The sequence below is a fragment of the Triticum urartu genome, chromosome 6A (genome assembly GCF_056163025.1).
Source record: "Triticum urartu cultivar PI428250 chromosome 6A, HENAU_Tu73, whole genome shotgun sequence".
Taxonomy (NCBI): domain Eukaryota; kingdom Viridiplantae; phylum Streptophyta; class Magnoliopsida; order Poales; family Poaceae; genus Triticum; species Triticum urartu.
The window spans coordinates 73,994,346-74,066,434 of record NC_141878.1 but is presented as its reverse complement, the minus strand read 5'-3'; positions in this window follow the sequence as shown (position 1 = coordinate 74,066,434).

Here is a 72,089-nt window from a genome sequence, read left to right as displayed (position 1 = left end):
TTATTTTATTTCCTTATATCATGATAAATGTTTATTATTCATGCTAGAATTGTATTATCCGGAAACATAGTACTTGTGTGAATACATAGACAAACCAAACGTCACTAGTATGCCTCTACTTGACTAGCTCATTAATCAAAGATGGTTATGTTTCCTAACCATAGACATGTGTTGTCATTTGATTAATGGGATCACATCATTAGGAGAATGATGTGATTGACATGACCCATTCCATTAGCTTAGCACCCGATCGTTTAGTATGTTGCTATTGCTTTCTTCATGACTTATACATGTTCCTATGACTATGAGATTATGCAACTCCCGTTTGCCGGAGGAACACTTTGTGTGCTACCAAACGTCAGAACGTAACTGGGTGATTATAAAGGAGCTCTACAGGTGTCTCCAAAGGTACATGTTGGGTTGGCGTATTTCGAGATTAGGATTTGTCACTCTGATTGTCGGAGAGGTATCTCTGGGCCCTCTTGGTAATGCACATCACATAAGCCTTGCAAGCATTACAACTAATGAGTTAGTTACAAAATGATGTATTACGGAACGATTAAAGAGACTTGCCGGTAACGAGATTGAACTAGGTATTGAGATACCGACGATCGAATCTCGGGCAAGTAACATACCGATGACAAAGGGAACAACGTATGTTGTTATGCGGTCTGACCGATAAAGATCTTCGTAGAATATGTGGGAACCAATATGAGCATCCAGGTTCCTCTATTGGTTATTGACCGGAGACGTGTCTCGGTCATGTCTACATTGTTCTCGAACCCGTAGGGTCCGCACGCTTAAGGTTTTGATGACAGTTATATTATGAGTTTATGCATTTTGATGTACCGAAGTTTGTTCGGGGTCCCGGATGTGATCATGGACATGACGAGGAGTCTCGAAATGGTCGAGACATAAAGATTGATATATTGGAAGCCTATATTTGGATATCGGAAGTGTTCCCGGTGAAATCGGGATTTTACCGGAGTACCGGGAGGTTACCGGATCCCCCCGGGAGGTATATGGGCCTTAGTGGGCTTTAGTGGAAGAGAGGAGAGGTGGCCAGGGCTGGGCCGCGCGCCCCTCCCACCCTCTAGTCCGGATAGGACAAGGAGAGGGGGGCGGCGCCCCCCCTTCCTTCTCTCTCTCCTCTTTCCCCCTTCCCGAATCCTATTCCAACTAGGAAAGGGGGGGAATCCTACTCCCGGTGGGAGTAGGACTACTCCTGGCGCGCCCTCCTCCTGGCCAGCCGCACCTCCCCCTTGTTCCTTTATATACGGAGGCAGGGGCACCCCTAGAGACAAGTTGATCCACATGATCATATTCTTAGCCGTGTGCGGTGCCCCCTTCCACCATAATCCCCGATAATATTGTAGCGGTGCTTAGGCGAAGCCCTGCGACGGTAGTACATCAAGATCGTCACCACGCCGTCGTGCTGGCGGAACTCTTCCCCGACACTTCGCTGGATCGGAATTCGGGGATCGTCATCGAGCTGAACGTGTGCTAGAACTCGGAGGTGTCGTAGTTTTGGTGCTTGATCGGCCGGGCCGTGAAGACGTACGACTACATCAACCGCGTTGTGCTAACGCTTCCGCTGTCGGTCTACAAGGGTACATAGATCACACTCTCCCCTCTCGTTGCTATGCATCACCATGATCTTGCGTGTGCATAGGAAATTTTTTCAAATTACTACGTTCCCCAACAGTGGCATCCGAGCCTAGGTTTTATGTGTTGATGTTATATGCACGAGTAGAACACAAGTGAGTTGTGGGCGATATAAGTCATACTTCTTACCAGCATGTCATACTTTGGTTCGGCGGTATTGTTGGACGAAGCGGCCCGGACCGACATTACGCGTACGCTTAGGCGAGACCGGTTCTCCCGACGTGCTTTGCACATAGGTGGCCTGCAGGTGACAGTTTCTCCAACTTTAGTTGAACCGAGTGTGGTTACGCCCGGTCCTTGCGAAGGTTAAAACAGCACCAACTTGACAAACTATCGTTGTGGTTTTGATGCGTAGGTAAGATTGATTCTTGCTTAAGCCCGTAGCAGCCACGTAAAACTTGCAACAACAAAGTAGAGGACGTCTAACTTGTTTTTGCAGGGCATGTTGTGATGTGATATGGTCAAGACATGATGCTAAATTTTATTGTATGAGATGATCATGTTTTGTAACCGAGTTATCGGCAACTGGCTGGAGCCATATGGTTGTCGCTTTATAGTATGCAATGCAATCGCGCTGTAATGCTTTACTTTATCACTAAGCGGTAGCGATAGTCGTGGAAGCATAAGATTGGCGAGACGACAATGATGCTACGATGGAGATCAATGTGTCACGCCGGTGACGATGGTGATCACGACGGTGCTTCGAAGATGGAGATCACAAGCACAAGATGATGATGGCCATATTATATCACTTATATTTGATTGCATGTGATGTTTATCTTTTATGCATCTTATCTTGCTTTGATTGACGGTAGCATTATAAGATGATCTCTCACTAATTATCAAGAAGTGTTCTCCCTGAGTATGCACCGTTGCGAAAGTTCTTCGTGCGGAGACACCACGTGATGATCGGGTGTGACAGGCTCTACGTTCAAATACAACGGGTGCAAAACAGTTGCACACGCGGAATACTCAGGTTATACTTGACGAGCCAAGCATATACAGATATGGCCTCGGAACACGGAGACCGAAAGGTCGAGCGTGAATCATATAGTAGATATGATCAACATAGTGATGTTCACCAATGAAACTACTCCATCTCACGTGATGATCGGACATGGTTTAGTTGATTTGGATCACGTAATCACTTAGAGGATTAGAGGGATGTCTATCTAAGTGGGAGTTCTTAAGTAATATGATTAATTGAACCTAAATTTATTATGAACTTAGTACCTGATAGTATCTTGCTTGTTTATGTTTGATTGTAGATAGATGGCCCGTGCTGTTGTTTCGTTGAATTTTAATGCGTTCCTTGAGAAAGCAAAGTTGAAAGATGATGGTAGCAATTACACGGACTGGGTCCGTAACTTGAGGATTATCCTCATTGCTGCACAGAAGAATTACGTCCTGGAAGCACCACTGGGTTCCAGGCCTGCTGTTGGAGCAACACCAGATGTTATGAACGTCTGGCAGAGCAAAGCTGATGACTACTCGATAGTTCAGTGTGCCATGCTTTACTGCTTAGAATCGGGACTTCAACGACGTTTTGAACGTCATGGAGCATATGAGATGTTCCCGGAGTTGAAGTTAATATTTCAAGCAAATGCCCGGATTGAGAGATATGAAGTCTCCAATAAGTTCTATAGCTGCAAGATGGAGGAGAACAGTTCTGTCAGTGAGCATATACTCAAAATGTCTGGGTATAATAATCACTTGATTCAATTGGGAGTTAATCTTCCAGATGATTGTGTCATTGACATAATTCTCCAATCACTACCACCAAGCTACAAGAGCTTCGTGATGAACTATAATATGCAAGGGATGAATAAGACTATTCCTGAGCTCTTCGCAATGCTGAAAGCTGCGGAGGTAGAAATCAAGAAGGAGCATCAAGTGTTGATGGTCAACAAGACCACTAGTTTCAAGAAAAAGGGCAAAGGGAAGAAGAAGGGAAACTTCAAAAAGAACAGCAAGCAAGTTGCTACTCAAGAGAAGAAACCCAAACCTGGACCTAAGCCTGAAACTGAGTGCTTCTACTGCAAGCAGACTGGTCACTGGAAGCGGAACTGCCCCAAGTATTTGGCGGATAAGAAGGATGGCAAGGTGAACAAAGTTATATGTGATATACATGTTATTGATGTGTACCTTATTAATGCTCGCAGTAGCACCTGGGTATTTGATACTGGTTCTGTTGCTAATATTTGCAACTCGAAACAGGGACTACGGATTAAGCAAAGATTGGCTAAGGACGAGGTGACGATGCGCGTGGGAAATGGTTCCAAAGTCGATGTGATCGCAGTCGGCACGCTACCTCTACATCTACCTTCGGGATTAGTATTAGACCTAAATAATTGTTATTTGGTGCCAGCGTTAAGCATGAACATTATATCTGGATCTTGTTTGATGCGAGGCAGTTATTCCTTTAAATCAGAGAATAATGGTTGTTCTATTTATATGAGTAATATATTTTATGGTCATGCACCCTTAAAGAGTGGTCTATTCTTATTAAATCTCGATAGTAGTGACACACATATTCATAGTGTTGAAGCCAAAAGATGCAGAGTTGATAATGATAGTGCAACTTATTTGTGGCACTTCCGTTTAGGTCATATCGGTATAAAGCACATGAAGAAACTCCATACTGATGGGCTTTTGGAACCACCTGATTATGAATCACTTGGTACTTGCGAACCGTGCCTTATGGGTAAGATGACAAAAACACCGTTCTCCCGTACTATGGAGAGAGCAACAGATTTATTGGAAATCATACATACAGATGTATGTGGTCCGATGAATATTGAAGCTCGTGGCGGATATCGTTATTTTCTCACCTTCACAGATGACTTAAGAAGATATGGGTATATCTACTTAATGAAACATAAGTCTGAAACATTTGAAAAGTTCAAAGAATTTCAGAGTGAAGTCGAAAATCATCGTAACAAGAAAATAAAATTCCTATGATCTGATCGTGGAGGAAGAATATTTGAGTTATGAGTTTGGTGTACATTTGAAACAATGTGGAATAGTTTCGCAACTCACACCACCCGGAACACCACAGCGTAATGGTGTGTCCGAACGTCGTAATCGTACTTTACTAGATATGGTGCGATCTATGATGTCTCTTACTAATTTACCGCTATCGTTTTGGGGATATGCTCTAGAGACGGCCGCATTCACATTAAATAGGGCACCATCAAAATCCGTTGAGACGACGCCTTATGAACTGTGGTTTGGCAAGAAACCAAAGTTGTCGTTTCTGAAAGTTTGGGGCTGCGATGCTTATGTGAAAAAGCTTCAACCTGATAAGCTCGAATCCAAATCAGAGAAATGTGTCTTCATAGGATATCCAAAGGAAACTATTGGATACACCTTCTATCACAGATCCGAAGGCAAGACTTTTGTTGCTAAATTTGGAAACTTTCTGGAGAAGGAGTTTCTCTCGAAAGAAGTGAGTGGGAGGAAAGTACAACTTGACGAGGTAACAGTACCTGCTCCCTTATTGGAAAGTAGTACATCACAGAAACCTGTTTCTGTGACACCTACACCAATTAGTGAGGAAGCTAATGATAATGATCATGAAACTTCAGAACAAGATACTACTGAACCTCGTAGATCAACCAGAGTAAGATCCGCGCCAGAGTGGTACGGTAATCCTGTTCTGGAAGTCATGCTACTAGATCATGATGAACCTACGAACTATGAAGAAGCGATGGTGAGCCCAGATTCCGCAAAATGGCTTGAAGCCATGAAATCTGAGATGGGATCCATGTATGAGAACAAAGTATGGACTTTGGTTGACTTGCCCAATGTTCGGCAAGCAATTGAGAATAAATGGATCTTCAAGAAGAAGACTGACGCTGACGGTAATGTTACTGTCTACAAAGCTCGACTTGTCGCAAAAGGTTTTCGGCAAGTTCAAGGGATTGACTACGATGAGACCTTCTCACCCGTAGCGATGCTTAAGTCTGTCCGAACCATGTTAGCAATTGCCGCATTTTATGATTATGAAATTTGGCAAATGGATGTCAAAACTGCATTCCTGAATGGATTTCTGCAAGAAGAGTTGTATATGATGCAGCCGGAAGGTTTTGTCAATCCAAAGGGAGCTAACAAAGTGTGCAAGCTCCAGCGATCCATTTATGGACTGGTGCAAGCCTCTCGGAGTTGGAATAAATGCTTTGATAGTGTGATCGAAGCATTTGGTTTTATGCAGACTTTTGGACAATCCTGTATTTACAAGAAAGTAAGTGGGAGCTCTGTAGCATTTCTGATATTATATGTAGATGACATATTGCTAATCGGAAATGATATAGAAATTCTGGATAGCATAAAAGGATACTTGAATAAGAGTTTTTCAATGAAAGACCTCGGTGAAGCTGCTTACATATTGGGCATTAAGATCTATAGAGATAGATCAAGACGCTTAATTGGACTTTCACAAAGCACTTACCTTGACAAAGTTTTGAAGAAGTTTAAAATGGATCAAGCAAAGAAAGGATTCTTGCCTGTGTTGCAAGGTGTGAAATTGAGTAAGACTCAATCCCTGACCAATGCAGAAGATAGAGAGAAAATGAAAGATGTTCCCTATGCTTCAGCCATAGGCTCTATCATGTATGCAATGCTGTGTACCAGACCTAATGTGTGTCTTGCTATAAGTCTAGCAGGGAGGTACCAAAGTAATCCAGGAGTGGATCACTGGACAGCGGTCAAGAACATCCTGAAATACCTGAAAAGGACTAAGGATATGTTTCTCATATATGGAGGTGACAAAGAGCTCATCGTAAATGGTTACATTGATGCAAGCTTTGACACTGATCCGGATGATTCTAAATCGCAAACCGGATACGTGTTTACATTAAACGTTGGAGCTGTCAGTTGGTGCAGTTCTAAACAAAGCGTTGTGGTGGGATCTACATGTGAAGCGGAGTACATAGCTGCTTCGGAAGCAGCAAACGAAGGAGTCTGGATGAAGGAGTTCATATCCGATCTAGGTGTCATACCTAGTGCATCGGGTCCAATGAAAATATTTTGTGACAATACTGGTGCAATTGCCTTGGCAAAGGAATCCAGATTTGATAAGAGAACCAAGCACATCAAGAGACGCTTCAATTCCATCCGGGATCAAGTCCAGGTGGGAGACATAGAGATTTGCAAGATACATACGGATCTGAATGTGGCAGACCCCTTGACTAAGCCTCTTCCACGAGCAAAACATGATCAGCACCAAAGCTCCATGGGTGTTAGAATCATTACTGTGTAATCTAGATTATTGACTCTAGTGCAAGTGGGAGACGGAAGGAAATATGCCCTAGAGGCAATAATAATGTTATTATTTTATTTCCTTATATCATGATAAATGTTTATTATTCATGCTAGAATTGTATTAACCGGAAACATAATACATGTGTGAATACATAGACAAACAGAGTGTCACTAGTATGCCTCTACTTGACTAGCTCGTTAATCAAAGATGGTTATGTTTCCTAGCCATGAACAAAGAGTTGTTATTTGATTAACGGGATCACATCATTAGGAGAATGATGTGATTGACATGACCCATTCCATTAGCTTAGCACCCGATCGTTTAGTATGTTGCTATTGCTTTCTTCATGACTTATACATGTTCCTATGACTATGAGATTATGCAACTCCCGTTTCCGGAGGAACACTTTGTGTGCTACCAAACGTCACAACGTAACTGGGTGATTATAAAGGAGCTGTACAGGTGTCTCCAAAGGTACATGTTGGGTTGGCGTATTTCGAGATTAGGATTTGTCACTCCGATTGTCGGAGAGGTATCTCTGGGCCCTCTCGGTAATGCACATCACATAAGCCTTGCAAGCATTACAACTAATGAGTTAGTTGCAAGATGATGTATTTCGAAACGAGTAAAGAGACATCCGGTAACGAGATTGAACGAGGTATTGAGATACCGACGATCAAATCTCGGGCCAGTAACATACTGATGACAAAGGGAACAATGTATGTTGTTATGCGGTCTGACCGATAAAGATCTTCGTAGAATATGTGGGAACCAATATGAGCATCCAGGTTCCGCTATTGGTTATTGACCGGAGACGTGTCTCGGTCATGTCTACATTGTTCTCGAACCCGTAGGGTCCGCACGCTTAAGGTTTTGATGACAGTTATATTATGAGTTTATGCATTTTGATGTACCGAAGTTTGTTCGAAGTCCCAGATGTGATCACGGACATGACGAGCAGTCTAGAAATGGTCGAGACATAAAGATGGATATATTGGAAGCCTATATTTGGATATCGGAAGTGTTCCGGGTGAAATTGGGATTTTACCGGAGTACTGGGAGGTTACCGGAACCCCCCAGGAGGTATATGGGCCTTAGTGGGCTTTAGTGGAAGAGAGGAGAGGTGGCCAGGGCTGGGCCGCGCGCCCCTCCCACCCTCTAGTCCGAATAGGACAAGGAGAGGGGGGCGGCGCCCCCCCTTCCTTCTCTCTCTCCTCTTTCCCCTTTCCCGAATCCTATTCCAACTAGGAAAGGGGGGAATCCTACTCCCGGTGGGAGTAGGACTCCTCCTGGCGCGCCCTCCTCCTGGCCGGCCGCACCTCCCCCTTGTTCCTTTATATACGGAGGCAGGGGGCACCCCTAGAGACAAGTTGATCCACGTGATCATATTCTTAGCCGTGTGCGGTGCCCCCTTCCACCATAATCCCCGATAATATTGTAGCGGTGCTTAGGCGAAGCCCTGCACGGTAGTACATCAAGATCGTCACCACGCCGTCGTGCTGATGGAACTCTTCCCCGACACTTTGCTGGATCGGAGTTCGGGGATCGTCATCGAGCTGAACGTGTGCTAGAACTCGGAGGTGCCGTAGTTTCGGTGCTTGATCGGTCGAGCCGTGAAGACGTACGACTACATCAGCCGCGTTGTGCTAACGCTTCCGCTGTCGGTCTACAAGGGTACGTAGATCACACTCTCCCCTCTCGTTGCTATGCATCACCATGATCTTGCGTGTGCGTAGGAAAAAATTTGAAATTACTACGTTCCCCAACATTAAGAACTAGGAAATATAGCACTTGTATATGTTTCTCATGTATTAAGTGCAGCCAAATTCGATTTATTCCTCACATGGTATACAATAACAGAATGCAGCCACAACAATTGGACATCACATTGCAGAATTGAACCAAGCAGTTAACTAAACACCACAACAAATGAACCAAACATTAACTAAGCACCACATTACACAATATAACATACTCCTAATAGAAGATCAGACCGTTAACCCAACCAAGCATGCTTAACAACTTGGAAATATAGCAATTGTATTTGTTTCTCATGTATTTAGTACAGCCAAAATCAATTTATTCCTCACATGGTATACAATAATAGAATGCACCCACAACGATTGAACATCACATTGTAGAATTGAACCAAACAAAACAGTTAACTAAACACCACAACAAATGAACCAAACGTTAACTGAGCACCATATTGCACAATATAACATACTCCTAATAGAATATCAGACAGTTAACCAAACCAAGCATGCTTAATAACTTGGAAATATAGGAATTGTATTTGTTTCTCATGTATTTAGTACAGCCAAATTCGATTTATTTCTCACATGGTATACAATAACAGAATGCACCCACAACAATTGAACATCGCATTGCAGAATTGAACCAAACAGCCAACCGTGTCACGTCGTCGGTGCACGAGGTGTCGATGGTGGCCTCGATGGCGAGGTGCTCCTCCAAGATCTGGGGGTCGACACGAATGGCAGCCATCGCGACCTCATCTGCGCGTGCGGCCACGATTTGCTTCTCCGCTGCCAAATGGTCCTTGAGATCCTGGCTATACTACGCTCACCATGGCTTAGGGTGGCGCTTATTTGGTGGAGGGGTTGGTGATTTGGGTCGAAGGTGTCGCGCCGGCGGTCGGGGCATGTGGGATGTGGAAGGAGGAGGAGGAGGATGGGGGTCGGGTGTGGATTACCTGCCTGGATAGGCGAGCCCGAGCAGCATGGAGGAGGGTCGCCGGCGAGGAGGCAGCACTGCAAGCAAGGAGTGAAGGTTTCAACTTGGAAAGGAAGATGGAAACATGGGAAATGTGGCTTTTGGTAAGGGGGAGGGGGCGGGGAGGTAGATATTTTCACGGAAGCCGAAAATTTGGAATGGCTTCAGTGAATAAACTCGCGCACAAAGTGTCACCAGACACAGTCCCTTATTCAGAACTGTGTACGATATGTGAACATCACAAACGATTCAGATAGCTTAACCCGTGTGTGATGAGTTTGAACATCAAAAAATTTGGTTTGAATTTCCCTGTTACAGTGGTCATCCACGTCATTGCATAATTTGGGTACACAAAGGAGACTACAGCACACCCACACTTCTTAATCGAGCAAGTTCTGCAATTAAACAAAGCTAGCTGACCTAAACATTACTCTAACAAATTAAAGACTGGCGCTCTTAATTAAACAAAACAAAGAGTACTACTACGGTTGGTGCTCGTCTATCTCCGCCGCCACCTCCATGTCCAGCTCCCGCTCGACGATATCCTCGGGAAGGGGCTCCATGGCATCAATTGCACCATACTCGGCAAGCATCTCGCCATCTGATACGCCTCCGTCGTATCTACTTTTCCAAACACTTTTGCCCTTGTTTTGGACTCTAACTTGCATGATTTGAATGGAACTAACCCAGACTAACGTTGTTTTCTGCAGAATTGCCATGGTGTTATTTTTGTGCAGAAATAAAAGTTCTCAGAATGACCTGAAAATCAACGGAGAATTATTTTGGAATATATAAAACATACTAGAAGAAAGATCCACGTCAGGGCGGCCACCACATGCCCACGAGGGTGGGGGGCATGCCCTACCCCCTGGGCACGCCCCCTGCCTCGTGGGCCCCCTGACGCTCCACCGACCTCAACCTTGACTCCATATATTCACTTTCGGGGAAAAAACCAGGGAGAAGGATTCATCGCGTTCTACGATACGGAGCCGCCGCCAAGCCCTAAACTCTCTCGGGAGGGCTGATCTGGAGTCCGTTCGGGGCTCCGGAGAGGGAAATCTGTCGCCATCATCATCATCAACCTTCCTCCATCACCAATTTCATGATGCTCACCGCCGTGCGTGAGTAATTCCATCATAGGCTTGCTGGACGGTGATGGGTTGGATGAGATTTATCATGTAATCGAGTTAGTTTTGTTAGGGTTTGATCCCTAGTATCCACTATGTTCTGAGATTGATGTTGCTATGACTTTGCTATGCTTAACGCTTGTCACTAGGGCCCGAGTGCCATGATTTCAGATCTGAACCTATCATGTTTTCATCAATATATGAGAGTTCTTGATCCTATCTTGCAAGTCTATAGTCACCTATTATGTGTTATGATCCTTTAACCCCGAAGTGACAATAATCGGGATACTTACCGGTGATGACCGTAGTTTGAGGAGTTCATGTATTCACTATGTGTTAATGCTTTGGTCCGTTACTCTATTAAAAGGAGGCCTTAATATCCCTTAGTTTCCAATAGGACCCCGCTGCCATGGGAGGGTAGGACAAAAGATGTCATGCCAGTTCCTTTCCATAAGCATGTATGACTATATTCGGAATACATGCCTACATTACATTGATGAACTACAGCTAGTTCTGTGTCACCCTAGGTTATGACTGTTACATGATCGATCGCATCCGACATAAGTCTCCATCACCGATCCAATGCACACGAGCTTTTCCTATATTATTCTTCACTTATTTACTTTTCCATTGCTACTGTTACAATCACTATAAAACCCAAAAATATTACTTTTGCTGCCGTTACCTTTTGCCACCGTTACCACTACTATCATATTACTTTGCTACTAAATACCTTGCTGCAGATATTAAGTTTCTAGGTGTGGTTGAATTGACAACTCAGCTGCTAATACTTGAGAATATTCTTTGGCTCCCCTTGTGTCGAATCAATAAATTTGGATTGAATACTCTACCCTCGAAAACTGTTGCGATCCCCTATACTTGTGGGTTATCAAAACTATTTTCTGGCGCCGTTGCCGGGGAGCATAGCTCTATTCTTTGAGTCACTTGGGATTTATATCTGCTGGTCACTATGAAGAACTTGAAAGATCAAAGAACCAAGATTTTTCCCTCAACTACGAGGGAGGTAAGGAACTGCCATCTAGCTCTGCACTTGATTCACCTTCTATTTTGAATAAGCTTGAGACACCTAAACCTGCTTCTGCTATTAATTCTGATATGTTGCATGTTATTGATGATGCCACTTCTGCTATGCATGATACTTATGATGAAACTACTTTCTATGCTTGATACTATTGTGCCACTTGGTGAATTTCTTGATGAACAACTTGCTAGGGCTAGAGAGAATTAAATTATTGAAACTGATAATATTGATGAAAGTGATGATGAAGATTGTCCCCCTAGATATGAATTGCCTATTTTTCCTGAGGGTTATGTTATGGATGAACAAAGTGCTAGAGACTTTCTTGCTTGCAATGATAGAAGTGATCTTAAGAAACTATTAGCTAAGCTTAAAGAAAAATCTCTGAATGCTAGAATGAAATATGACCCTGCTTATGCTACTTCACCAATCTTTATCACTGATAAGGATTATGATTTCTCTATTGATCCTGAGATAATTACTTTGGTTGAATCGGATCCTTTTTATGGCTATGAATCTGAGACTGTTGTGGCACATCTTACTAAATTAAATGATATAGCTACCCTGTTCACCAATGATGAGAAAACTCGATATTATTATATCCTTAAATTATTTCCGTTCTCATTAAAGGGTGATGCTAAGATATGGTTTAATTCTCTTGATCCTGGTTGTGTGCGTAGTCCCCAGGATATGATTTATTACTTCTCTGCTAAATATTTCCCCGCTCATAAGAAACAAGCTGCTTTAAGGGGAATATATAATTTTGTGCAAATTGAAGAAGAGAGTCTCCCACAAGCTTGGGGGAGGCTTCTCCAATTACTTAATGCTTTGCCTGATCATCCTCTCAAGAAAAATGAAATACTTGATATCTTTTATAATGGACTAACCGATGCTTCCAAAGATTACCTGGATAGTTGTGTTGGTTGTGTTTTCAGGGAAAAAACAGTTGATCAAGCTAAAATTCTATTGAATAATATGTTGACTAATGAAAATAATTGGACACTTCCTGAACCAACTCCTAAGCCAACTCCGAAGAAAAGGGGTATTCTATTTCTCAGTCCTGAAGATATGCAAGAGGCAAAGAAATCTATGAAAGAAAAAGGTATAAAAGCTGAAGATGTTAAGAATTTACTTCCTGTTGAAGAAATACATGGTCTTAATTCATCACCTATTGAAGAAACACACGATCTTGATAACCTGACACGGGTAGTAAAGGTAAATTCTCTCTATAGATATGATAAAGCTGAAATCCCGCCTGCTAAGTTTGCTAGCCAATGTTTGGATGAATTTGATAACTTTATGGTTAAGAAAGAAGATTTTAATGCTTATGTTGGTAGACAATTGAAACATAATGCTTATATGATTGAACACTTGAATGATTATATGGCTAGTGTTAAAGGTGAACTTAAACTTATTAGTAAACATGCTTCTATGGTTACCACTCAAGTAGAACAAGTACTTAAAGCTCAGAATGATTTGCTCAATGAATTGAATAGTAAAAATAATGACTTTGATGTTAGAGTTGCAACTAGAGGAGGTAAAGTGACTCAGGAACCTTTGTATCCTGAGGGCCATCATAAGAGAATTGAGCAGGATTCTCAGAGAAATAATGTTGATGCACCTAGTCCTTCTAAGAGGAAGAAAAAGAAAAATCATAGGACTTTGCATGCTTCTAGTGAACCTGTTGTAGACACACCTGAGAATCCCAATGATATTTCTATTTATGATGTTGAAACACAATCTGGTAATGAACATGAACCTAGTGATAATGTTAATGATGATATTCATGTTGATGCTCAACCTAGTAATAATAATGATGTAGAAAATGAACCTGGTGTTGATCTTGATAACCCACAATCAAAGAATCAACATTATGATAAGAGACTTTGTTGCTAGGAAGCATACTAAAGAAAGAGAACCATGGGTCCAGAAACCCATGCATTTTCCTCCTTAACCATCCAAGAAAAAGGATGATGAGGATTTTGAGCGCTTTGCTGAAATGATTAGACCTATCTTTTTGCATATGCGTTTGAGTGATATGCTTAAAATGAATCCTTATGCTAAATATATGAAGGAAATTTTTACTAATAAAAGAAAGATACCGGAAGCTAAAATTTCCACCATGCTTGCTAATTATACTTTTAAGGGTGGAATACCAAAGAAACTTGGAGATCCAGGAGTACCAACTATATCGTGCTCCATTAAAAGAAACTATGTTAAAACTGCTTTATCTGATCTTGGAGCCGGTGTTAGTGTTATGCCTCTCTCTTTATATCGTAGACTTGATTTGAATAAGTTGAGACCTACTGAAATATCTTTGCAAATGGCTGACAAATCAACTGTTATACCTGTCGGTATTTGTGAGGATGTGCCTGTTGTGGTTGCAAACATTACTATTTTAATGGACTTTGTTATTCTTGATATTCCCGAGGATGATAGTATGTCTATTATTCTTGGAAGACCCTTTTTGAATACTGCAGGGGCTGTTATTGATTGCACCAAAGGCAATGTCACTTTTCATGTTAATGGTAATGAGCATACGGTACACTTTTCGAGGAAACAACCTCAAGTCCACAGTATCAATTCTATTGGAAAATTTTCAACAATTACTATTGGAGGTTTTGAATTTCCTCTTCCTACCGTCAAGAAGAAATATGATATTATTATTGTTGGGGATGTGCATATCCCCGTTGAGGTAACATAGTGTTATTCGAAATTTCTCCGGTTCCATGTTATTCGGCATGAGTTTGTTAATAAGACTTGATCAACCTTGTTAGTGGATTCCTTTTGATGAGCATGAGATGGATGAAGTTAGAAGGCACAACTCTCTGTACCCTCTTTTTACTTTTTGTTATTTATATTAAATAAATCAAAAATAGTATTTTTCTATGAGTTTTCTGAATTATCCATGCAATAAAAATACCCTGAAAATAAAAGTTCTCCAAATGCACTGAAATTTAAATATGATTTTTCTAGAATATTTCAGAATACCTGGCATTGAGAACACAACAGGGGGAGCAAGCACCTGGCCACAAGGGTCCAGGGCGCGCCCCCTGCCTCGTGGGCCCATGGTGGCTCCCCTCCACTTATTCAGCTACCACACACGCCTTCCTCCCAAAAAAATCACTAGCCAGCTCAAACCCGAGTCCAAGCTCATCTTGCTGCCATTTTCGATCTCCTAGCCCAAAGCTCCATTCACAAAACTGCTTTGGGGGATTGTTCTTTGGTATGTGACTCCTCGAATGGTCCAATTAGTTTTTGTTCTAGTGCTTTATTCATTGCAATTTTTTGCTGCTTAGGTGACCTTGTTCTTGAGCTAGCATGTCAAATTTATGTGGTTAAAAGTAGTTTTAATGCATGATATAGCCTCTAGACACTTGTATGAGTAGTTTCTATCAATTTTGTTAAGTTTGGTTCACTTTTATTTTAAGTTACTAAAAATTTCAGAAATTTTCAGAAAATAATGAAGAGATTTTTGAGGGGCTCATCGAGCCAAAGCTTGAAGGATAAACAAGGTGAAGAGAACAAGAATCCCAAGTATAATCTCCCTCGCATCGCGGAGGTTCGGCCGTGTGAATGGCCTTGTGATGATTTCTTGAGAGCAGCCGAGATTTATGATGATTTCTATGAATTGGTTGAGAATGCAGGCCTTACCGCCTTCCTCCACGACCAACGCGAACAGTATCTCTTACTCACCAATATCTTTGTGCAAAACTTTCATTTCCATGCTAGGAGCTCACCACCTACGGTGGAATTTTATTTATATGATGAGCATAAGGAGATGTCACTTCGTGATTTTTGTCGGGTTTGTTTGATCCCTTTTCAGGGCAGTGTAGAGGCACCACATCGTGGCGATGTGGAAGGGTTTATTCATACAATTGTTGTAGGGGAAACGAGGAAGGTTTCCGATGCAAGAACTACTAGCATACATTTTCCTGTTTTACGTTACTTCGCAATATTTGCTAGTAGATGCTTAATTGGTCGCGGAAACTGTGGCAACCTTAGTGCCCCTGATATCGTTATTTTGTGCCATGCCTTGTTCCGTGATGACACATTTAGTACGGGCGCTATTGTTGCAAAGCGGTTAAATCATAACCGTACTAAGGGCCCCATCTTGGGAGGTATTTTTGCCTCGCGCCTTGCTGCACATTTTAACATACCTATTAGACATTATGAGAAGCAGGAAAAGTTGTTGCCTCTTATTTTTCTAGACTATAAGAGTATGGTAGCACATGATTTTATCGTTAAGAATAAGGAAAAGATGCTTAAGTACAAGCTGATATTTGATAAAAATCACCCTGAGACTATTACTTTGCCTGCTCCTTCCTTGTTTGACTTATCTGCAGGCAAGTACCTTGTTCCGCCGGAGGCCATTTACGCCTACCGAAACCCCACATCAGCTACACAATGTTACACCCTCGATGCGACTATATCTCCCACGTGTCGAGGCACGATTTAGAGGCATAATCACATTGAAGGCATATGTCGCAAGTCGGGTAATCATCACAAACATCCCATGTAATATAGATAATGAAAAGGGATAACATAGTTGGCTTACACTCGCCACGTCAATCAAGTACATAAATAACATACATCAACCAAACACTCATGGCCCGTCTACGGCGCCAAAATGAAAGATAACCCAACAAGCGACATGGTCCCGATCACCCCCAACTGGGCACCACTACTGATCATCAGGAAAGGAAACATAGTAATGCTGAGAGTCCTCGTCGAACTCCCACTTGAGCTCGTACGCATCACCTGGAGTGGAATCACCTGGACCTGCATCTGGTGTAATAGTAATCTGTGAGCCACAGGGACTCAGCAATCTCGCACCCTCGCGATCAAGACTATTTAAACTAATAGGAAGGGTAAGGTAAATATATGTGGAGCTGCAGCAAGCGACTAGAATATATGGTGGCTAACTTATTCGCAAAAGAGAGCGAGAAGAGAGAGCAAAGCGCGAGCGAGAAACTAGAGAGCAACCTGCGCAAACATTACTCCAACATCGTGTCCACTTCCCAGACTCCGCCGAGAAGAGACCATCACGGTAACACACTCAGTTGATTCATTTTAATTAAATTAAGATTCAAGTTATCTACAACCGGACATTAACAAATTCCCATCTGCCCATAACCGCGGGCACGGCTTTCGAAAGTTCAATCCCTGCAGGGGAGTCCCAACTTAGCCCATGACAAGCTCTCACGGTCAACGAAGGAATAGACCTCCTCCCAAGACGTTCCGATCAGACTCGGTGTCTCGGTAATTGAAGACACTTCGACAAGTTAAAACAAGACCAGCAACACCGCCCGAATGTGCCGACAAATCCCGATAGGAGCTGCACATATCTCGTTCTCAGGGCACACTCAGATGAGCAAGACGTTGGGTAAGCCAGCCCAGAGTTGCCCCTGGTAGCCTCGGACATCGCTCAGTGTGACCAACACTCAGAGGAGCACTGGCCCGGGGGGTTAAAATAAGATGACCCTTGAGTCTGCAGAACCCAAGGGAAAGGAAAAGGCTAGGTGGCAAATGGTAAAACCAATGTTGGGCATTGCTGGAAAAGCTTTAATCAAGGCGAACTATCGAGGGGTTCCCATTATAAACCAACCGCGTAAGGAACGCAAAATCCGGGAACATAACACCGATATGACGGAAACTAGGGCGGCAAGAGTGGAACAAAACACTAGGCGAGAGGCCGAGCCTTCCACCCTTTACCCAGTATATAGATGCATTAAGATAATCGCTTGAAAACGATATAAAGAACGCCGGAATCGGAGTTACGGTTTGGAAATGGCAAGCGATTCAAAATTGGCACCGGTTTGCGATTTACAGCAAGTAGGCATCTAAATGCAATGAGATGTACATGTTACAGCACTCAAACAAGACAACAAAATACATGGCATGGAAGCATTCAAGATTCTTAACAAAAGTCTAGCACTGAGCTACGGCCAATTCATCCATTAACAGGTTCAAACAAGCATGGCAAAAACGCAAATGGTAAACAGATCTCAGACTTAGTGAAATTAACACTTGTCTGAAATATCAGATCATATAGCCCTCTTTGGAGCAACAAAACAACATGCTACAGGACCTGAGAATGACAAAGTAAAACACGGCATGGAGCTACTCAAATAGCTTAACAAAAGTCCCTTAGTGACCTTGAGCCAAAAGGGATCGGAAAATATACTAACAAGCACACGAACATAGCAAAAACATAATCAGTTTTCAGACTTAGTGAAAACTGGCACATGCTGAAATATAACTCAAGTAGGCATGTTTACGAGCTCGATGCACTCACTACGGTGCAAGTCATGGCAAGACAAGCATACATCCATTAATAAGGCACAAAATGCAAGCTAGACATGGCAAGAACAATGGCATAGCATGCACGGATCAACTACAACATCACCGGCAAAATTGCAAACGAGTTGACAATCTACCCAGATTCACAACGAAGCAAAAGTAGAGCTCTATTGACTCAAGCTAGGCTGCTACATAATTGCAAACAAAGGCATGGATGGATAGAGCACTACAATATTAACAAAACTCCTTTACTGATCATCCTCAAAAGAGTCACGGATCACTAGGAAACAACACGAACATATGGCATCATGAACTAAACAATCCCAGAACTTAGTGAAATTACTAAGTCCCTGAAAACAGAGTTACCGGGTGCCTCACTTTGCAAGCTGCACTAGGCACCACACACATCATAAAAATACATGGGTTGCACCTCTGGAAAGATGACAAAACCCTTAACAAAACATATGTAGAACTCATGGGCATATCATGCACACAACAATCATGGCAAAATGACAAATGTCTAAGTTGGAGTAGCAGATCTGACAATTAACTCAAGTAGCCCTCTTCTAATAGCATTTCGGGTATCAAGATGAACTCAAATGAAAATGATGCAATGGAATGAAATGATGTACTCTCAGAGACGAACATTTTCATATGCTATATGCATGAATCGGAGCTATGGATGCAAAGTTACGAGGCCTCGAATATGAGCACATGGACTGAAATTTCTGGGACTTGGACGAATTTCACCTAGGGTTTCACTGTACACCGGATCTAGATCTCGCGCACGCAGATCGAGGATGGCCGGATCCTTCACCGGAGTTCGTCGGGGATCGCCGGAGTAGGCTCCCGGAGCCGAAGGAGAGGCGGGGAGGTCCGGTCCCCGCACGGTGGAGGTGGTCGAGGTCGGGGGCGGCGATGGAGGCCGGCGTTGAGGCGGGAGGAGCCGGGCGGAGCGGCGTCCGGTGGTGGCGCGGCTCGCCGGCGGCGTGGTGCGGGTGGCGCGCGGGCGGCGGGTAGGAGAAGGCGGCGGGGCGCAGGCGAGGCGGGGAGCGGTGCGGGCGGCGGCGCCCTGGGCCGCGGGGGCCGGCCTCGGGCCCCGGCGGGCCTGGCGGCGCGCGGAACGGCGATGTGGGCGCGGGGCAGGTGGCACTCGGCGATGTGGGCACGGGACAGGTGGCGCTCGGCGATGTGGGCGGCGGCGGATCGGGCGTGTCCGGCCCGGACGGACGTGTCCGGCCGGCGCGGAGAGGAAAAAATTAGGGTTTCGGAGAGGGAGATCCGGGATATTTCGAGGGGGACCTATTTGTAGGCATAGAGGGAGCTAGGAGAGTCCAAATGAGGAGCGGTTTTCGGCCACGCGATCGTGATCGAACGATCTAGATGATGGAGCAGAGTTTGGTGGGTTTTGGGCCAAATTGGAGGGTTGTTGGGCTACAACACACACGAGGCCTTTTCGGTCCCTCGGTTAACCGTTGGAGTATCAAACGAAGTCCAAATGATCCGAAACTTGACAGGCGGTCTACCGGTAGTAAACCAAGGCCGCTTGATAAGTCTCGGTCCAATCCGGAAATGTTTAATCCCCACACACGAAAGAAAGCTAGAAATGACCACCGGAGGAGAACGAAGCGCCGGAATGCAAAACGGACAACGGGGAAAATGCTTGAATGCATGAGACGAACACATATGCAAATGCAATGCACATGATGACATGATATGAGATGCATGACAACGACAACAACACACGGAGACAAAAACCCGAACCCAAGAATATAAATATAACTTAACGCCGGAAACTGCAAGAGTTGGAGTACAAATTGGGAAAGTTATATCCGGGGCGTTACACATAGCCAGAGCCGGAACCACAATTTGATCCTCACCGGCAGTCTGTTTATCAGTGGAACACGGAAGAGATCGCCAACCAGTGGCACCAAGGGGGTCCTTCTCAGTACAACCCCAGCTACAACTTTGGATATCCGCCAGGCCAGCCGTGGCCATAGACCAACTTAGGTCAAAAGCCTAAGCTTGGGGGAGTACGTATCTCTCACCGAGATTACATTCCTACTCACACACTCATGCTAGTTGTCGGTGCTCATACTTTTTCATTGTAATATCCATGCTAGTTTATTTTCCTTTTTATGCTTTCTTCTTGTGTGTTTGATAAACTTGAGAAAAAACAAAAAAAATTAGTTGTAGCCTTTAGTTAGTTTACTTTCCATGCCTGTAGTAGTAGTAATTAGAAGAAAATCAAAAAAAAAGATTTCTCAAAAAAAGATTTCTCATTCTTCTTTTACTTGTTGGGAGCTTTCCCGTGTAAATAGTTTTATTTCTTTTCTTGTTCTTTGGGGATCAAGAGGAGAAGACCATGATTAAAATGTTAAGTGGCTCTTATATGCATTATTGTTGATCTAACAAAGAGCCCATATTACCTTGTCTTCTCTCTTGAATTGAATGCTTGCAGATTCCATCTTAGTCCAATGCACGTGCACTATTATTATTATCCACACTATTCGGTCGTGCGAGTGAAAGGCAATAATGATGATTATATGATGAACTTATTGAGATGAGAAAAGCTGGTATGAACTCGACCTCTCTTTTTTTGTAAATATGATTAGTTCATCATTCCTGATTCAGCCTATTATGAATAAACATGTTTGTAATGACAATTAGAGATTGTAGTTGCTTATGCATGCTTAATTAGCTAGGAGCTTATAATGGTTTACCTTGCATGCCAACATGCTATTAAAATGGTTGTGATGTGGTATGATAGGGTGGTATCCTCTTTTGAACGATTCGAGTGGCTTGACTTGGCACATGTTCACGCATGTAGTTGAAACAAAATCAACAGAGCCTCTACGATATTTATGTTCATGGTGCATTATATCCTACTCATGCTCGCATTCGGTGTTGATTAATTTTAATGCATGTTCATGACTATTGTCGCTCTCTAGCTGGTCGCTTCCCAGTCTTTTTTTAGCCTTCACTTGTACTAAGCGGGAATACTACTTGTGCATCCAATTCCATAAACCCCAAAGTTGTTCCATATGAGTCCACCATACCTACCTATATACGGTATCTACCTGCCGTTCCAAGTAAATTTGTATGTGCCACACTCTAAACCTTCAAATAAACATTCTGTTTTGTATGCTCGAATAGCTCATGTATCAACTAGGGTTGTATGTATCTTCCATGCTAGGCAGGTTATTCTCAAGAGGAGTGGACTCCGCTCCTCACTACGAGAAAATGGCTGGTCACCGGGATGCCCAGTCCCGTGCTTTATGAAAATCAAATCAAAATAACTTCAAACAAAACTCCCTCGGGACTCTTGTTAGTTGGAGGCACTCGTTGTTTCGAGCAAGCCATGGATTGATGCTTGTTGGTGGAGGGGGAGTATAAACTTTACCATTCTGTTTGGGAACTGCCAATAATGTGTGTAGCATGGAAGATATCGAGATCTCTTAGTTGTTATGTTGACAATGAAAGTATACCGCTCAAAATATTATTCATATCTATTTCAAAATCGAGCTCTAGCACCTCTACAAATCCCTGCTTCCCTCTGCGAAGGGCCTATATATTTACTTTTACGTTGAGTCATCATCCTCTTATTAAAAAGCACCAGTTGGAGAGCACCTCTGTCATTTGCATCCATTACTATTAGTTTACATTGAGTATGACTTGACTGGATCTCTTTTACCATGAATTACAATGTCTAGTCAGTCCTTGATCTTTAAAGGTGCTCTCCATTTATGTTTTGCGGTCTCGGAAAGGGCTAGCGAGATACCATCTTGTCATATCATATCATGATTGTTTTGAGAAAGTGTTGTCATCCGAGATTTATTATTATTGCTCGCTAGTTGATTATGCCATTGATATGAGTAAACATGAGACCTAATTGTTATTGTGAATATGGTTAGTTCATAACCTTTGCTGAAAACTTGAATGCTGGCTTCACATATTTACAACAACAAGAGCAAACCGAGTTTGTAAAAGTTTTTCTTTATCACTTTCAGTTCATCAACTGAATTGCTTGAGGACAAGCAAAGGTTTAAGCTTGGGGGAGTTGATACGTCTCCATCGTATCTACTTTTCGAAACACTTTTGCCCTTGTTTTCGACTCTAACTTGCATTATTTGAATGGAACTAACCCGGACTGACACTGTTTTCAGTAGAATTGCCATGGTGTTATTTTTGTGCAGAAATAAAAGTTCTCGGAATGACCTGAAAATCAACGGAGAATTATTTTGGAATATGTAAAAAATACTAGAAGAAATATCCATGTCAGGGGGGGCACCACCTGCCCACGAGGGTGGGGGGCGCGCCCTAACCCCCTGGGCATGCCCCTGCCTTGTGGGCCCCCTGACGCTCCACCGACCTCAACCTTGGCTCCATATATTCACTTTCGGGGAGAAAAAAACCAGGGAGAAGGATTCATCGCGTTTTACGATACGGAGCTGCCGCCAAGCCCTAAACTCTGTCGGGAGGGCTGATCTGGAGTCTGTTCGGGGCTTCGGAGAGGGGAATCCGTCGCCATCGTCATCATCAACCTTCCTCCATCACCAATTTCATGATGCTCACCGACGTGCGTGAGTAATTCCATCGTAGGCTTGCTGGACGGTGATGGGTTGGATGAGATTTATCATGTAATCGAGTTAGTTTTGTTAGGGTTTGATCCCTAGTATCCACTATGTTCTGAGATTGATGTTGCTATGACTTTGCTATGCTTAATGCTTGTCACTAGGGCCCGAGTGCCATGATTTCAGATCTGAACCTATTATGTTTTCATCAATATATGAGAGTTCTTGATCCTATCTTGCAAGTCTATAGTCACCTATTATGTGTTATGATTTGTTAACCCCGAAGTGACAATAATCAGGATACTTACTGGTGATGACCGTAGTTTGAGGAGTTCATGTATTCACTATGTGTTAATGCTTTGGTCCGGTACTCTATTAAAAGGAGGCCTTAATATCCCTTACTTTCCAATAGGACCCCGCTGCCATGGGAGGGTAGGACAAAAGATGTCATGCAAGTTCTTTTCCATAAGCACGTATGACTATATTCAGAATACATGCCTACATTACATTGATGAACTGGAGCTAGTTCTGTGTCACCCTAGGTTATGACTGTTACATGATCGATCGCATCCAGTATAATTCTCCATCACCGATCGAATGCCTATGAACTTTTCCTATATTGTTCTTCGCTTATTTACTTTTCCGTTGCTACTGTTACAATCACTATAAAACCCAAAGATATTACTTTTGCTACCGTTACCTTTTGCCACCGTTACCACTACTATCATATTACTTTGCTACTAAATACCTTGCTATGGATATTAAGTTTCTAGGTGTGATTGAATTGACAATTCAGCTGCTAATACTTGAGAATATTCTTTGGCTCCCCTTGTGTTGAATCAATAAATTTGGGTTGAATACTCTACCCTCAAAAACTGTTGCGATCCCCTATACTTCTGGGTTATCACCATCCGCATCCGCCATATCTTTGGAATAGGCTGCCAAGGGCTGGGTGTGGGTGTCCGCGATCTGGGCTTTGGCGGGCTCCATCGTGGCAAGGTATGTCGCGCAGGAACGGAAGGCTGCTCGAACTCTCTCAGTGATTGCCAACTCTACGGCCGTGGGTTGTCGACCGTTGTCGGAGAAGCTTCGTTTGATTTGTGCGGTGACTGCCATGAGCTGGGCGTGGACAGCCTCGACATGGTAGTGGGCGGCCTCCATCAGGGCTAAGGCCGCCGCTGCGAAATGGACAACTGATGTGCCACTCTCGCAAGTTGCTATCCCTGAGGCAGATGTTGCTGCCGCTGCCTGAGAAGCAACAGTGGCCGTTTGGGCTGCCTTGGCCGCCCGGACCCAGAATGCATTCGCCCTCGCGAAGCTTGTTAGCACGCGCCTAGCGGCTGTGACCGCGCTCTCGCCTGAGTGGGCCGTCGAAGTTGCCCTCACGACGCGGGTCCACGTCCCCATATTTCATCGGTGATGAATGAATAGTGAAATGATATTTGGGGAGTGAGCTAGTGTGCTTGACATGCCAGCTGTGGACTGTAGCCGACGCACCTTCTCGCGTAAGCCATAGGCGTACTATACACCGATGGTGCTCCAAGATATTTTGAGCTGCATCTCACATGGTTAGTGATAATAAACTGTGTGCGATCTACTTCATTTATTGTCTTGATTTGAATTACATAATGGGGTCACATCTCCAAAGGCTGGTGTTTGAATTGCTAGAACTTTTATCTGTAGTGAACATGCAACTATAGGTGTGTCATCAAAAAAACTGGAATTATTCAGGGTTCGTTTGGACGTTTTTATACATTAACATGGTTTTGCAGGCATTTCAGGTGCATAATTCAAATTTGAACTACATGCACATGCTCTAGTGCATATAAACGGGTTGAAAAATCAAATCTGTGTCCTTGGTTGCATGCTTAGGTCACATGCAAGAAATGGAATGAATGTCAAACACCATGCCACCGTCACTCGGCCACAAACATTGAGAAGCCTGGTTCTTAAATTCTAGTAAATCAAAAATCGTCTGAAATTCATGAAACTTGGCATGCTATCACAGAGCGGCATCACATGTCGTGGTCAAAAATGTGTCCCATTTGGGGTAGGTTTGGCTATAAGCTTCTCACAAACCAGAGCTTCTCACAACAAGCGTGATGGTTTTGGTAGGAACGTGCCACCTTTGGGGACGAAACGATATCCGTTGCCTCTTATTGCTTTCAAAAAAAATCGAGTGTCAATATAGAACAACAGGAGTGTTGTGTTTAATTTTGGAATTTTTCGGGGTTCGTTTGGACATTTTTATACATTAACTGGGTTTTTGAGGCATTTTATGTGCATAATTCAAATTTGAACTACATGCACATTCTCCAGTGCATTTAAACTGGTTGAAAAATCAAATTTGTGTCCTTGGTTGCATGCTTAGGTCCCATGTAAGAAATGGGAATGAATTTCAAACACCTTGCCACCGTCACTTGGCCGCAAACATTGAGATACCTAGTTTTTAAATTCTAGTAAATCCAAAACTCGTCTGAAATTCATGAAACTTGGCCTGCTATCATGGAGCGGCATCAACATGCCATGGTAAAAAAAATTTCCCATTTGGGGCTGGTTTGGGTATAAGCTTCTCACAAACCAGAGCTTCTCACAACAAGTGTGATGGTTTCGGTAGGAACGTGCCACCTTTGGGGACGAAACGATATCCGTTGCCTCTTATTGCTTTCAAAAAAATTCGAGTGTCAACATAGAACAACAGGAGTGTTGTGTTTAATTTTGGAATTTCTTGGGGTTCGTTTGGACATTTTTATACATTAACTGGGTTTTCTAGGCATTTTATGTGCCTAATTCAAATTTGAACTACATGCACATGCTCCAGTGCATATAAATTGGTTGAAAAATAATATGTGTGTCCTTCAGTGCATGCTTATGTTGGGGAACGTAGTAATTTCAAAAAAATTCCTACGCACACGCAAGATCATGGTGATGCATAGCAACGAGAGGGGAGAGTGTTGTCTACGTACCCTCATAGACCGTTCGCGGAAGCGTTATATCAACGCGCTTGATGTAGTCGTACGTCTTCATGTCCGACCGATCCAAGTACCGAAAGCACGGCGCCTCCGAGTTCTGCACATGTTCGGCTCGGTGACGTCCTCGCCTTCTCGATCCAGCAAGAGGGGCGAAGTAGTAGATGAGTTTCGGCAGCACGACGGCGTGGTGACGGTGTTGGTGAAGCACAATCTCCGCAGGGCTTCGCCTAAGCACTACGAAAACTATGACGGAGGATAAACTAGAGGAGACGGGGTTGCCGGCACACAGCTTGGTGTTTCTTGATGTGTCTTTGGTGCTAGCCCTGCCCCTCTATTTATATGTTGAGCCCTGGGGTCGAAACTTGGAGTAAAAGCCTCCAAAAAGTCGGTTTCACCCGAAAGGCAAGAGTCCTTCTCGGACTCGAGGGCCAGACGCCAGGGTTCCCGGCGTCTGGACCCAGACGCTAGGGACCCTGGCGTCTGGCCCCTGGACTCCGCAAAACTTCCTTTTGCGCTTTCCAAAAACCTTGTGGGCTTTCCCCTTTGGCCCAAATAAAGTGTTCTCGTACCCAAACATTTCGGGAAACATCCGGAACCCCTTCCGGTGATTTCCGGAACCCTTCCGGTGACCAAACACTATTATCCCATATATCAAACTTTATCTCCGAACCATTCTGGAGTTCCTCGTCATGTCCGTGATCTCATCCCGGACTCCGAACAACATTCGGTCACCAACATACATAACTCACATAGTACTATATCGTCAACGAACGTTAAGCGTGCGGACCCTACGAGTTCGAGAACTATGTAGACATGACCGAGACACCTCTCTGGTCAATAACCAATAGCGGGACCTGGATACCCATATTGGCTCCTACATGTTCTACGAAGAGCTTTATCGGTCAGACCGCATAACAACATACGGTGTTCCCTTTGTCATCGGTATGTTACTTGCCCGAGATTCGATCGTCGGTATCTCAATACCTAGTTCAATCTCGTTACCGGCAAGTCTCTTTACTCGTTCTGTAATACATCATCTCACAACTAACTCATTAGTTGCAATGCTTGCAAGGCTTATGTGATGTGCATTACCGAGAGGGCCCAGAGATACCTCTCCGACAATCGGAGTGACAAATCCTACTCTCGAAATACGCCAACCCAACATGTACCTTTGGAGATACCTGTAGAGCACCTTTATAATCACCCAGTTACGTTGTGACGTTTGGTAGCACACAAAGTGTTCCTCCGGCAAACGGGAGTTGCATAATCTCGTAGTCATAGGAACATGTATAAGTCATGAAGAAAGCAATAGCAACATACTAAATGATCGGGTGCTAAGCTAATGGAATGGGTCATGTCAATCAGATCATTCACCTAATGATGTGATCCCGTTAATCAAATAATAACTCTTTGTCCATGGTTAGGAAACATAACCATCTTTGATTAACGAGCTAGTCAAGTAGAGGCATACTAGTGACACTCTGTTTGTCTATGTATTCACACATGTATTATGTTTCCGGTTAATACAATTATAGCATGAATAATAAACATTTATCATGAAATAAGGAAATAAATAATAACTTTATTATTGCCTCTAGGGCATATTTCCTTCAGTCTCCCACTTGCACTAGAGTCAATAATCTAGATCACATCACCATGTGATTAACATCGATAGTTCACATCATCATGTGATTAACACCCATAGTTCACATCGCCATGTGACCAACACCCAAAGGGTTTACTAGATTCAGTAATCTAGTTCACATCGCTTATGTGATTAACACCCAAAGAGTACTAAGGTGTGATCATGTTTTGCTTGTGAGAGAAGTTTAGTCTAAGGGTCTGCCATATTCAGATCCATATGTATTTTGCAAATTTCTATGTCAACAATGCTCTGCACGGAGCTACTCTTAGCTAATTGCTCCCACTTTCAATATGTATCCAGATTGAGACTTAGAGTCATCTAGATCAGTGTCAAAATTTGCATCGACATAACCCTTTACGACGAACCCTTTTTTTTGCCACGTCCATAATTGAGAAACATATCCTTATTCCACTAAGGATAATTTTGACCGCTGTCCAGTGATCTACTCCTAGATCACTATTGTACTCCCTTGCCAAAATCAGTGTAGGGTATACAATAGATCTGGTACACAGCATGGCATACTTTATAGAACCTATGGCCAAGGCATAGGGAATGACTTCCATTCTCTTTCTATCTTCTGTCGTGGTCGTGTTTCGAGTCTTACTCAATTTCACACCTTGTAACACAGGCAAGAACTCTTTCTTTGACTGTTCCATTTTGAACTACTTCAAAATCTTGTCAAGGTATGTACTCATTGAAAAATCTTATCAAGCGTTTTGATCTATCTCTATAGATCTTGATGCTCAATATGTAAGTAGCTTCACCGAGGTCTTTCTTTGAAAAACTCCTTTCAAATACTCCTTTATGCTTTGCAGAATAATTCTACATTATTTCCGATCAACAATATGTCATTCACATATACTTATCAGAAATGATGTAGTGCTCCCACTCACTTTCTTGTAAATACAGGCTTCACCGCAAGTCTGTATAAAACTATATGCTTTGATCAACTTATCAAAGCGTGTATTCCAACTTCGAGATGCTTGCACCAGTCCATAGATGAATCGCTGGAGCTTGCATATTTTGTTAGCACCTTTAGGATTGACAAAACCTTCTGGTTGCATCATATACAACTCTTCTTTAATAAATCCATTAAGGAATGCAGTTTTGTTTATCCATTTGCCAGATTTCATAAAATGCGGCAATTGCTAACATGATTCGGACAGACTTAAGCATAGATAAGAGTGAGAAACTCTCATCGTAGTCAACACCTTTAAACTTGTCGAAATTTTTTTTGTGACAATTCTAGCTTTGTAGATAGTAACACTACTATCAGCGTCCGTCTTCCTCTTGAAGATCCATTTATTTTCTATGGCTTGCCGATCATCGGGCAAGTCAACCAAAGTCTACACTTTGTTCTCATACATGGATCCCATCTCAGATTTCATGGCCTCAAGCCATTTTGCGGAATCTGGGCTCATCATCGCTTCCTCACAGTTCGCAAGTTCGTCATGGTCTAGTAACATGACTTCCAGAACAGGATTACCGTACTACTCTGGTGCGGATCTCACTCTGGTTTACCTACGAGGTTCAGTAGTAACTTGATCTGAAGTTACGTGATCATCATCATTAGCTTCCTCACTAATTGGTGTAGTAGTCACAGGAACAGATTTCTGTGATGAACTACTTTCCAATAAGGGAGCAGGTACAGTTACCTCATCAAGTTCTACTTTCCTCCCACTCACTTCTTTCGAGAGAAACTCCTTCTCTGGAAAGGATCCATTCTCAGCAATGAATATCTTGCCTTCGGATCTGTGATAGAAGGTGTACCCAACTGTCTCTTTTGGGTATCCTATGAAGACACATTTCTCCGATTTGGGTTTGAGCTTATTAGGATGAAACTTTTTCACATAAGCATCACAACCCCAAACTTTAAGAAACGACAACTTTGGTTTCTTGCTAAACCACAGTTCATATAGTATCGTCTCAACGGATTTAGATGGTGCCCTATTTAACGTGAATGCAGCTGTCTCTAATGCATAACCTCAAAACGATAGTGGTAAATAGGTAAGAAACATCATAGATTGTACTATATCCAATAAAGTACGTTTATGACGTTCGGACACACCATTATGCTGTGGTGTTCCAGGTGGCATGTGTTTGTGAAACTATTCCACATTGTTTTAATTGAAGACCAAACTCGTAACTCAAATATTTGTCTCCGCGATCAGATCATAGAAACTTTATTTTCTTGTCACGATGATTTTCCACTTCACTCTGAAATTCTTTGAACTTTTCAAATGTTTCAGACTTATGTTTCATCAAGTAGATATACCCATATCTGCTCAAATCATCTGTGAAGGTCAGAAAATAATGATACCTGCTGCAAGCCTTAATATTCATTGGACCACATACATCAGTATGTATGATTTCCAACAAATCTGTTGCTTGCTTCATTGTTCCGGAGAACGGCGTTTTAGTCATCTTGCCCATAAGGCATGGTTCGCAAGCATCAAGTGATTCATAATCAAGTGATTCCAAAAGCCCATCAGCATGGAGTTTCTTCATGCACTTTACACCAATATGACCTAAACGGCAGTGCCACAAATAAGTTGCACTATCATTATTAACTTTGCATCTTTTGGTTTCAATATTATGAATATGTGTATCACTATGATCGAGATCCAACGAACCATTTTCATTGAGTGTGTAACCATATAAGGTTTTATTCATGTAAACAGAACAACAATTTATTCTCTTACTTAAATGAATAACCGTATTGCAATAAACATGATCAAATCATATTCATGCTCAACACCAAATAACACTTATTTAGGTTCCACACTAATCCCGAAAGTATAGGGAGTGTGCGATGATGATCATATCAATCTTGGAACCACTTCCAACTCTCATCGTCACTTCACCCTTAACTAGTCTCTGTTCATTTTGCAACTCCTGTTTCGAGTTACTAATCTTAGCAACTGAACTAGTACCAAATACTGAGGGGTTGCTATAAACACTAGTAAAGTACACATCAATAACATGTATATCAAATATACTTTTGTTCACTTTGCCATCCTTCTTATCCACCAAACAATTGGGGTAGTTCTGTTTCCAGTGACCAGTCCCTTTGCAGTAGAAGCACTTAGTCTCAGGCTTAGGACCAGACTTGGGCTTCTTTACTTGAGCAGCAACTTGCTTGCCGTTCTTCTTGAAGTTCCCTTTCTTCCCTTTGCCCTTTTCTTGAAACTAGTGATCTTGTCTACCATCAACACTTGATGTTTTTCTTGATTTCTACCTTCGTCGATTTTAGCATCACGAAGAGCTTGGGAATTGTTTCCGTTATCCCTTGCATATTATAGTTCATCACGAAGTTCTACTAACTTGGTGATGGTGACTAGAGAATTCTGTCAATCACTATCTTATCTGGAAGATTAACTCCCACTTGATTCAAGTGATTGTAGTACCCAGACAATCTGAGCACATGCTCACTAGTTGAGCGATTCTCCTCCATCTTTTAGCCATAGAACTTGTTGGAGACTTCATATCTCTCAACTCGGGTATTTGCTTGAAATATTAACTTCAACTCCTGGAACATCTCATATGGTCCATGACGTTCAAAACGTCTTTGAAGTCCCGATTCTAAGCCGTTAAGCATGGTGCACTAAACTATCAAGTAGTCATCATATTGAGCTATCCAAACGGTCATAACGCCTGCATCTGCTCCTGCAATAGGTCTGTCACCTAGCGGTGCATCAAGGACATAATTATTCTGTGCAGCAATGAGGATAAACCTCAGATCACGGATCCAATCCGTATCATTGCTACTAACATTTTTCAACACAGTTTTCTCTAGGAACATATCAAAATAAACATATGAAAACAACAACGCGAGCTATTGATCTACAACATAGATATGCTAATACTACCAGGACTAAGTTCATGATAAATTAAAGTTCAATTAATCATATTACTTAAGAAATCCCACTTAGATAGACATCCCTCTAATCCTCTAAGTGATCACGTGATCCAAATCAACTAAACCATAACCGATCATCACGTGAAATGGAGTAGTTTTCAATGGTGAACATCATTATGTTGATCATATCTACTATATGATTCACGCTCGACCTTTCGGTCTCCGTGTTCCGAGGCCATATCTGCATATGCTAGGCTCGTCAAGTTTAACCCGAGTATTCTGCGTGTGCAAAACTGGCTTGTACCCGTTGTAGATGGATGTAGAGCTTATCACACCCGATCATCACGTGGTGTCTGGGCACGACGAACTTTGGCAACGGTGCATACTCAGGGAGAACACTTCTTGATAATTAGTGAGAGATCATCTTATAATGCTACCGTCAATCAAAGCAAGATAAGATGCATAAAAGATAAGCATCACATGCAATCAATATAAGTGATATGATATGGCCATCATCATCTTGTGCTTGTGATCTCCATCTCCGAAGCACCGTCATGATCACCATCGTCACCGGCGTGACACCTTGATCTCCATCGTAGCATCGTTGTCGTCTCGCCAATCTTATGCTTCTACGACTATCGCTACCGCTTAGTGATAAAGTAAAGCATTACAGGGCGATTGCATTGCATACAATAAAGCGACAACCATATGGCTCCTGCCAGTTGCCGATAACTCGGTTACAAAACATGATCATCTCATACAATAAAATTTAGCATCATGTCTTGACCATATCACATCACAACATGCCCTGCAAAAACAAGTTAGACGTCCTCTACTTTGTTGTTGCAAGTTTTACGTGGCTGCTACGGGCTTAAGCAAGAACCAATCTTACCTACGCATCAAAACCACAACGATAGTTTGTCAAGTTGATGTCGTCTTAACCTTCGCAAGGACCGGGCGTAGCCACACTCGGTTCAACTAAAGTTGGAGAAACAGTCACCCGCAAGCCACCTATGTGCAAAGCACGTCGGGAGAACCGGTCTCACGTAAGCGTACGCGTAATGTCGGTCTGGGCCGCTTCATCCAACAATACTGCCGAACCAAAGTATGACATGCTGGTAAGCAGTATGAATTATATCGCCCACAACTCACTTGTGTTCTACTCATGCATATAACATCAAACCATAAAATCTGGCTCTGATACCACTGTTGGGGAACGTAGTAATTTCAAAAAAATTCCTATGCACACGCAAGATCATGGTGATGCATAGCAACGAGAGGGGAGAGTGTTGTCTACGTACCCTCGTAGACCGTTCGCGGAAGCGTTATATCAACGCGGTTGATGTAGTCGTATGTCTTCACGTCCGACCGATCCAAGTACCGAAAGCACGCACCTCCGAGTTCTGCACACGTTCGGCTCGTTGACGTCCTCGCCTTCTCGATCCAACAAGAGGGGCGAAGTAGTAGACGAGTTCCGGCAGCACGACGGCGTGGTGACGGTGTTGGTGAAGCACAATCTCCGCAGGGCTTCACCTAAGCACTACGAAAACTATGACGAAGGATAAACTAGAGGAGACGGGGTTGCCGGCACACGACTTGGTGTTTCTTGATGTGTCTTTGGTGCTAGCCCTGCCCCTCTATTTATATGTTGAGCCCTGGGGTCGAAACTTGGAGTAAAAGCCTCCACAAAGTCGGTTTCACCCGAAAGGCAAGAGTCCTTCTCGGACTCGAGGGCCAGACACCAAGGTTCCCGGCGTCTGGACCCAGACGCCAGGGACCCTGGCGTCTGGCCCCTGGACTCCGCAAAACTTCCTTTTGCGCTTTCCAAAAACCTTGTGGGCTTTCCCCTTTGGCCCAAATAAAGTGTTCTCGTACCCCAAACATTTCGGGAAACATCCGGAACCCCTTCCGGTGATTTCCGGAACCCTTCCGGTGACCAAACACTATTATCCCATATATCAAACTTTATCTCCGGACCATTCTGGAGTTCCTCGTCATGTCCGTGATCTCATCCCGGACTCCGAACAACATTCGGTCACCAACATACATAACTCACATAGTACTATATCGTCAACGAACGTTAAGCGTGCGGACCCTACGGGTTCGAGAACTATGTAGACATCACCGAGACACCTCTCTGGTCAATAACCAATAGCGGGACCTGGATGCCCGTATTGGCTCCTACATATTCTAAGAAGATCTTTATCGGTCAGACCGCATAACAACATACAGAGTTCCCTTTGTCATCGGTATGTTACTTGCCCGAGATTCGATCGTTGGTATCTCAATACCTAGTTCAATCTCGTTACCGGCAAGTCTCTTTACTCGTTCCGTAATACATCATCTCACAACTAACTCATTAGTTGCAATGCTTGCAAGGCTTATGTGATGTGCATTACCGAGAGGGCCCAGAGATACCTCTCCGACAATCGGAGTGACAAATCCTAATCTCGAAATACGCCGACCCAACATGTACCTTTGGAGATACCTGTAGAGCACCTTTATAATCACCCAGTTACGTTGTGACGTTTGGTAGCACACAAAGTGTTCCTCCGGCAAACGGGAGTTGCATAATCTCATAGTCATAGGAACATGTATAAGTCATGAAGAAAGCAATAGCAACATACTAAACGATCCGGTGCTAAGCTAATGGAATGGGTCATGTCAATCAGATCATTCACCTAATGATGTGATCCCATTAATCAAATAACAACTCTTTGTCCATGGTTAGGAAACATAACCATCTTTGATTAACGAGCTAGTCAAGTAGAGGCATACTAGTGACACTCTGTTTGTCTATGTATTCATACATGTATTATGTTTCCGGTTAATACAATTATAGCATGAATAATAAACATTTATCATGAAATAAGGAAATAAATAATAACTTTATTATTGCCTCTAGGGCATATTTCCTTCAGCTTAGGTCCCATGCAAGAAATGGGAATGAATTTCAAACACCCTGCCACCGTCACTCGGCCGCAAACATTGAGATACTTCGTTTTTAAATTCTAGTAAATCCAAAACTCGTCTGAAATTCATGAAACTTGGCATGCTATCATGGAGCGGCATCGACATGCCGTGGTAAAATTTTTGTCCCATTTGGGGCAGGTTTGGGTATAAGCTTCTCACAAACCAAACCTTCTCACAACAAGCATGATGGTTTCGGTAGGGAACGTGCCATCTTTGGGGACGAAACGATATTCGTTGCCTCTTATAGCTTTCAAATTTTTTCTAGTGTCAACATAGAACAACAGGAGTGTTGTCTTTAATTTTGAAATTTTTCGGGGTTCGTTTGGACATTTTTATACATTAACTTGGTTTTGTAGGCATTTCATGTGCATAATCCAAATTTGAACTACATGCACATGCTCCAGTGCATATAAATTGAATGAAAAATCAAATCTGTGTCCTTGGTTGCATGCTTAGGTCCCATGCAAGAAATGAGAATGAATTTCAAACAGCCTGCCACCATCACTCGGCCACAAACATTGAGATACTTGGTTTTTAAATTCTAGTAAATCCAAAACTCGTCTGCAATTCATGAAACTTGGTATGCTATCATGGAGCGGCATCAACATGTCGTGGTAAATAATTTGTCCCATTTGGGGCAGGTTTGGGTATAAGATTCTCACAAACCAGAGCTTCTCACAACAAGCATGATGGTTTCGGTAGGGAACGTGCCACCTTTGGGGATGAAACGATATCCATTGCCTCTTATTGCTTTCAAAAAATTTCTAGTGTCAACATAGAACAAAAGGACTGTTGTGTTTAATTTTGGAAATTTTCGAGGTTCGTTTGGACATTTTTATACATTAACTGGGTTTTCTAGCATTTTATGTGCATAGTTCAAATTTGAACTACATGCACATGCTCTAGTGCATATAAATTGGTTGAAAAATCAAATTTGTGTCCTTCGGTGCATGCTTAGTTCCCATGCAAGAAATGGGAATGAATTTCAAACACCAGGGCACTATTGATTGCTGGCAAAACGTTGAGATACTTTGTTTTTGAATTCTAGTAAATCCAAAACTCGTCTGAAATTCATTAAACTTGGAATGCTATAATGGAATGGCACCCGACATGCTGTGGTATTTTTCGTGTCCATTTTGAGAGAAGGCGCACTCGAATAACAACCAACAAAGGCATTTTGAAACAAATAGTTGCCACTATAACATCTCAAACATTTTGTATAATTTAAATTGTATGCATTTTGTTAACCATTCACGTGACGCCATGCCTCACTCTTTTAATGTCTAGGAGGTGCCATGCAGACAGGTGCTTGAGTGCTTGACTAAATGGGAGGCGTGCGAGCTGTACTCCAATGTGGAGGATCACCGGGAAATGTGCGAGATGTACGCCGCGCAGGCTCACCGGGAAGCGAGCCCTTTGACTTCCATGGCCGCCCGCCTTGCTTGCATCCTCTACATTAATGGCACCTAAGCCGCAGTTTAATGCGGTTTTTAAATATAAAACACCCGTATGCAAAACCGACAACTTCCCTGGGAAGCCAAGGGAAAATGTGCCTAGCAGGATTTGTGTAGCTCTTGATTGCAAACATTTTAATTAGAACACACGTATGCAAACCGATAGCTTTCCCAGGAAGCCAAGAGAATATGTGCCGAGCAGGATTTCTGTAGCTCTTGATCGCAAACGTTATAGATAGAACACCCGTGTGCAAAGTAAGAGCTATGGTCATCCCTTCAACGCAAACGGTTGTTTTGGATGACCCATGTGCAACCACGTACAAACAATTTGGTAAGATTTGCATCTGTCATATTGGGTATGTTGCCATTTGTCAAACTGGAAAGATTGACATTTGTTGATCTAGTAACATTGCCATTTGTCAATCCTTGCAACACTACATTTTGTCAAAATATGCAGCTAGAAATCACTAGCACTATCTAATTTTTGCAACTAAAATTCAGTAATTAAGGATAGATTTCATTCATAGATTAAGAAGTCGTTCTTAATTTATACAAACAGTTCAACTCGACAGCTGAACCGACCAAACTTTTCCCCAATTGTTGCCAACCACGTACTGAAATAACTAGTTCAACTATATATACTAGCTAATTTTAAGTATGTTGTATAGTTCCACCACACATCTATAGTTAGATGAACTAAACAAACTAGCCCCTAAATACTACTACTATGGAGGGGCTTTGTGCTACTTCCGACAGCCTATCCTCTGTCGAGCATGCTCAGTAAGAGTCAGAGGATGAGGAGGCCCACGAGCTGGACAAATGCAATACGGTGTCTGCCGTTGTTGCACGTTCAATGATGCTCGCCAGCTCGAACGCCCACTGCCGCTCCAAACGATCCCTCTCGAAGCGGTCGGACTGCTCATAGATCTCCTGATTCCTCACCTCTGCATCGGCGTGTGCTATGGCCACGGCTGCGGTAAGGCTTTTTGCGTGCTCGACGAGGTGTTCCTCCTCCTCCCGTAGGAACTCGATGTAGCACGCAAGGTCGTTGATGCATGTGCGGGCCTCCACCTCCACCTCCCTCCTTCGGGCGGCGGTGGCGGAGCAGGTGATGATCCCTAGGGTCGATGGTGGGCTGGCGGCCACGGCGGCCGATGATGGTGTGGCGGCCACGACGGCCACATGCCGCCTTCAGGCTGCGGTGGCAGAGCGGGTGATGGCCGGCAGCGGGGTGGCGGCCACAACGGCCACCTCCCTCCTACGGGCCGCGGCGACGGAGCGGCCGATGGCCCTAGCTTTCGACGATGGTGTGGTGGCAATGGCGGCCAGCAACAGCTGCTGACGGGAAGCGGCGGCAGAGCATGTGGTGGGTGTTCTGCACACACCCAACAAGGATGCTACGCGCACTATACTACCCCGGGGACCGAGCCGCCGCCGCGGTGTAGCCTCCGAGATGGAGCTGTCCTCTAATGATGGCGGAGTGGCTAAGTGACGACGACAGCCGGTGCCATTGGCGATTGTGGAAGAAGCAGGCGAGATAAGCTACAGGGATGGAAGGGAAAATGCGACGCAGGACTCGCCAGCCATGAGGGTTTATATAGCAGACCGGTGAGTATTGGGATTTTGGAGGACTTCACCGAGTCGGGCGGGAAGGTTGCATGGGAACGGGCTCACCGACGATTCATTAGCACCACCGTTCAGCCAAAAGAACGCCCCTGCGCGTAGCGCAAGCTTGCGCCGCAAGCCGTCTGCGGCAGCGGGGTGTCAAGACGTGCGAGAGGAGGACGAAAGGACACGTACACATACAGTTAATACAAAAAAAGGTTTGCGATTTAATTACCTACTAAACCCCCGTGCTGCTTTATATGTAGGATTTAACTAATAAAATACGAATGCATGTCGCCAAAGAATATATCGTTGGATTCGTATTTGAACATAGTTTCCAGTTATACAATTTTTGTAACATGCATTAACACTTTTTTGGTTAAATTTAAGGTTATATACCAGCAAGTGTTTGCCCAGAACACACACGGCTTATTCCATCACAAAAAGCTTGGATGGATCAACTGTATGCCATGTATCGCACACGCAACTCTAATCTGATTCATGCTTGATGTCTCCGACATTGCTCGCATAGTGAAGGAAATATGCCCTAGAGGCAATAATAAAGTTATTATTTATCTCCTTATATCATGATAAATGTTTATTATTCATGCTAGAATTGTATTAACCGGAAACATAATACATGTGTGAATACATAGAGAAACAGAGTGTCACTAATATGCCTCTACTTGACTAGCTCGTTAATCAAAGATGGTTATGTTTCCTAACCATGAACAAAGAGTTGTTATTTGATTAAAGGGATCACATCATTAGTTGAATGATCTGATTGACATGACCCATTCCATTAGCTTAGCACCCGATCGTTTAGTATGTTGCTATTGCTTTCTTCATGACTTATACATGTTCCTATGACAATGAGATTATGCAACTCCTGTTTGCCGGAGGAACACTTTGGGTGCTACCAAATGTCACAACGTAACTGCGTGATTATAAAGGAGCATTATAGGTGTCTCCAAAGGTAGATGTTGGGTTGGCGTATTTCGAGATTAGGTTTTGTCACTCCGATTGTCGGAGAGGTATCTCTGGGCCCTCTCGGTAATGCACATCACATAAGCCTTGCAAGCATTACAACTAATATGTTAGTTGTGAGATGATGTATTACGGAACGAGTAAAGAGACTTGCCGGTAACGAGATTGAACTAGGTATTGGATACCGACGATCGAATCTCGGGCAAGTAACATACCGATGACAAAGGGAACAACGATGTTGTTATGCGGTCTGACCGATAAAGATCTTCGTAGAATATGTAGGAGCCAATATGGGCATCTAGGTCCCGCTATTGGTTATTGACCGGAGACGTGTCTCGGTCATGTCTACATTGTTCTCGAACCGTAGGGTCCACACGCTTAACGTTACGATGACAGTTATTATGAGTTTATGCATTTTGATGTACCGAAGTTAGTTCGGAGTCCCGGATGTGATCACGGACATGACGAGGAGTCTCGGAATGGTCGAGACATAAAGATTGATATATTGGAAGCCTATGTTTGGATATCGGAAGTGTTCCGGGTGAAATCGGGATTTTACCGGAGTACCGGGAGGTTACCGGAACCCCCCGGGAGCTATATGGGCCTTAATGGGCTTTAGTGGAAAGGTGAAAGGGGCAGCCCAATGTGGGCTGCGCGCCTCCCCCTCCCCTAGTCCTATTAGGACAAGGAGAGGTGGCCGGCCCCCTCTCTCTCTTTCCCCCCCTCGGGGAATCCTATTCCAACTAGGATTGGGGGGAGTCCTACTCCCGGTAGGAGTAGGACTCCTCCTGTGCCCTCCTCCTGGCCGGCCGCACCCTCCCCCTTGGCTCCTTTATATACGGAGGCAGGGGGCACCTCTAGACACACAAGTTGATCCTCGTGATCGTTCCTTAGCCGTGTGCGGTGCCCCCTGCCACCATATTCCACCTCGGTCATATCGTTGTAGTGCTTAGGCGAAGCCCTGCGTCGGTAGAACATCATCATCGTCACCACGCCGTCAAGCTGATGGAACTCATCCCCGAAGCTTTGCTGGATCGGAGCCCGGGGAGCGTCATCGAGCTGTACGTGTGCTAAGAACTCGGAGGTGCCGGAGTAACGGTGCTTGGATCGGTCGGATCGGGAAGAATATGTACGACTACTTCCTCTACGTTGTGTCAACGCTTCCGTTGCGATCTACAAGGGTACATAGATCATACTCTCCCCTCTCGTTGCTATGCATCACCATGATCTTGCGTGTGCGTAGGAAAATTTTTGAAATTACTACGTTCCCCATCAATGGCATCCGAGCCTAGGTTTTATGTGTTGATGTTATATGCACGAGTAGAGCACAAGTGAGTTGTGGGCGATATAAGTCATACTGCTTACCAGCATGTCATACTTTGGTTCGGCGGTATTGTTGGATGAAGCGGCCCGGACCGACATTACGCGTACGCTTACGCGAGACCAGTTCTCCCGACGTGCTTTGCACATCGGTGGCTTGCGGGTGACAGTTTCTCCAACTTTAGTTGAACCGAGTGTGGCTACGCCCGGTCCTTGCGCAGGTTAAAATAGCACCAACTTGACAAACTATCATTGTGGTTTTTCATGCGTAGGTAACAACGGTTCTTGCTAAGCCCATAGCAGCCACGTAAAACTTGCAACAACAAAGTAGAGGACGTCTAACTTGTTTTTGCAGGGCATATTGTGATGTGATATGGTCAAGACGTGATGAGATATAAGTTGTTGTATGAGATGATCATGTTTTGTTGAAGTTATCAGCAACTGGCAAAATCCTTATGGTTGTCTCACTATTGCATAAGATGCAAGCGTCCAATAATTGCTTTACTTTATCGCTATGCGATAGCAATAGTTGCAAGAGCAATTGTTGGCGAGACGACCACGTGACGACACATTGATATAGATCAAGATGATGGAGATCATGGTGTCATGCCGGTGACGATATAGATCATGACAGTGCTTCGGAGATGGAGATCACAGGCACAAGATAATGATGGCCATATCATATCACTTATATTGATTGCATGTGATGTTTATCTTTTATGCATATTATCTTGCTTTGATTGATGGTAGCATTTTAAGATGATCTCTCACTAATTATCAAGAAGTGTTCTCCCTGAGTATGCACCGTTGCGAAAGTTCTTCGTGCTGAGACACCACGTGATGATCGGGTGTGATAGGCTCTACGTTCAAATACAACGGGTGCAAAACAGTTGCACACGCGGAATACTCAGGTTATACTTGACGAGCCAAGCATATACAGATATGGCCTCGGAACACGGAGACCGAAAGGTCGAGCGTGAATCATATAGTAGATATGATCAACATAGTGATGTTCACCAATGAAACTACTCCATCTCACGTGATGATCGGACATGGTTTAGTTGATTTGGATCACATGATCACTTAGAGGATTAGAGGGATATCTATCTAAGTGGGAGTTCTTAAGTAATATGATTAATTGAACTTAAATTTATCATGAACTTAGTCCTGGTAGTATTTTGCAAATTATGTTGTAGATCAATAGCTCGCGTTGTTGCTTCCCTGTATTTATTTTGATATGTTCCTAGAGAAAATTGTGTTGAAAGATGTCAGTAGCAATGATGCGGATTGGATCCGTGATCTGAGGTTTATCCTCATTGCTGCACAGAGGAATTATGTCCTTGATGCACCGCTAGGTGACAGACCTATTGCAGGAGCAGATGCTCACGTTATGAACGTTTGGCTAGCTAAATATGATGATTACTTGATAGTTTAGTGCACCATGCTTAACGGCTTAGAATCGGGACTTCAAAGACATTTTGAACGTCATGGACCATATGAGATGATCCAGGAGTTGAAGTTAATATTTCAAGCAAATACCCGAGTTGAGAGATATGAAGTCTCCAACAAGTTCTATAGCTAAAAGATGGAGGAGAATCGCTCAACTAGTGAGCATGTGCTCAGATTGTCTGGGTACTACAATCACTTGAATCAAGTGGGAGTTAATCTTCTAGATAAGATAGTGATTGACAGAATTCTCTAGTCACCATCACCAAGTTAGTAGAACTTCATGATGAACTATAATGTGCAAGGGATAACGGAAACAACTCCCAAGCTCTTCGTGATGCTGAAATCAACGAAGGTAGAAATCAAGAAAAACATCAAGTGTTGATGGTTGACAAGACCACTAGTTTCAAGAAAAGGGCAAAGGGAAGAAGGGGAACTTCAAGAAGAACGGCAAGCAAGTTGCTGCTCAAGTGAAGAAGCCCAAGTCTGATCCTAAGCCTGAGACTAAGTGCTTCTACTGCAAAGGAACTGGTCACTGGAAGCAGAACTACCCCAAGTGATTGGCGGATAAAAAGGATGGCAAAGTGAACATAAGTATATTTGATATACATGTTATTGATGTGTACTTTACTAGTGTTTATAGCAACCCCTCAGTATTTGATACTAGTTCAGTTGCTAAGATTAGTAACTCGAAACAGGAGTTGCAGAATAAACAGAGACTAGTTAAGGGTGAAGTAACGATGTGTGTTGGAAGTGGTTCCAAAATTGATATGATCATCATCGCACACTCCCTATACTTTCGGGATTAGTGTTGAACCTAAATAAGTGTTATTTGGTGTTTGCGTTGAGCATGAATATGATTTGATCATGTTTATTGTAATACAGTTATTCATTTAAGTAAGAGAATAAATTGTTGTTCTGTTTACATGAATAAAACCTTATATGGTTACACACCCAATGAAAATAGTTCGTTGGATCTCGATCGTAGTGATACACATAAACATAATATTGAAACCAAAAATGCAAAGTTAATAATGATAGTGCAAACTTATTTGTGGCACTGCCGTTTAAGTCATATTGGTGTAAAGCGCATGAAGAAAGTCCATGTTGATGGGCTTTTGGAATCACTTGATTATGAATCAGTTGATGGTTGTGAACCATGCCTCATGGGCAAGATGACTAAGACTCTGTTCTTCGGAACAATGGAGCGAGCAACAGATTTGTTGGAAATCATAGATACTGATATATGTGGTCCGATGAATACTGAGGCTCGCGACAGGTATCATTATTTTCTGATCTTCACAGATGATTTGAGCAGATATGAGTATATCTACTTGATGAAACATAAGTCTGAAACATTTGAAAAGTTCAAAGAATTTCAGAGTGAAGTGAAAAATCATCATAACAAGAAAATAAAGTTTCTACGATCTGATCGTAGAGAAGAGTATTTGAGTTATGAGTTTGGTCTTCAGTTAAAACAATGTGAAATAGTTTCACTACTCACGCCACCTGGAACACCACAGCATAATGGTGCGTCCGAACATCATAACCGTACTTTATTGGATATAGTGCGATCTATGATGTCTCTTACCAATCTACCACTATCGTTTTGGGGTTATGCATTAAAGACAGCTGCATTCACGTTAAAAGGACACCATCAAAATCCGTTGAGACGACGCCTTATGAACTATGGTTTGGCAAGAAACCAAAGTTGTCGCTTTTGAAAGTTTTGGGTTGCGATGCTTATGTGAAAAAGCTTCAACCTGATAAGCTCGAACCCAAATCGGAGAAATGTGTCTTCATAGGATATCCAAAGGAAACTATTGGATACACCTTCTATCACAGATCCGAAGGCAAGACTTTTGTTGCTAAATTCGGAAACTTTCTGGAGAAGGAGTTTCTCTCGAAAGAAGTGAGTGGGAGGAAAGTAGAAAACTTGATAAGGTAATTGTACCTTCTCCCTTATTGGAAAGTAGTTCATCACAGAAATCTGTTCTTGTGACTACTACACCAATTAGTGAGGAAGCTAATGATGATGATCATGTAACTTCAGATCAAGTTACTACTGAATCTCGTAGGTAAACCAGAGTGAGATCCGCACCAGAGTGGTACGGTAATCCTGTTCTGGAAGTCATGTTACTAGACCATGACGAACTTGCGAACTGTGAGGAAGCGATGATGAGCCCAGATTCCGCGAAATGGTTTGAGGCCATGAAATCTGAGATATGATCCATGTATGAGAACAAAGTATGGACTTTGATGGATTTGCCCGATGATCGGCAAGCCATAGAAAATAAATGGATCTTCAAGAGGAAGACGGACGCTGATAGTAGTGTTACTATCTACAAAGCTAGAATTATCGCAAAAGGTTTTCGACAAGTTCAAGGTGTTGACTACGATGAGAGTTTCTCACTCGTATCTATGCGTGAGTCTGTCCGAATCATGTTAGTAATTGCCGCATTTTATGAAATCTGGCAAATGGATAAACAAAACTGCATTCCTTAATGGATTTATTAAAGAAGAGTTGTATATGATGCAACCAGAAGGTTTTGTCAATCCGAAAGGTGCTAACAAAATGTGCAAACTCCAGCGATCCATCTGTGGACTGGTGCAAGCATCTCGGAGTTGGAATATACACTTTGATGAGTTGATCAAAGCATATAGTTTTATACATACTTGTGGTGAAGCTTGTATTTACGAGAAAGTGAGTGGGAGCACTACAGCATTTCTGATAAGTATATGTGAATGACATATTGTTGATCGGAAATAATGTAGAATTATTCTGTAAAGCATAAAGGAGTGTTTGAAAGGAGTTTTTCAAAGAAAGACCTCGGTGAAGCTGCTTACATATTGAGTATCAAGATCTATAGAGAGAGATCAAGACACTTGATAAGTTTTTCAATGAGTACATACCTTGACAAAATTTTGAAGTAGTTCAAAATGGAACAGTCAAAGAAAAAGTTTCTTGCCTGTGTTACAAGGTGTGAAGTTGAGTAAGACTCAAAGCCCGACCACGGCAGAAGATAGAAAGAGAATGAAAGTCATTCCCTATGCCTCAGTCATAGGTTCTATAAAGTATGCCATGCTGTGTACCAGATCTATTGTATACCATACACTGTGTTAAGAGAGGGAGTACAATAGTGATCTAGGAGTAGATCACTGGACAGTGGTCAAAATTATCCTTAGTGGAATAAGGATATGTTTCTCAATTATGGAGGTGACAAAAAGGTTCGCCATAAAGGGTTACGTCGATGCAAGTTTTTTTGAGACTGATCTGGATGACTCTAAGTCTCGATCTAGATACATATTGAAAGTGGGAGCAATTAGCTAGAGTAGCTCCGTGCAGAGCATTGTAGACATAGAATTTTGCAAAATACATACGGATCTGAATTTGGCAGGCCCGTTGACTAAATTTCTCTCACAAGCAAAACATGATCACTCTTTGGGTGTTAATCACATAGCGATGTGAACTAGATTATTGAATCTAGTAAAACCTTTGGGTGTTAGTCACATGGAGATGTGAACCAATCACATAAAGATGTGAACTATTGGTGTTAATCACATAGCGATGTGATCTAGATTATTGACTCTAGTGCAAGTGGGAGACTGAAGGAAATATTCCCTAGAGGCAATAATAAAGTTATTATTTATTTCCCTATATCATGATAAATGTTTATTATTCATGCTAGAATTGTATTAACCGGAAACATAATACATGTGTGAATACATAGACAAACAGAGTGTCACTAGTATGCCTCTACTTGACTAGCTCGTTAATCAAAGATGATTATGTTTCCTAACCATGAACAAAGAGTTGTTATTTGATTAACGGGATCACATCATTAGTTGAATGATCTGATTGACATGACCCATTCCATTAGCTTAGCACCCGATCGTTTAGTATGTTGCTATTGCTTTCTTCATGACTTATACATGTTCCTATGACTATGAGATTATGCAACTCCCGTTTGCCGGAGGAACACTTTGGGTGCTACCAAACGTCACAACATAACTGGGTGATTATAAAGGAGCATTACAGGTGTCTCCAAAGGTAGATGTTGGGTTGGCGTATTTCGAGATTAGGTTTTGTCACTCCGATTGTCGGAGAGGTATCTCTGGGCCCTCTCGGTAATGCACATCACATAAGCCTTGCAAGCATTACAACTAATATGTTAGTTGTGAGATGATGTATTATGGAACGAGTAAAGAGACTTGCCGGTAACGAGATTGAACTAGGTATTGGATACTGACGATCGAATCTCGGGCAAGTAACATACCGATGACAAAGGGAACAACGTATGTTGTTATGCGGTCTGACCGATAAAGATCTTCGTAGAATATGTAGGAGCCAATATGGGCATCCAGGTCCCGCTATTGGTTATTGACCGGAGACGTGTCTCGGTCATGTCTACATTGTTCTCAAACCGTAGGGTCCGCACGCTTAACGTTACGATGACAGTTATTATGAGTTTATGCATTTTGATGTACCGAAGTTAGTTCGGAGTCCCGGATGTGATCACGGACATGACGAGGAGTCTCGGAATGGTCGAGACATAAAGATTGATATATTGGAAGCCTATGTTTGGATATCGGAAGTGTTCCGGGTGAAATCGGGATTTTACCGGAGTACCGGGAGGTTACCGGAACCCCCCGGGAGCTATATGGGCCTTAATGGGCTTTAGTGGAAAGGTGAAAGGGGCAGCCCAATGTGGGCCGCGCGCCTCCCCCCTCCCCTAGTCCTATTAGGACAAGGAGAGGTGGTCGGCCCCCTCTCTCTCTTTCCCCCCCTCGGGGAATCCTATTCCAACTAGGATTGGGGGGGGGGTCCTACTCCCGGTAGGAGTAGGAATCCTCCTGTGCCCTCCTCCTGGCCGGCCGCACCCTCCCCCTTGGCTCCTTTATATACGGAGGCAGGGGGCACCTCTAGACACACAAGTTGATCCTCGTGATCGTTCCTTAGCCGTGTGCGGTGCCCCCTGCCACCATATTCCACCTCGGTCATATCGTTGTAGTGCTTAGGCGAAGCCCTGCGTCGATAGAACATCATCATCGTCACCACGCTGTCGTGCTAACGGAACTCATCCCCGAAGCTTTGCTGGATCGGAGCCCGGGGAGCGTCATTGAGCTGTACGTGTGCTAAGAACTCGGAGGTGCCGGAGTAACGGTGCTTGGATCGGTCGGATCGGGAAGAATATGTATGACTACTTCCTCTACATTGTGTCAACGCTTCCGTTGCGATCTACAAGGGTACGTAGATCATACTCTCCCCTCTCGTTGCTATGCATCACCATGATCTTGCGTGTGCATAGGAAAATTTTTGAAATTACTACGTTCTCCAACACATAGTTCATCCTATTTGCCACGTATCACTGTGCCGACCTCTGCTCGCGTCCCTCGGCAAGCTCGGCTCGCCGTTAGGCGCCGGGGCGTGCTCTGCTCGTGTCCATCGGCACGCTCGGCTTGTGGACAACTTTTCCTTGCGTGTTCAACTTCTATATGCATATATATATGGTTGCTCGTCGTTGAGGCGATCGTTGAGCGCTCTACTCGCGTCCCTCCATGCGCGCTCTGCCAGCGGTTGGGCGTGCGCACGATCACGTCGGGGGCCCCATATGCATGCGATTGTGCCGCGCGTGTTGCCACACGATGCGGTTACGTGCGGCACGATGGAGTTATGCGCTGCAAATTAGAACTGCCATCAGGGCCTGCCGATATTCCTGATCGTCCGACTTCCCTTTAATTCCCGCGGCCATTATAACCTTAGTATCTTCAACCTTTCGATCATGCCCCACAACACAACAAGCACGCACATGACGACACATAGAGAGGGGATGTCTAGCGGTGCTCCAATGAAGTTCGGCGAGCATAGAGTGCAGACCCATGCGAGGGAGACGGATCTGTCGGTGGTGTACACTGATGTCGCTCGAAGCTACGTTGGTACTTCCCCAAAGAGGAAGGGATGATGCAGCACAGCGGCGGTAAGTATTTCCCTTAGATATGAAACCAAGGTTATCGAACCCTTAGGAGAACCAAGCAACACAACGTAAACAGCCCCTGCACACAGATAACAAATCCTCGCAGCCCGACGTGTTAAAAGGGTTGTCAATCCCTTTCGGGTAACGGTGCCAGAAATTGGTGCGTGACGGGAAAAAGGTTATAATAGATTGAATAAATAGATCGCAAATAAAATAAAGTGCGGCAAAGTATTTTTGGGGTTTTGTATTAATAGATCTGGAAATAAAAGCAAATAAAAATAGATTGCAAAGGCAAATATATGAGAAAGAAGACCCCGGGGCCGTAGGTTTCACTAGTGGCTTGTCTCGAGAAAAATAGCAAAGCGGTGGGTGAACAAATTACTGTTGGGAAATTGATAGAACCTCAAAGAATTATGACGATATCCAGTCAATGATCATTATATAGTCATCACGTCCAAGATTAGTAGACCGACTCCTGCCTGCATCTACTATTACTCCACACATCGACCGCTATCCAGCATGCATCTAGTGTATTAAGTTCATGGAGAAACGGAGTAATGAAATAAGAACAATGACATGATGTAGACAAAATCTATCTATGTAGATATAGACCCCATCGTTTTATCCTTAGTAGCAACAATACATACGTGTCGTTTCCCTTTCTGTTACTGGGATCAAGCACCGTAAGACTGAACCCACTACAAAGCACATCTTCCTATTGCAAGATTAATAGATCAAGTTGGACAAACAAAACCCAAATATAGAAGAAGAAATACGAGGCTATAAGAGATCATGCATAAAAGATATCAAAGAAACTCAAATACTTTCATGGATGTAAAAAGATAGATCTGATCATAAACTCAAAGTTCATCGATCCCAACAAACACACCACAAAAGAGTTACATCATATGGATCTCCAAGAGACCATTGTATTGAGAATCAAGAGAGAGAGATAAAGCCATCTAGCTACTAACTATGGACCCGAAGGTCTACAAAGAACTACTCACCCATCATCGAAGAGGCACCAATGGAGGTGGTGAACCCCATCCGAGATGGTGTCTAGATTGGATCTGGTGGTTCTGGACTCTGCGGCGGCTAGATGAATATTTTGTCGACTCCCCTAGGGTTCTAGGATTTTTGGGGTATTTATAGAGCAAAGAGGCGGTCCGGGGGGCACCCGAGGTGGGCACAACCCACCAGGGCGCGCTCGGGCCTCCTGGCGTGCCATGGTGGGTTGTGCCCCCCTCGGGGCACCCCCCAGGCACAGCCAGGGCCTGTTGTGTTCCTTTTGGCCCATAAAAATTCTCCGTAAAGTTTCGTGGCATTTGGACTCCGTCTGATATTGATTTTCTACGATGTAAAAAACATGGAAAAAACAGGAACCAGCACTTGGCACTATGTCAATGGGTTAGTACCAAAAAATGATATAAAATGATTATAAAACATCCAAGATTGATAATATAACAGCATGGAACAATCAAAAATTATAGATACATTGGAGACGTACCAGCATCCCCAAGCTTAGCTCCTACTCGTCCTCGAGTATGTAAGTGATAAAAATAGAATTTTTGATGTGGAATGTTGCCTATCATATCATATCATATTCTTTTCTTTATAGCATGGACAATTGGACTTTTAGTTGTTCAAAGCAATAGTCTAGTTTTGACATGATAATTTAAACACTCAAGCATATCAACAAGCAACCATGTCTTTCAAAATATCAACACTAAAATAAGTTATCCCTAGCCCATCATGCTCAAACATTGATCCATTCATGAAACACACTCACATATTAGCTATACCCAATACTTAAGTATGATCATATTGCCTCCTAGTTGGTGCTTTTATAAGAGAAGATGGAGACTCAATAAATTGCATAAAGTAAAAGAAAGGCCCTTCGTAGAGGGAAGTAGGGATTTGCAGAGGTGCCAGAGCTCAAAGCGAAAAACTTAGAGATAAAAATATTTTGGGAGGTGTATGCATCCCACCAATGAAAACAACTTAGAGTTCGCAATACTTTCCATGCATAGATATATCATAGGTGGTTCCTAAACAGAAAATAAAGTTTATTCCTTTTTCCACCATACTTTCACTTTCCATGGCTAACCGTATCCACGGGTGCCCTCCATACCAACACTTTTGAAGGAATTTATTATTTGACAACATAAAGTAAATTCATTTTTGCATTTCGGGACTGGGTATCCCTAATACCTTTGCCTTACTCTCGTGCAATGACAAGTGAATAAACAATCATCTTGAGAATAACACATCTAGCATGGAAAATATTAGCCACCCCTCACCGCTCTGTGAGCGAAACAAACACACAAAAGAGAAGTTTATTTTGAAAATTAGAGATGGCAGATGCAAATTTGCTTGGAACGGCAAAAGAATACCGCATATAGGTAGATATACTGGACTCATGTGGCAAAACTGGGTTAAAGGTTTTTGGATGCACAAGTAGTGATCATACTTAGTGCAAAATGAAGGCTGGCAAAAGATTGGGAAGCGACCAACTAAGAAACGAATAATCTCATAAGCAAGCAATAAGCATAAATAACACCAAATAATGCACCATAAGGAGGATATAATATCATTGCATGACTATTGACTTTCGTACTTGCATAGAGAATCACAAACCTTAACACCAATATTCTTACTAAAGCATAATTACTCACCAACATAACTCACATATCACATCATCATATCTCAAAACTATTACTAAGAATTAAGTTCATTTTGTCCAATGATCTTCATGAAAGTTTTTATTATATCCTTCTTGGATATCTATCAATCTGGAACTAATTTTTCTTGTATTGCTTTTGACAAGCTCCAACAAATATAAGTGAAGATCATGAGCATAATAATTTTTTCTTTCTCTCAAATTAATTTAAGTGAAGCAAGAGAGAATTTCGTGAAAATTTTACTAACTCTCAAATAAATCTAAGTGAAGCAAGAGAGCATTTCTTCAAAAATACTAAAGCACACCGTACTCGAAAAGATACAAGTGAAGCACTAGAGCAAGTTCATTGCTTATAAAAATTTAAGTGAACCATAGAGAGCAATTCTAACAAGTCATGACATAATTTTGGCTCTCTCAAATAGGTGTGTCCAGCCAGGATTGATGACTTAAAACAAAAAATAAAACAAGAAAACACTCATATCATACAAGACGCTCCAAGCAAAACACATATCGTGTGACGAATAAAAATATAGTTTCGAGTAAAATACCGATGATCGTTGGAAGAAAGCGGGGATGCCACTCGGGGGCATCCCCAAGCTTAGTTGGTTGCTATTTTTTGGATAATAGCTTGGGATGTCGGGGCATCCCCAAGCTTAGGCTCTTACATCCTTCCTTCACCCATCGTAAGATAACGCAAAACATGAAAACCTCAATCACACAAAACTCAACAAAACCTTCATGAGATCCGTTAGTATAAGAATAATAAACCACTACTATAAGTGTTGTATCAAACCAATTCATATTTTGTTTTTGTATTATATCTACTATATTCCAACTTTTCTATGGCACAAACTCATCAAAGAAAACCATAGAGCCATAAAATAAGCACACAACACAAAGAAAACAGAATCTGTCAAAACAAAACATTCTGTAGCAATCTGACTATTTTGAATACTTTTGTAACTCCAAAAATTCTGAAAACTTAGGACAACCTTAGCAATTTGTATATTAATCTACTGCAAATGGAATGGGTATTTTATCGCTCTCTGGTAAAAAATGAAAATTAATTTCGTGAATGTAAAAGTTTCTGTTTTTTCAGCAAGATCAAACAACTATCACCCAAGAAGATCCTAAAGGATTTACTTGGCACAAACACTAACTAAAACATAAAAAACACAATCATAACAGTAGCATAATTGTGCTAACACCCAAAAACAGGAAACAAAAAGCAAAAATAAAATGTATTCATTGGGTTGCCTCCCAACAAGCGCTATAGTTTTACGCCCTTAGCTAGGCATAAAGCAAGGATCTAAGTTTTGTCTTCCGAAGTTTTGGCAATTTTATAAGGGTTTTCTCAAACCTGGGAGGCTCTTTACGCTTCCCTAAATTCTCCGGGAAGAAACCATCTTAAGTTCCAAAATATCGAATCGCTTATTACAAAGAGTAATCAGGGCATTCGTGCGATTGATACTACCATTGAGGTGTTTGAGGGGTTCATTGTATTTTTGTATTTCAACCATATGTTTATGCAAATCACCAAGTTTGTCCAACATTTGAGCTCCCTCGGGGGTAAAAGGAAACCCCTTATTTTGAGGTGGAATTCCCAAAATTCCCTCTAAGATTTCATAGGCAACATTGGCATCAAGTTCAATGAAGTTTCCTTTAGCGGCAAAATCGAGAAGTTGTCTATGATGCAAAACCAATCCTATGTAAAAATTTCGAAGCAAAACTTTAGCGTTCCCCTTCAAATTGGAAATACAATATGATTCCATAACCCTATACCAGGCATCTTTCAAATTTATCCTTGTCCTTGTTTGAAGTAAAGGACTTCAAAATCTGGTGACAAAGGAGGAGTAGGGATGCTAGCTATCGAGATTAGAAAGCAAGAGAACGGCAAACGGAAAGAGAGGCGAATAAAACGACAATTTTTTGTGATGTGGGGGAGAGGAAAATGAGAGGCAAATGGAAAATAATGTAAATTGCAAGGAGATGAGATTTGTGATTAGGAACCTGGTATATGTTGAAGATCGTCCCCGGCAAGGGCGCCAGAAATTCCTTTTGATGTCGCTTGAAGCTACGTCAGTATTTCCCCAAAGAGGAAGGGATGATGCAGCATAGCGGCGGCAAGTATTTCCCTCAGATATGAAACCAAGGTTATCGAACCAGTAGGAGAACCAAGCAACACAACGTAAACAACCCCTGTACACAGATAACAAATCCTCGCAACCCAACGTGTTAAAGGGGTCCTCAATCCCTTTCGGGTAACGGTGCCAGAAATTGGTGTGTGACGAGAAAAAGATTATAATATAATGAATAAATAGATCGCAAATAAAATAAAGTGTAGCAAAGTATTTTTGGGTTTTTGGATTAATAGATCTGAAAATAAAAGAAAATAAAACATATCGCAAAGGCAAACATTTTGTTAGCACCTTTAGGATCGACAAAACCTTCTGGTTGCATCATATACAACTCTTCTTTAAGAAATCCATTAAGGAATGTAGTTTTGACATCCATTTGCCAGATTTCATAAAATGTGGCAATTTGCTAACATGATTCGGACAGACTTAAGCATCGCTACGAGTGAGAAAATCTCATCGTAGTCAACACCTTGAACTTTGTCAAAACCTTTTTCGACAAGTCTAGCTTTGTAGATAGTAACACTACTATCAGCGTCCGTCTTCCTCTTGAAGATCCATTTATTTTCTATGGCTTGCCGATCATCGAGCAAGCCAACCAAAGTCCACACTTTGTTCTCATACATGGATCCCATCTCAGATTTCATGGCCTCAAGCCATTTCACGGAATCTGGGCTCATCATCGCTTCCTCATAGTTCGTAGGTTCGTCATGGTCAATTAACATGACCTCCAGAACAGGATTACCGTACTACTCTGGTGTGGATCTCACTCTGGTTAACCTACGAGGTTCGGTAGTAACTTAATCTGAAGTTACATGATCATCATCATTAGCTTCCTCACTAATTGGTGTAGGAGTCACATAAACAGATTTCTGTGATGAACTACTTTCCAATAAGGGAGCAGGTACAGTTACCTCATCAAGTTCTACTTTCCTCCCACTCACTTCTTTCAAGAGAAACTCCTTCTCTAGAAAGGATCCATTCTAAGCAACAAATATCTTGCCTTCGGATTTGTGATAGAAGGTGTACCCAACAGTTACTTTTGGTTATCCTATGAAGACGCACTTCTCCGACTTGGGTTTGTGTCGTGGAGTTGACACGGCAGATGTCCTAGAGCAAGGACTTAGTCATAGGGCCATCGCACTAGGAAGCTTAAAGGGGTTAATCGGGACAAAGGACACACGAGAGAGTTTTTATACTAGTTCGGCCCCTTACGATGAAGGTAAAAGCCTACGTCTAGTTGGGATTGGTATTGCTGAAGTTTCGATCTCCAAGGGGCTCAACTCGCCGGCTTGGTTCTCGACTTGGTTGTTTTTTCCCCTAAACCGCCACCGGGTCGTCCCCTTATATACACGGGTTGACGCCCGGTGGCCTACAGAGTCCCGGCCGGCTCATAATCATGTCTGGCTCGGTGACTTCCTTTACATGCCTTTCTTTACAAGTCTTTCCTTACATACGGCGGTTTACAATATCAGGCCTTAAGCCGGCCCAGGCCTTGGGCCTTCTATACGTTTAGTAAACTATCATCTTGAATATTTATTGGGCTTCTTATGTAACCCGCCATTAGGGCTGACCCAGCCCCTCCTGGGCGGGTCATACTGGTAGTAATATCCCCAACATTAGGCCCTAGGTTGACTTTGAACTTTGTTCTTTGTCAATCTTCAATATTTAGATGGAATACATCCTCTGTCTGAAAACTTCTGTAACCCGCCGTGATGTCATCTTCTGAAATCACAAAAAACTTTCATGACGTCATCTTCCAACGGATCTTTTATTTCTTAATGCCTTCCGAGAATCGAGGCGTCCGTTTAGTTGGATAATCATTATTTGGGTCTCCTTGATTTTCGCGCCCGCCTATTCGTGTACTCCCTTATAAATAGGCAGGACCTAGGTCTTTTTCATTCTCCCCCTTCGGTTGTCTTCCTCCTCTCACTGTTTTGCTGCCGCTTGAGCTCTGCCGCCGCCGCCACCGCAGATCTCCTCGTCTTCTCCACCTCAGGCCGCTGCATTGACCTGATTTGACCAGAGAAAGGCGACGAACCTCCGCAGTATCCCTGCATCTGTAAGTACCTTTCCTTCTATGCCTTAGATCTACATTACGGCTTCTCGAGTTCGTCGGTGTTTGTCGCCATCCGTTACAGACTCTTGATAGATTTCACCTCCGATGCCCTTTCCTGATCGTCAGATAGTGTAGAACTGCTGCGGTAGCTGTTTTGCATTCATTTTTGATAGCAGTATATCCCTTTTTTTCCTGCATAGATGCTTTGCTAGCTGGTAAACTCATCTATACTGGACTTTTAGGTCTAGAATATTTTTATTTTTGGGACAGCCATTTGATGCAAAATAATAGTGATAGCTTGGTGAAACTTGTTTATGCCAACACTTAGCTGAATCTGCTTTCTGAGAAAGTCTGTAGTCATGGCGGCTTACCACTCCAGCTTTCTTTTCCTTATATGTTATTAGCCTTTAGTTTAAGCTGCCGTTACTTGTTTTACAACTTCAACCTTTAACTATTAATTTTGCCGTAAATTGAACCGGCATGTTGTTTTTCCTTTTTCAGTCCCTTGCACATCATGCCGTCAAAGACACCCACCATCTGCAATTGGGTCCCCTCAACCATAACTGAGGAGCATTTAAAAGAGTTCTTCCTCATTGGGTTTCTGCCCTCAAGAAACATCATGTCTTATCGTGCTCCTGACCCAGAAGAAGAACGACCCAATCCAAAAGACAATGAAGTGATCGTCTTTACTGACCACATGAACCGAGGCTTCTCACCGCCCGGTTCAAAGTTTTTCAGAGAAGTTCGTCACTTTTTCAAACTCCATCCTCAGGATATTGGGCCCAATTCCATATCCAATATTTGTAACTTCCAAGTGCTCTGTGAGGTATATCTTCAGCAAGAGCTGACTGTGGAATTATTTAGAGAGTACTTCTATCTGAACTGGCAGAACGACTGCACCAAAGGCCTTAGCTTAGAACTTGGAGGCATCTCAATTCAGCGCCGGCAGGGTGCTGTCTTCCCTCTCATAGTTTTACCAAGTCACCCAAAGGACTGGAACCAAACTTGGTTTTACTGTCAGGACATCTCACCCGCCAATGAGAAGCCACTGCCGGGTTACCGCCCGATCGTCTTGACTCCAAGTTCGCCCTGCCAGATAAACTTACCGTTGTTGAACGCAAGAAGTTGCTTCCATCTATCAGAAGAATCAACGGTTTGTTGGGGAACGGTTTAACCGGAGTCGATCTAACCCGCTGTTGGATCTCATGGCAGATTATTCCATTAAGTCATTGTTCAAAATTGATGTATGAATATGGTGGAGACCCGGACGACTCTCTCCGTCATACCCCGGTTCAACTAACCGAGGAGGACATTGTCGCAATGTCAAACGTACTGGTGAATGCGAAGTATGAAGATTGCAGTGTTGTTGGGTTAAATCCCTTCTGTAAATTTAACCCAGCACCAGAAGTAAGGATATTCTGATCTTTTTTCCTTTGTATTTTGTCCAGCCGTATTGTTTTTCACTGATCCTTCCTCTTGTCTTTGTAGGCCAACTCTGACTTTTGGAAAGCGAAATATGATCACGAAGCTACTAAGAAGGCGAAATTCGCCTCCATGAACGTCAAGAAATCGACCCGGAGATTGAAGAAGAAAAAGAAAACCACTGTTAAAGATTTAATGAAACTTGATGACACGTCTGACTCGGAGGTAGCCCTTGATTCCCTTGGCCAATTTTTTAACAATCTTATTAACACTGATCCTTACGAGGATGACACTGGGGCCCGTCAGGCCGGGGAAGCGGAGGTAACTATCATTTCCTCCGACTTAGAGCCCTTACCAAGACACAAAGTTCGACGAGTGATCCGTAAAGTAAGGTTTTCTAACCCCTTAGCTCACTTGGATCCCAACTTTCATTTGAAAAAGCAGCAACATGAAAGCCGCCGTGAAGTTGGGATTGAAGATGAACCGGCTGTCGTCCTTCAACAGACCCCTCGGAAATTCCCGAACGAGTTTACTTGTTACTGTCCTTAACACGCTTTAATGAATCCTGCTCCTTGTATTTCTTTTAACTCTTTTCTTTTAACTTTTTCAGGAGGTGTCTCGGTCCTCAGGCGACTCATCACAAACACAATTTCCGGCTTTCAGGACTGCTCCTGGGTAATCAGAAATCCTCTTTTCTTCTGGGTTGCTCAATTGTATCTTGATGCTGACAATCCTGCAATATTTTTTCCTTAGCAGCCAGGCTAAATCCAAGAAGGCGAAGGCAGCAAAACAGGCGGAAGACCCGCCACTGCTAGCATCTGACCCGGCTAGGCTGCCTTCTCCATTAACTGACGCCCCAGAAGACCCGCCTATTGTGAATGAAGCAAATCCTTCGGAGCCGTCCCTTGACGAAGCCACTATGAATCCTTCTACAGCTGGACCGTCAAGCTCAACCGACCCGCCGTCTCCACGTGCTCAAGATGTTCAAATTACTGGGAGCCGCTTTGTTGAGCCGGGGAACCCAACAGTGTTGGCTCGGTGCACAGCAAAGCAAGAAGCATTGGAGAGGCAGAAGGTTCGCTTTGATGTTGCCAACTATGACCATCTCAATGCCAGTGATATCTTATCCGGCTATCTCAGTCATGTACACTCCAGTCGTGAGTCTGAGATCGAGATGGTCAAGCAGCTTCAGTCGAAGTATGAGGTACGTTGTTTCCAGTTTACTAATATTCCTTCAGCCCCCAAGTCTTCAGATTATGAGAGAAACGGAATAACATGTAGACTTAAAGTACAGGTCAAGACTTTTACCTCTGAATCTTTGCCTGATATTGATAGAAACAAAAACTTCACCTATAGTCCCCAAGGACCGGTTTATTTTAATCATCAATGAATCGGTACTTAGAATTAAAACCGTCTTCAAAGTACTTAACACTCCGGTTTAACCTTGATAAACTTGCTGAACTGCGTACATTAGCCCCCAAGTGCCAAGTGTTGTTACTTTGTAAGGGACTTGGGACTTTAAATATGCTTGTAGAGTTGTAAATTTTTGATTTGGCATACATTAGCCCCCAAGTGTCAAGTGGTTTACTCGTAAAGTACTTTGAGACTTGAATCTTGAATTTGGATATTTGAATTTGAAACCAAGTCTTGACTTATCTGAACGTTTCACAGAATGCCTTGTCTGAATTGAACTCTCAATTGTCGGACGCAAAGACCCGGCTAGCAAGTCAGGAGTCCGAAATCAAATCTTCCACTTCCAAACTGCAAATGAGCCTTTCTGCAACAGAAAATTTGAAGAACAGCCTTGCTACCAAGGAGAAGGCTTGGGAAAATGAGAAAACACTTCTGACCCGACGAGCTGAGACAGCCGAAATAGTTCTGAAAGAAATTTCAACAGAGCTGAACAGTTTAAAGGGCCGGGTGTCTCAGATGGTCGCTGCTATCTTTGGTAAGCTGCCTGATTTGACCTTTCGTATAATTTTTGCCAAACCGGAATATAACCCGCCAACTTACTCTGTTAAAAATATATGCAGGTCCGCAAAGTAAAAATCTGAGCCAAGACCCGTTGATTAAACTGAAGGCAGTATACACCTTGGTTGAACAATTGTATATTGGTGCACAACGGGCTCTGGCCGCTATCTCTCCTGCAAATCAAGGACCCAACCGGCTCAGCGATGTCCTGAAGAAGCTGTCCATCCTGCCTGCCAGATTCCAAGAAGTAAAACGCTCCTGCGCGCGAGCCGGAGCTCTGACTGCCCTAAGCCGCTCCAAGGCTTGGGTGTCAGACCTAGACCCGGCGGACGTAGCAAGAGGTTACCCTACTGTGAAGGAGGACGGGTCTCCGTTTGATCAGGATGATTTCATAGCGTGCGTGCGTGAAGTTCGGCCTCAGGCGACTAGTCTTGGAGATGACACCAATGTTGACAAGTACCAGCCGAGTTTTGATAGTGAAAATAAGAAGATGGCCACTCCTTCATACAAAGTAGCAGATCTGATCCCACCAGTGCGAGAAGATACCTTTGCCCCGGAAATTGACCCGGTCGGCCTGATTGACGACGAAGCCAAATTTGTCGCTGTGAACGGCTTTATTTGGTCAAAATCCAACTTCCAGCAAACAAAAGGTGGTGAACCGGCGAGGGAGGGATGATGATCATCTTCGTGGGCTTATAAAGCCTTGTAATAACTTAGTTGCTAAAACACCGCATGTTTTCTTAAGCCATCGCGCATAAAATACTTCTATGTGAACCTGCTTCCAGATGTCAACGTATGCATCATTTAATGTTTGTCTCTGCAATGTTTGAGTTCTATTCCTATGAATACAAGGAAAAGACTGGCAAGGCTGTTTAGAACCAAATGGGCTTAAACACCTAATTTACAGCCAATATATTTACCTCAATAAAAAGTAGAGACAAATATAAAGAAAGGATAAAGGTTAATACTAACTCTTGAGTTAACGCAGCGGGTAAGCGCCTATAAGTAAGAACCATACCTTGTCCTTGTTGATCCTTAGATCATTGGTTTTAATAATCTGGGTGGTGAACTTTGGATCCTTGAGCCACCGGCTTGAATAACCCGGGCGACTGTGTTGTCGAATAATTGAGCCGGTGAAGAAAACCAGGCTATCTTATTTGTAATATTGAAACAACAAAAGCTAAAAGGCAAGCAACAGATAATAAACATAATTTTAACTCTGTATTCAAAAGGCTGGGGGTTTCTGATTCGAATACGATCAGTAAACCGGACCAAAGGGGTTAAGCTAAGGTTCGAATACGACCATATAGCCCCCAGTGGCTTTGGCGTTGCGCCGATCAAGAGGGTACCGACAGCTATGTTCTCTTTGGTTCGAATACGACCTATGTTTGAACAGGAAGCCCCCAAATGACCTTGAGAGGTTTTTAACGACCCTAATTCGAATATGATCCAAGTCGGACTCAAAAGGGTTTAAGCTATGATTCGGATACGATCAAGAAGCCCCCAAGTGAGTTTGGCCTTGAGCCGATCAAGAGGGTTACGACGGCTATGTTCTCTTTGGTTCGAATACGACCTATGTTTGAACAGCAAGCCCCCAAGTGACCTTGAGATTTGCAGCTAGATTCGGATACGATCATAAGCTGGACCAAAAAGGTTAAACTTGATTCAAATATGACCAGTTCCTTAGTAGTCATTTGTAAGTAAGAAATAATAAAGATGTATAGTCTGTGAAAAGAAAAGAGACCGATGGTCTTACTTTATTGCTTATCATAGTATATACAACGTGAACGTATGTACATGTTGAGAGCCAGTGGCTCGGGTGTAATATGGCTGAAGTTGAGCAATGTTCCATGGCCGGCGGGTCTCCTCTTCCGACTTACGTGAGTCTGCATGCTCTCAAACGTCAATGAGGTAGTATGACCCATTGTTTAAATTTTTACTGATCACAAAGGGTCCTTCCCAAGGTGGGGATAACTTGTGTGCATCTGAAAGATCCTGGATGAGCCGGAGCACCAAGTCGCCTTCCTGAAAAGTCCTGGACTTAACCCGGCAGCTGTGATAACGACGCAGGTACTGTTGATAAATTGCTGACCGCGCCGCTGCCAAGTCTCTTTCTTCATACAACAAGTCAAGCGCATCCTGTCTGGCTTTTTCATTCTTAGCTTCAACATAAGCCGCCACACGGGGCGAGTCATGACAGATGTCACTAGGCAACACTGCTTTTGCTCCATAAACCATGAAGAAGGGTGTGTAACCCGTAGACCTATTGGGCGTAGTATTGATGCTCCATAACACTAAGGGTAACTCCTCTACCCAACAACCCGGCGTTCGCTGTAAAGGAACCATAAGCCGGGGTTTTAGCCCTTTCAAAATTTCCTGATTGGCTCTCTTAGCTTGACCATTGGATTAAGGATGAGCTACAGAAGAAACATCAAGCCGGATGTGCTCTCGCTGACAAAACTCTTCCATAGCCCCTTGGGACAGATTAGTGCCATTGTCTGTGATAATACTGTGTGGAAAACCGAAACGGAAGATTACTTTTTTCATGAACTGAACCGCCGTGGCTGCATCACACTTACTTACAGGCTCCGCCTCAACCCATTTGGTGAACTTATCTACTGCCACCAAGAGATGTGTCTTTTTATCCTTAGACCTTTTTAAAGGTCCCACCATGTCAAGCCCCCAGACCGCAAACGGCCAAGTAATTGGAATCATCCGAAGTTCTTGAGCCGGCACATGCGCTCGTCGTGCAAATTTTTAACATCCATCACATCTACTGACCAGATCTTCTGCATCAGCGTGAGCCGTAAACTAGTAAAAACCGTGACGAAATGCTTTGGCCACTAAAGATTTTTGACCCGGCGTGATGACCGCAATCGCCTTCATGGATCTCACGAAGGATTTCTTGACCTTCTTCGGGGGAAACACACCGTTGAAACCCTCCGGAAACACTGTGATGAAATAAATCTCCATCCGAAATCGTCATGGACTTAGATCGCCGGGTTATCTGCCGAGCCAGGGTCTCATCCGCCGGCAACTCTCCCCGGGTCATGTAAGCCAAAAATGGCACCGTCCAATCTGGAATGACATGAAGAGCCGCTACCAACTGCGCCTCTGGGTCAGGAACAGCTAAATCTTCTTCTGTGGGCAACCTGACAGAGGGGTTATGCAAAACATCCAAAAAGGTGTTGGGTGGCACCGGCTTACGCTGAGACCCCAGCCGGCTTAAAGCATCAGCTGCTTCATTCTTTCGACGGTCAATGTGTTCCACCTGATAACCTTTAAAATATCCTGCAACAGCATCAACCTCTCGGCGATAAGCCGCCATGAGAGGGTCTTTGGAATCCCACTTGCCATATACCTGTTGAGCCACTAGATCTGAGTCACCAAGACATCTGACCCGGCTCAAGCTCATCTCCTTTGCCACTCGAAGACCATGGAGCAAGGCTTCATACTCTGCTGCGTTGTTAGTGCATGGAAACATCAACTGTAACACATAACAAAATTTATCACCTCGTGGGGAAGTTAACACGACTCCAGCCCCCGAGCCTTCCAATTGCCTGGATCCATCAAAATGAATAGTCCAATATGTGTTGTTTGGCTTCTCTTCTGGCATCTGCATCTCTGTCCAGTCATTGATGAAGTCAACCAGGGCTTGAGACTTAATTGCAGTACGTGGAACATCCTTCAACCCATGAGACCCGAGCTCAATTGCCCACTTGGCGACTCGCCCCGTGGCTTCTCTGTTTTGAATAATGTCTCCCAAAGGAGCAGAGCTAACCACAGTGATTGGATGCCCCTGAAAGTAATGCTTAAGCTTCCGGCTCGCCATGAACACCCCATAAACAAGCTTCTGCCAATGTGGATATCGTTTCATAGACTCAATTAGCACTTCACTGACATAATAAACCGGCCGCTAAACCAGATGCTCTTTGCCAGCCTCCCGGCGCTCTACCACAATAGCCACACTAACAGCTCGTGAGTTGGCAGCTATGTATAACAATAGCGGCTCTTTCTCAATTGGAGCAGCCAGGACCGGCGGCTCAGCCAGTTGTGCCTTCAGATCCTCAAAAGCAGCGTTCGCATCATCGCTCCAAACAAAAACATATGTTTTCTTCATCAACTGATACAGAGGCACAGCCTTTTCCCCTAACCGGCTTATGAAGTGGCTCAAAGCAGCCACACGACCCGCCAGTCGGTGAACATCATTGACGTAGGTTGGTTTGGCTAGGGATGTAATTGCCTTGATTTTCTCCGGGTTAGCTTCAATACCTCGGTTAGACACCAAAAAACCCAAAAGCTTGCCGGCTGGCACTCCAAAAACACACTTGGTCGGGTTAAGCATCATTTTGTAAACCCTAAGATTATCAAAAGTCTCTTTCAGGTCTGTGATCAAGGTTTCCTCTTCCCTGGATTTCACCACTATATCATCCACATAAGCATGAACATTGCGCCCAATTTGATCGTGAAGACAATTCTGCACACACCACTGGTAAGTCGCCTGGGCGCTCTTAAGCCCAAAAGGCATAGACACATAGCAGAAAGCTCCAAAAGGAGTTATAAAAGCTATCTTCTCTTGATCCTTGACTGCCATCTTAATCTGATGATAACCGGAATAAGCATCTAAGAAACTCAACCGTGCGCAACCCGATGTAGCATCAATGATCTGATCAATACGGGGGAGAGAAAAAGGATCAGCCGGACAAGCCTTGTTCAAATCTGTGTAATCCACACACATACGCCAGGTGCCATTCTTTTTTAGTACAAGCATCGGGTTAGCTAACCATTCAGGGTGAAAGACCTCCACAATGAACCCGGCTGCCAAGAGCCGGGCCACCTCCTCTCCAATGGCCTTGCGCCTTTCTTCATTGAACCATCGGAGAAACTGTCTGACAGGTTTGAACTTTGGATTGATTTAAGAGTGTGCTCAGCGAGTTCCCTCGGGACACCCGGCATGTCTGAAGGTTTCCATGCAAAGATGTCCCGGTTCTCACGGATGAACTCGATGAGCGTGCTTTCCTATTTCGGATCCAAGTTTGCGCTGATGATGAACTGTTTGGATGAGTCGCCAGGTACAAAGTCAACCATCTTAGTGTCATCAGCTGATTTGAATGTCAAATCCGGCTCATGCTCTATTGTTGGTTTCTTTAATGACATCATGTCCGCCGGGTCAACATGATCCTTGTAGAATTTTAACTCCTCTGTTGCACAAACAGATTCAGCATAGGCAGCATCACCTTCTTCACATTCCAAGGCTATCTTTCGGCTCCCATGTACTGTAATGGTGCCCTTATGACCCAGCATCTTGAGCTGCAAATATACGTAACACGGCCGAGCCATGAACTTGGCATAAGCCGGCCGCCCAAACAGAGCATGATATGGGCTTTTGATCTTAACCACTTCAAAGGTTATTTTTTCCGCTCTGGAGTCATACTCATCCCCAAAGGCTACTTCCAATTCAATCTTACCAACTGGGTATGCCGATTTACCAGGTACCACACCGTGAAAAACAGTGTTGGATTGTTTAAGATTTTTATCCGTCAATCCCATCCGGCGGAACGTCTCATAGTAGAGGATGTTGATGCTGCTGCCTCCATCCATGAGCACCTTAGTAAACTTGTACCCACCAACCTGAGGTGCCACTACCAAAGCCAAGTGACCCGGATTATCAACCCGAGGCGGGTGATCCTCTCTGCTCCACACAATAGGCTGCTTCGACCAACGTAGATAACGTGGAATTGCCGGTTCAACGGCATTAACAGCCCTCTTGTGGACTTTCTGGTCCCTCTTACATAAACTGGTAGTAAAGACATGATAATGTCCGCTACTCAACTGCTTCGGGTTGCTCTGATAGCCGAATTGCTGCTGCTGCTGATTCTCTTGGCCGTGTTGTTGATTATATCCTCCTTGGTGACCAGGATAACCCTGACCGTGAAAACCTCCTCCGCTTGAACCGGCGCCCGGGCCTTGAAAGCCGCCTCCACCTGAGCCGCCACCTGGGCTGTGACCCACATCAAATGCGTTTGAATTTTTAAATGCCTTCATGATTGTACAATCCTTCCACAAGTGGGTGGCCGGATTCTCCCGGGTGCCGTGCTTTGGACAAGGTTCATTCAACAACTGCTCAAGGGTGGGGCTTGACCCGCCCAATCGAGGGGGTTGTCTGCCCTTGCGCCGCTGATTACCACCCTGCGCGTTAGTATTAGCAACAAACTCATCAGCCTTACGTTTATTACCTCCTTGATTCATCGGGTTATGTTGGTGACCCTTGCCATTGCCGTTCTTCTTTCCCTTCATTGCCTTTTCTTCGTCAGACACCGGGTCCTTGGTGGTATCAGAGTCAGCATACTTGACAAGAGCCGCCATCAACGTTCCCATGTCATTACAGTTGAAGGAAATATGCCCTAGAGGCAATAATAAAGTTATTATTTATTTCCTTATTTCATGATAAATGTTTATTATTCATGCTAGAATTATATTAACCGGAAACATAATACATGTGTGAATACATAGACAAAACTAAACGTCACTAGTATGCCTCTACTTGACTAGCTCGTTAATCAAAGATGGTTATGTTTCCTAACCATAGACATGTGTTGTCATTTGATTAACGGGATCACAATATTAGGAGAATGATGTGATTGACATGACCCATTCCATTAGCTTAGCACCCGATCGTTTAGTATGTTGCTATTGCTTTCTTCATGACTTATACATGTTCCTATGACTATGAGATTATGCAACTCCCGTTTGCCAGAGGAACACTTTGTGTGCTACCAAACGTCACAACGTAACTGGGTGATTATAAAGGAGCTCTACAGGTGTCTCCAAAGGTACATGTTGGGTTGGCGTATTTCGAGATTAGGATTTGTCACTCCGATTGTCGGAGAGGTATCTATGGGCCCTCTCGGTAATGCACATCACATAAGCCTTGCAAGCATTGCAACTAATGAGTTAGTTGTGAAGATGATGTATTACGAAAGAAGTAAAGAGACTTGCCGGTAACGAGATTGAACTAGGTATTGAGATACCGACAATCAAATCTCGGGCAAGTAACATACCGATGACAAAGGGAACAACGTATGTTGTTATGCAGTCTGACCGATAAAGATCTTCGTAGAATATGTGGGATCCAATATAAGCATCCAGGTTCCGCTATTGGTTATTGACCGGAGACGTGTCTCGGTCATGTCTACATTGTTCTCGAACCTGTAAGGTCCGCACACTTAAGGTTTCATGACAGTTATATTATGTGTTTATGAGTTTTGATGTACCGAAGTTAGTTCGGAGTCCCAGATGTGATCACAGACATGACGAGGAGTCTCGAAATGGTCGAGACATAAAGATTGATATATTGGAAGCCTATGTTTGGACATCGGAAGTGTTCCGGGTGAAATCAGCATTTTACTGGAGTACCGGGAGGTTACCGGAACCCCCCGGTAACCTAATGGGCCTAGTGGAGAAAGAGGAGAGGATGCCTAGGGGCTGCCGCGCGCCCCTCCCCCCCCCCCCAAGTCCGAATTGGACAAGGAGGGGGCGGCGCCCCCCTTTCCTTTCTTCCCTCTCCTCCTTCCCCCCCAAGTCCTAATCCAACTAGGGAAAGGGAGGGGAGTCCTACTCTCGGTAGGAGTAGGACTCCTCCTGTGCACCTCCTCCTAGGGCCGGCCGCACCGCCCCTTGGCTCCTTTATATACGGGGGCAGGAGGCACCCCTAGACACACAAGTTGATCTCTAAGATCGTTCTCTTAGCCGTGTGCGGTGCCCCCTTCCACCATAGTCCTCGATAATATTGTAGTGGTGCTTAGGCGAAGCCCTGCGACAGTAGAACATCAAGATCGTCACCACGCCGTCATGCTAACGGAACTATTCCCCGACACTTTGCTGGATCAGAGTCCGGGGATCGTCATTGAGCTGAACGTGTGCTAGAACTCGGAGGTGCCGTAGTTTCGGTGCTTGATCGGACGGGCCATGAAGACGTACGACAACATCAACCGCGTTGTCATAACGCTTCCGCTGTCGGTCTACGAGGGTACGTAGACAACACTCTCCCCTCTCATTGCTATGCATCACCATGATCTTGCGTGTGCGTAGGAATTTTTTTGAAATTACTACGTTCCCCAACAGTGGCATCCGAGCCTAGGTTTTATGCGTTGATGTTATGCACGAGTAGAACACAAGTGAGTTGTGGGCGATATAAGTCATACTGCTTACCAGCATGTCATACTTTGGTTCGGCGGTATTGTTGGACGAAGCGGCCCGGGCCGACATTACGCGTACGCTTACGCGAGACCGGTTCTCCCGACGTGCTTTGCACAAAGGTGGCTAGCGGGTGTCAGTTTCTCCAACTTTAGTTGAACCGAGTGTGGCTATGCCCGGTCCTTGCGAAGGTTAAAACAGCACCAACTTGACAAACTATCATTGTGCTTTTGATGCGTAGGTAAGAACGGTTCTTGCTAAGCCCGTAGTAGCCACGTAAAACTTGCAACAACAAAGTAGAGGCCGTCTAACTTGTTTTTGCAGGGCATGTTGTGATGTGATATGGTCAAGACATGATGCTAAATTTTATTGTATGAGATGATCATGTTTTGTAACTGATTTATCGGCAACTGGCAGGAGCCATATGGTTGTCGCTTTATTGTATGCAATGCAATTGCGCTGTAATGCTTTACTTTATCACTAAGCGGTAGCGATAGTCGTGGAACCATAAGATTGGCGAGACGACAACGATGCTACGATGATGATCAAGGTGTCGCACCGGTGACGATGGTGATCATGACGGTGCTTCGAAGATGGAGATCACAAGCACAAGATGATGATGGCCATACCATATCACTTATATTGATTGCATGTGATGTTTATCTTTTATGCATCTTATCTTGCTTTGATTGACGGTAGCATTTTAAGATGATCTCTCGATAATTATCCAGAAGTGTTCTCCCTGAGTCTGCACCGTTGCGAAAGTTCTTCATGCTGAGACACCACATGATGATCGGGTGTGATAGGCTCTACGTTCAAATACAACGGGTGCAAAATAGTTGCACACGCGAAATACTCAGGTTATACTTGACGAGCCAAGCATATACAGGTATGGCCTCGGAACACGGAGACCGAAAGGTCGAGCATGAATCATATAGTAGATATGATCAACATAGTGATGTTCACCAATGAAACTACTCCATCTCACGTGATAATCGGACATGGTTTAATTGATTTGGATCACGTGATCACTTAGATGATTAGAGGGATGTCTATCTAAGTGGGAGTTCTTAAGTAATATGATTAATTGAACTTAAATTTATTATGAACTTAGTCCTGGTAGTATTTTGCAAATTATGTTGTAGATCAATAGCTCGCGTTGTTGCTTTCATATGTTTATTTTGATATGTTCCTAGAGAAAATTGTGTTGAAAAATGTTAGTAGCAATGATGCGGATTGGATCCGTGATCTGAGGTTTATCCTCATTGCTGCACAGAAGAATTATGTCCTTGATGGACCGCTAGGTGACAGACCTATTGTAGGAGCAGATGCAGACGTTATGAACGTTTGGCTAGCTCAATATGATGACTACTTGATAGTTTAGTGCACCATGCTTAACGGCTTAGAATCGGGACTTCAAAGACGTTTTGAACGTCATGGACCATAGGAGATGTTCCAGGAGTTGAAGTTAATATTTCAAGCAAATACCCGAGTTGAGAGATATGAAGTCTCCAACAAGTTCTATAGCTAAAATGGAGGAGAGTCGCTCAACTAGTGAGCATGTGCTTAGATTGTCTGGGTACTACAATCGCTTGAATCAAGTGGGAGTTAATCTTCTAGATAAAATAGTGATTGACAGAATTCTCTAGTCACCATCACCAAGTTAGTAGAACTTCGTGATGAACTATAATATGCAAGGGATAACGGAAACGATTCCCAAGCTCTTCGTGATGCTAAAATTGACGAAGGTAGAAATCAAGAAAAACATCAAGTGTTGATGGTAGACAAGACCACTAGTTTCAAGAAAAGGGCAAAAGGAAGAAGGGGAACTTCAAGAAGAACGGCAAGCAAGTTGCTGCTCAAGTGAAGAAGCCCAAGTCTGGTCCTAAGCCTGAGACTAAGTGCTTCTACTGCAAAGGGACTGGTCAATGGAAGCGGAACTACCCCAAGTGATTGGCGGATAAGAAGGATGGCAAAGTGAACATAAGTATATTTGATATACATGTTATTGATGTGTGCTTTACTAGTGTTTATAGCAACCCCTCAGTATTTGATACTAGTTCAGTTGCTAAGATTAGTAACTCGAAACGGGAGTTGCAGAATAAACAGAGACTAGTTAAGGGTGAAGTGAGGATGTGTGTTGGAAGTGGTTCCAAGATTGATATGATCATCATCGCACACTCCCTATACTTTTGGGATTAGTGTTGAACCTAAATAAGTGTTATTTGGTGCTTGCGTTGAGCATGAATATGATTTGATCATGTTTATTGTAATACGGTTATTCATTTAAGTAAGAGAATAAATTGTTGTTCTGTTTACATGAATAAAACCTTATATGGTTACACACCCAATGAAAATAGTTTGTTGGATCTCGATCGTAGTGATACACATAATCATAATATTGAAACCAAAAGATGCAAAGTTAATAATGATAGAGCAACTTATTTGTGGCACTGCTGTCTAGGTCATATTGGTGTAAAGCGCATGAAGAAACTCCATGCTGATGGGCTTTTGGAATCACTTGATTATGAATCAGTTGATGCTTGCGAACCATGCCTCATGGGCAAGATGACTAAGACTCCGTTCTTCGGAACAATGGAGCGAGCAACAGATTTGTTGGAATCATACATGCTGATGTATGTGGTCCGATGAATATTGAGGCTCGCGACAGGTATCATTATTTTCTGATCTACACAGATAATTTGAGCAGATATGAGTATATCTACTTGATGAAACACAAGTCTGAAATATTTGAAAAGTTCAAAGAATTTCAGAGTGAAGTGGAGAATCATCGTAACAAAAATAAAAGTTTCTACGATATGATCGCAGAAGTAAAATATTTGAGTTACGAGTTTGGCCTTCAGTTAAAACAATGTGAAATAGTTTCCCTACTCACGCCACCTGGAACACCACAATGTAATGGTGTGTCCGAACGTCAAAACCGTGCTTTATTAGATATGGTGCGATCTATGATGTCTATTACCGATTACCACTATCATTTTGGGGTTATGCATTAGAGACAGCTACATTCACGTTAAATAGGGCACCATCTAAATCCATTGAGACGACACCGTATGAACTATGGTTTGGCAAGAAACCTAAGCCGTCGTTTCTTAAAGTTTGAGGTTGCAATGCTTATGTGAAAAAGTTTCAACTTGATAAGCTCAAACCTAAATCAGAGAAGTGCGTCTTCATAGGATACCCAAAAGAAAAATGTTGGGTACACCTTCTATCACAGATCCGAAGGCAAGATATTCATTGCTGAGAATGGATCCTTTCTAGAGAAGGAGTTTCTCTCAAAAGAAGTGAGTGAGAGGAAAGTAGAACTTGATGAGGTAACTGTACCTGCTCCCTTATTGGAAAGTAGTTCATCACAGGAATCTGTTCCTGTGACTACTACACCAATTAGTGAGGAAGCTAATGATGATGATCATGTAACTTCAGATCAAGTTACTACCGAACCTCGTAGGTAAACCAGAGTAAGATCCGCACCAGAGTGGTACGGTAATCCTGTTCTAGAGGTCATGTTACTTGACCATGGCGAACCTACGAACTATGAGGAAGCGATGATGAGCCCAGATTCCGCAAAATGGCTTGAGGCCATGAAATCTGAGATGGGATCCATGTATGAGAATAAAGTATGGACTTTGGTTGACTTGACCGATGATCAGCAAGCCATTGAGATTATATGGATCTTCAAGAGGAAGACGGACGCTGATAGTTGTTGGGGAACGTAGTAATTTCAAAAAAATTCCTATGCATATGCAAGATCATGGTGATGCATAGCAACGAGAGGGGAGAGTATGATCTACGTACCCTTGTAGATCGCAACGGAAGCATTGACACAACGTAGAGGAAGTAGTCGTACGTCTTCCCGATCTGACCGATCCAAGCACCGTTACTCCGGCACCTCCGAGTTCTTGGCACACGTACAGCTCGATGACGCTCCCCGGGCTCCGATCCAGCAAAGCTTCGGGGATGAGTTCTGTCAGCACAACGGCGTGGTGACGATGATGATGTTCTACCGACGCAGGGCTTCGCCTAAGCACTACAACGATATGATCGAGGTGGAATATGGTGGCAGGGGCACCGCACATGGCTAAGGAACGATCACGAGGATCAACTTGTGTGTTCTAGGGTGCCCCCCTGCCTCCGTATATAAAGGAGCCAAGGGGGAGGGGCGGCCGGCCAAGGAGGGCGCGCCAAGGGTAGGACTCCTAGTTGGACAAGGAGAGAGGGGAAAGAGGAGGAAGAGAGGAAGGAAAGGGGGGGGCGCCGCCCCCCTTCCCTTGTCCTATTCGGACTAGGAAGGGGAGGGGCACGTGGCCACCTCCTGCCTCCTTCTCTCTTCTCCCTCAGGGCCCATGTAGGCCCAATAAACCCCCCGGGGGGTTCCGGTAACCCCCCGGTACTCCGGTAAAATGCCGATTTCACCCGGAACGATTCCGATATCCAAATATAGGCTTCCAATATATCAATCTTTATGTCTCGACCATTTCGAGACTCCTCGTCATGTCCGTGATCACATCCGGGACTCCAAACTAACTTCGGTACATCAAAATGCATAAACTCATAATAACTGTCATCGTAACGTTAAGCGTGCGGACCCTACGGTTCGAGAACAATGTAGACATGACTGAGACAAATCTTCGGTCAATAACCAATAGCGGGACCTGGATGCCCATATTGGCTCCTACATATTCTACGAAGATCTTTATCGGTCAGACCGCATAACAACATACGTTGTTCCCTTTGTCATCGGTATGTTACTTGCCCGAGATTCGATCGTCAGTATCCAATACCTAGTTCAATCTCGTTACCGGCAAGTCTCTTTACTCGTTCCGTAATATATCATCTCACAACTAACTCATTAGCTGCAATGCTTGCAAGGCTTAAGTGATGTGCATTACCGAGAGGGCCCAGAGATACCTCTCCGACAATCGGAGTGACAAATCCTAATCTCGAAATACGCCAACCCAACATCTACCTTTGGAGACACCTGTAGTGCTCCTTTATAATCACCCAGTTACGTTGTGACGTTTGGTAGCACCCAAAGTGTTCCTCCGGCAAACGGGAGTTGCATAATCTCATAGTCATAGGAACATGTATAAGTCGTGAAGAAAGCAATAGCAACATACTAAACAATCGGGTGCTAAGCTAATGGAATGGGTCATGTCAATCAGATCATTCAACTAATGATGTGATCTCGTTAATCAAATAACAACTCTTTTGTTCATGGTTAGGAAACATAACCATCTTTGATTGACGAGCTAGTCAAGTAGAGGCATACTAGTGACACTTTGTTTGTCTATGTAATCACACATGTATTATGTTTCCGGTTAATACAATTCTAGCATGAATAATAAACATTTATCATGTTATAAGGAAATAAATAGTAACTTTATTATTGCCTCTAGGGCATATTTCCTTCAATAGTAGTGTTACTATCTACAAAGCTAGACTTGTCGAAAAAGGTTTTTGACAAAGTTCAAGGTGTTGACTACGATGAGATTTTCTCACTCGTATCGATGCTTAAAGTCTGTCCGAATCATGTTAGCAATTGTCGCATTTTATGAAATCTGGCAAATGGATAACAAAACTACAATCCTTAATGGATTTCTTAAAGAAGAGTTATATATGATGCAACCAAAAGGTTTTGTCAATCCTAAAGGTGTTAACAAAATGTGCAAGCTCCAGCGATCCATCTATGGACTAGTACAAGCATCTCGGAGTTGGAATATACGCTTTGATGAGTTGATCAAAGCATATAGTTTTATACAGACTTGTGGTGAAGCCTGTATTTACAAGAAAGTGAGTGGGAGCACTACAGCATTTCTGATAAGTATATGTGAATGACATATTGTTGATCGGAAATAATGTAGAATTATTCTGTAAAGCATAAAGAAGTGTTTGAAAGGAGTTTTTCAAAGAAAGACCTCGGTGAAGCTGCTTACATATTGAGCATCAAGATCTATAGAGATAGATCAAGATGCTTGATAAGTTTTTTTTCAATGAGTACATACCTTGACAAGATTTTGAAGTAGTTCAAAATGGAACAGTCAAAGAAAGAGTTCTTGCCTGTGTTACAAGGTGTGAAATTGAGTAAGACTCAAAGCCCGACCACGGCAGAAGATAGAAAGAGAATGAAAGTCATTCCCTATGCCTCAGCCATAGGTTCTATAAAGTATGCCATGCTATGTACCAGATCTATTGTATACCCTACACTGATTTTGGCAAGGGAGTACAATAGTGATCTAGGAGTAGATCACTGGACATCGGTCAAAATTATCCTTAGTGGAATAAGGATATGTTTCTCGATTATGGAAGTGACAAAAGGTTCGTCGTAAAAGGATTACGTCGATACAAGTTTTTGGCAACTGATCCAGATGACTCTAAGTCTTCATCTGGATACATATTGAAAGTGGGAGCAATTAGCTAAAGTAGCTCCGTGCAGATCATTGTAGACATAGAAATTTGCAAAATACATACGGATCTGAATTTTGGCAGACTCGTTGACTAAGCTTCTCTCACAAGCAAAACATGATCACACCTTAGTACTCTTTGGGTGTTAATCACATATAGATGTGAACTAGATTACTGACTCTAGTAAACCCTTTGAGTGTTGGTCACATGACGATGTGAACTATGGGTGTTAATCACATGGTGATGTGAACTATTGATGTTAA